Source organism: Cupressus sempervirens, chromosome 4, assembly GCF_028749045.1.
Source record: "Cupressus sempervirens isolate cs-2001-9-10 chromosome 4, ASM2874904v1, whole genome shotgun sequence".
Lineage (NCBI taxonomy): Eukaryota > Viridiplantae > Streptophyta > Pinopsida > Cupressales > Cupressaceae > Cupressus > Cupressus sempervirens.
Window position 1 is genome coordinate 344,843,557 of NC_143121.1, and position 72,089 is coordinate 344,915,645.

A 72,089-nucleotide genomic window follows, 5' to 3' on the forward strand; every position below is an offset into this window, starting at 1 on the left:
GCACCCATGATTGTCATTGATTTCTCTCTTTTTATTTGTAGTAACTAGATAGATCTTGGAAGATCATCCTTTTTTTTTTTTGGTCAAGGATCTCTTAGGCAATCTTATAAGCCTAGAGATGTCATAGTCCATTAAGATAATCTCTTTAGCTTTAAGTTTCTTTAGGTGTGTTTTCATGTCTTAATAATTCCTTATGTTGCAATTCATTTAATCCTTGTCATTTTTATCATGTTTTGATAGTTGGATAGGTTAGAATCCATTTAAAAGTCCAAAAGTTGCAAAAAAGGTTGTAAAATGTTGCTCATGCAACTCCAAAAGTTTCTCAAAAGTTGCAAAAATGGAAATCAAAGAGTCGTAGGACTTTTTGGATCAATTGAACTTCAAATGTGAAGTTTTTTTAAGTTGTTACTTTCAGCCTAGGGGCAAGAGGTTCAGATGTATGATCTTGATCCAGTTTAATGGAATATGAAGAGTTTTTCTAAGCATTTCTAAGTGGTATCATCGTACTATTTCCAAGTTGATGTTATGAAGCTCTTTTGTGTTATTGTGACATTTCAATTGATGTGAGGTAGATTAGTTTTGATTTAAAGTGTTTTAAAAAAGTTTTATAAAAATAATCTAGGAAGAGGTTTGTAAGAGTTGATTCCACAAATGAAGTCCTAACTTGCATTGGAACTAGTGGAATTCTCTAAGATTTTGGTAAATGCAAGTTGAGATCGTATAATTATGTATTCCTAAAGCTTAGGAAGTGACTCAAAGGATAAACCATGTTTGCATCAAGCCCTAAGTTGAATAGCTTAGTGTATTTAGCTAGGATTGGGAGCAAAAAATGTAGAAATTGATGAATTGGATTGGTTGAAGTAACTTAGTGGTGGATTTGAATTATTTGGGGTTAGTGGAGGAGGTATGAGGCCTTGCACCAATTTCATGCACCCATTATCTAATACTTGCTTCGAAAACCAAACCTAGTGTGGCCTATTAGGTATGTATACTTTGCAAGGGTTAGGTGCTATAGGAGTGGAGTTGGAAATCCAACTTTTGGAACCTTCAATAACTTTCAAAAGGGTATCTAAATATACCCTTAGATTTTTTAGATGTTAGTCTAAGAGTAATTTAAGTCTAGAAAACCAAAGGAGGAAACCTACAAGGGATTTTAGGACAATCACCATTTCATACTGTAGGATAGTTGGAGGGTCAAACCAAGATTTTATTCTTGGTTTCTATAACATAAAGAAGGTGTCCCAATAGAAAATTGGGGCTGGTGAAGCCACTAGTGATGAGTTCCAGTTATTGGCTTGGAATAGGTCTAGTGTCCCTAAAGCACAAAGTTGCAAGATCTTGATTGGAGAAGTATTCACTTTGGAGGAGTTAATAGAGGATCCTATCACCTTGGATAGGTCACAAACATAATATCCTAAAGGATTAAGAAGTCAAGAAGGGTACAAGTTGAGTTTAGTAGATTTGGAAGAAGAAGGTTCTTACACTACACTTGTAGTTAACACACCTGCATTACTTTGGAGGCATAACTCAACCTCCCTCTTGTCCTCTTCTGTCTTTTTATTCTCTTCATGGAGGTAGAGGTAAGCCTCCCTTTTCTTTTCTTCTTCCAAGTTTTCATGTAGTGTTACATCACCTTGGTTTATTTTCTCAATTTCCTAAGCATGGTCAACCCCTCTAGGCAAGTTGGATGTCTCCTCCATGATTATATCTTGTATGTCCATATGTGATGGGTCCTCCAAGTTTCTGATGTTAGGGTTTCCTATGGTAGAAGAATCCTCTTTGATCTCTATTGATTGTTCAATACTATCTTCTATTGAAAGAGTAGCAATGTTGTCTTAGGGCCCTTGCTCTTGTGTTTTTCTTCCTTTTTTTCTTTTGGTGATCAAGAAAGGTCTTTCATCTTCCACCTCCTTATCCTCAAGATCCACTTGAGTGGACTTCATCCTTGGAGCCTCATGGGTAGGTACAGGATCACTATTGAGCAGAATAGGAATTCTCATTATCCTTTCCTATACGACTACCCCTAGTTTTTAGACTCCTATAATTTATGTTGTACCTTCTTGATAATCTTGGTGACATGCACGTCATGTATCTATGGCTAAACCCATAGCTTACTAGCTTTTTGCTTTCCTTTGTCTAGCCTATAGGATGATGATAGAAATTCTTCACACTCTTTGGGAAGAGCGACACTCTTGGGACATGCCACACCAAGGAGCTTGTGATTCTGAGTAATCACCTCCTACGTTATTTCCTCCAATGACACAATTTCATCTATATGCCAAAACATGGGTAAGAGAGGAAGAAGGTCCACTCGTGACTATTTTTATATCTCCAATGGATCCCTTTGGACTTTGAAATTCATTGAAAATGTGATGAGCCTATAATCCTCCATTTTCTTGGTAGTCATCTAGCTATTTCTCTTCTTTTGTACATCAAAATTAGTCAGGAGATTTACCAATTGTCATCCATATGTGTTATATAAAACTTATTACCCACATTTGAACATCATTCCTAGCCAGAGAAATCAAAATCCTTCATAGGTAAAAATTTCTAAACTCATATGCCAACAACTCTTTCCTAGCCTCCTTGGCTTGGGACAAGGTACAAGTTTACTTACAACATTGGATAGTAAAAGAGATACCTATTACCATCTTTACTATACATTATTGGTGGAACTCCAATTCCTATCTAGAAAACTATAATAAAATTGTCTAGTTAGTGCAGACCCAGGGAAGCATAAATGGCTCCCCACTAAATTTCCCTACCCATATATCCATGAATTTTTGATTCTAAGTGGAATAGGCACCCCACTCCTCTGCCAGTATATTTGCATCATCAGACATGTGACATCCAACATCCCCTAACAAAAAAGGGTCCTTTTGGCAATCAAACAATTATTTACCTGTGCATAATTCTTAAAGTATCCAAAAAAAGATAATTGAGAGTAATACTCCCATGGATACTGAATAGTTGCACTTGAGGTTATTATCATTATTCCTTTCCTAATCAAACCCAAAAGTCATGGCATCTTTTGAGAAATTAGCCACATTAGGTAGGAGGTTAGCATGAGTGTTTTCTCTCCCTTTGAATAATCTTTTAGCTTAGATAGATATTTATGAAATTTCTTGAGGTGACCTCTAAAGGTAGATGAAATCATCCTAACCCAGTTCAATTAGATGGCATTAGTAGTAACACCCATAATGAAATAGTATGTACATGGGGAAAACTCACATGCAAGAGGCTCACCAAAAACCCTACATAGACAACATATGAAGAATTATAATTGTTTGATAAAACTTTCCTTAGGGAGGGAGAGGGACATCTTCCTACTTTCTTTCCTAGGATTCTTCACCAAACTCCCATTAATTAGCCCTTGAACTATGATCTCAAGATATGTGAATTGCTTGATTGTTTAATCATCTTTTAGGACTTAAGTGCTAGGAAGGTCAATACATTGAAGAAAATGAGAAACTACCACCTTATCAATGACCTTGAAAGCATGATTCAAAAGTAAGGTAACCATATATGTATTTTGATCATACCATTGTGCATACACTATCACTATCTCTGGGTACTCAATAGCATAAGAGAAAAATCTAACATGCACAATACCACTAGCAATGTCTTTATGATCATCGGATCCCCTCACCTCTCTTTCTCCAATAGGTCATTGTGGAGTGCCTAGAAATCCTTCTACTCCCTGAGTCTAATTTATGATATACTTTAGAGAGGTGTTCACTTTGGTAGGGAACATACCTGTGTCATCTTGGTACTTGAGAACTACTGGTAACTTCTAAAATTCTTTTTCTGCCTTGGTCCTTTTGGAAGAGGAACTTGATTCTCAAATATCCATGGACTCGCTGGATGATGGAACCATTATTTTCCCTGCAAGAACTTGGCATGAATTAGTAACTCACTTTTAAATAACATAATAAATACAAGAAAAAATAAACTAATTAAGCATAGGTCTCCTTTCTCTGGGTTCCAAGAAAACCTTTTCTCATCCCTACATTGATAATTATGAAGAAGGCCCTAAAACCTTGAGACCCAAAACAACATTTACAGAACTTGGTAAGATATGGGATCTAGAATGTTGTACCTTGTAGGAGAATTACCTATACTAAATGGGGAAAAGAAGTGGTTACACAAATATGAGAAGCTATAAGATTTTAATGACCATTAGAAAATGAATCCTACCTCATTAAAACCCTCATTTTATCAAAATACAAACCACGTGCTTCTGGAAAAGAGAACCCATTGGTACAGATTGTAATGCCAATGTGTACAATCAACATGGAAATATAAGCATTTAATACTCACATGTATGATACGTAAGACCATGACATGACAACCATTTTAAACTCAAATGAGTAGTCTATTCAGAATGATATTGTGAGATAATTTTCCTTAGGTGGAGCGGTTACTAGGAATAGTATAATGGAGAAAGAAACCCATCCCTTGTTAATACTAAAAAGCCATTTGGAGGCATCACCAACACAACATCGTTAAACCACCACTTCTCTGCTATAGGTAAGGCCCATTTAGAAGAAATTCTAAATAATTATCCCCAATTTTGATGTAATTTACCCCTCAAGATGACTAAACCATACCCACAAAAACCACACAAAGAATGTGTTTATGATTTCAAGATTCATAACAAGGATAAAACTCATAATTTTCTAGAATGACCTATGTAGAGCTAAAAAATCCAAAAGACCAATAGGGGTTACAAAATCACACCCTATAGAAAAGAAAAAGAAACACATGAAAGACACCAATGCAATGCAAGCCCTCCAACACTGAAAGAAACTTTGTGACAAAGAAAAATGAAACAACCCAACAAGTAGGAAATGTAACCCTTAGAAACATGAAACTGTGTGCATGATGTAGGCTACAAAGAATATGCATTAAATATGAGCCTCTAATTCAACCACACACTTCAACATAGTCATTACTTGTTAAGTTTATCTAGGAATGAACTTGACGTTGTTCATCTTGAACATCTTCATAATGTGACATGTTGCCTTCTATCTAGATGGGATTTTACTATGCACTCTCATAATCGAGAGTTCAATAACCAAACCAACTAAGAATGAAGGATTTGATAAGTGCAAATGCAAGGTTGAACTAAGAAAGAAAATATGATTATGTTATATGAATTCAAATTTAAGCTATGAAAGTAAAGAACAATTAATCTAGATGTATGCAATATAATCTAAATGAGAAAGAGAATGATAACAATGGAGTCTTGAATGCAAAATACTTGAGTGCTCAAACTGATAGCGATTTGATATTGACAAGTTTCATCCTCTTGAATGAGTGGAAGAAGGTCTCTTTTATTGAATCTCAAAACCAATTGACGATTGATATTAAAGAAGATGAATGGTTAAAATAAGAGAAGATTTTAGTTAGAATAGAAAGTTTCCCTAAATGTAGGAGTCAATTGATTGCTTTTGAGATGAATGAGGAGTTAACTAGCTTTATTAGTCCCTGCCTTTATAAGGCAGGGAACTAATGTTTTTAGTGGACCCTCTTCAATTTATTTTTCTATCTATTCTGATATCATATTCTAAAGTTTGGAAAAGCTATATTCAAAAAATAATTATTGAATAGAAATTCCTATTTTTAGATTGGTTGAATATGATTTTCTTGGGGTATTTAGATTTTTTATAGAATAAAAATTGAAGGAAATTACGAAAGGACAAGTAGATAAAATAAAGGCACATTAAATGCTAGGAGATAAACATGGATTTAATATGCGTCAAAAAAGTTCTAGCAAAAATAAATTGTCATTGTCAATTATAGCATCCTCCTTCACAACATAGATCATATTCTCATTGCACCCCTTATGAAACCCCAAACCAATCAAACCATGGGCCTCCTTAACAATATTTGCATTAGTTTCTTGAGGCAACAAATGATGACAAAGTTGCTTACTTGTATCGAATGGGAAGACATATTCATATGCTTTAAGGGAATTGATAATGCCATTTAGAGCCCTCAAACCATTGCATTTTGACAAGAAATTGAAACAATCCAATAGAGGAGCAATCTACTGCTCAACTACACCAAAATTGGGATTTACAATTTTTTGCTTTGCGAGAATATGTTGGATGTATACAAGTAATAGTGGCTAGAATTCAATAATCCACCATGAAATTATTTCCTTCCACCTTTGCATTGAAAAATATTTGCAGTAGGCAAGCAATTAAAGCAAATGATCTCCATCACAATATTCAAAACGAGAAATAAATTGGCTCCAAAAGAGAGGTGAGAAAGAAGCAAGGCCCCGATTGGTGCATTAGAGAGGATGATAATATACAATCTATTTTTTCTTTTTCAAAATTAACAATCTAAAAATAATTTACTTCAAGGTAGAGGATATTTTTCTTTGTGATTAATAGGATTAAGTATAAATAAGTTCTTTTTAAAAACATTTATTGTTATTATTGTTATGGTATGGGTGGATTCAATTTGATGGTTGACACCAAAACTAAAGTCATTCTTTTATTTTTAAAATACAATACAAATTAATTTATCATAAGTAAAATATGTATCTTATTATAAATTTTTATTAAAAAAATTATGGTTTATATAATTTGATTAAAACATAATATTTTTAATTTAAATTTGAGGCTTGTTTTATTTTTAGAATAATAAGTAATTGTACAAAATGCCTTTCAAAAATAATATAATATGTTTTGTGGATTATATTGTCGAACTATTTTTTTGTTGTCTTTCTTTACATTTGTTGTGACAAAAGCATCCAAGAGTTCAATAAACCCTTCATCTATGATGAAGTTGAATGGTTCAACCTACAAGCCTATAAGAAAAAAAAATCCTCAAAGTAATAATATATTTTTAATTTTAAAGGAATGAAAATATAATTTATTTTATTATAAAATATTAAATATTATAATATTTTTCATTTGTACATTGCAAAAGGCAGGGACTCGGGCTCTCCAGAAGTTATTGTTCTAATAACATTCAATTGATGTATTAATATATTGTTTATGAATTCAAAAGAAATTTAAAAAATACTAGATTATATTTAATAATTTAGATTTTATACATAATTAACAAATCTATATTGTAATTATATATTTTTCAACATAATAAATTGTTTTTAATATAATATGTGGTATTTTTAGTGTCCTTTTAACTTTTTAATAATTAAGTGCCGACTAAATTTTATATGCATAGTTTGCTAGATGGAAATGTAAAGCTTAAAGTTAAGCATACTCATTTTCATATATTGTTCAATATTCACAACAATCCTCCATATTTTCCCCCTTTTAAAGATTGTTTTCCATAATAGGCAGGGATCATGCTTGCACAGAGCTCTTGTTTATTTTTATGTTTTAAGTTAACTCATTGTTTCCAATTATGAACTAAAGAGAAGATTTGAAGATAATATTTGATTTAAAGAATTAAATATGACCTCATAATTGAATATTCTAATAAACTGAATAAATAAATTCAATAATTAGAATGACAGTATTTAATTGAATCAAATTTATTTAATTCATTTTGTCATGTATTAGGTAAAATGGGTGAATTTAATTTAATTAATGTGCTAGGACTTATAATTAAATTAGTTTGATCAAAAGGATTGTTTATCCATAATAAGTCGATATTTAAGAATTTAAATACAAGTGTATGATTGATGCAAATTAATGGTTTTCTATATTTGACACTTAGGTTGATTAAACACAATTAGAATAAGAAATGCCTAGTACAATAGGACTCAAATGATCAAGAAATTGAAGGTGTAAGATTGATGCACCAAAATTAGTTCAGAATGGTAATGTGCCAATTTTAAGGTACTATGTTTGTCACTCTTTGAATTGATGTGTGAGCGGCGTATTGATTCAATGAATGGTCAAATAATAATTGAAATTTTGGAGCATAGAATGAGAATTGAGATTGGCTCTAAGATTGATGACATGAAAACCAATCAATGGGATTTTTAGGGTTATCTCCAAAGCAAAGCTTAACCCTTTGGAGTCTAGATAGAACACCTAGATACCGGTCTAAAAGAACAAAGATTGTTGCAATTTATAGGATTGTCCTCAGAACAAGGATCAATCCTCAAGAAGCAAGGTTAGAATGCCCTAATACCTGGGTAAAAGCACAAACCTATGTCACCCTTTTGTAAAGGAAAAGGCTAACAAAAGTATAACTGTTCATCTTCAATGACATAAAATTGGTATTACTATTTGAAATTTGAAAATGAAGTAAAGTAATGAAATGTGTAGAAATGGTTGAAGTTTAAGATTATAATTTTTAACAATTATTTGAAATAAGAAATAATATATTTTCCTAATTTTTATAGACAATTTTTTAGTTGCTAAAAAATGCTGAAAAATAGGGGTTTAATTCCCACCACAAAACTATATGGAAATAAACTTATTTCCATTTGAACTCAGACTATGTTATAGATAACACATATAGGTAGAACAATTAAAAATAAAAATTCACTTTAGACCTATATTTTCTCTTTTATAGTGATTCAAATTTCAACTCACCTAAAATTGATAGTTTTCATCTCCCACCACATTTTTCAAAACAAATCTATTCTAACTAGAAGAAAATTTATACATTCTGAAAGAGGGCTCTCTCCTCTAGAACACCATATAATTTTTTATTTATTTTTTATATGATTTAATTTTTTTTGTTTCTCAAAATTGACACTTTTTGAGTGTTAAAATATGTACTTTTAGAATTTTTTAATTACAATATACTAAATCTAATTAAAACACTATAAACTTTATATGAAAATATTCTTGACTTTGAGCTCTATAAAATGGTGTTTATATTTTACTAAAAAAATATCATATAAAATAGTAAGAGTTATTGAAATGCCAATTTTCTGAAATAATTTTGTCTTTAGTAATGGAATACAAACTAGTATAAAACATACATTTAATAGACATTTCCAATTGGAAAAGTGTGAGACCATATAAAAACTTAGCAAGAATGAATTTATCTAGATCATATGTTTGAGAAAACATGATTTTTGGATAGAAATACTCAAATTTAGTTGTTCTAATAAGTCAACTTGAAAGTGACACAACTTTGTACCTTTACCCACCTGTCCATTGAAAGATGACAAGATCAATCACAATTCATAGGATTGCCCTCATAATGAGGTTTAATCCTCAAGAGTATGGGTTAGAATGCCCCTATACCTGTCCATTAAAAGATGACAAGATCAATCACAATTCATAGGATTGTCCTTAGAATGAGGCTTAATCCTCAAGAATTAGGGCTAGAATGCCCCAATAATTGTCCATTAAATAATAACTAAAAGAAAGCTTAGGATTACCTCCATAATGAAGCTTAATCCTCCAGAGTCTAGATAGAACACCTAGATACTGGTTCATACAAGAGATAATAAGGCTTATCATGAGTCGTAGGATTATCCCCAAAATGAGGCTTAACCCTCAGAAGTCCAGATAGAACATCTAGATACCTATCCATTGAGCTATGATAAGGATTGTCATAAGTTTGATTAGTTGATTGATAGATAAGATAGATAGCATATGATAACAGATAGAGGAAACAAGGATGCCCATAGTGATGAGATGCTCTTAGTGATGAGGACATTAAGTTCAGAGAAGATTTGATTGATTCAATGATATAATCATCATCCCCCCTCGGGAGAAAAACTGAAAGATGGCACATTAGAATAGTGATGCAAAGCAGTAGATTTGAAGATATTGATGGGATCAAAGATTCAAAAGAATGTAGAATAGATCAGATGAGCATGCATAAAATTTTGAGTTGATATAGAGTGATTTTATGGTCTGTTTGACCAACTTTGACCAAGGTTGACCTTGTTGACTAGAGTTGACTTTTTGATGAAAAAGTTGAGAATTTTAATAAGACAAGATTTTAGTATTGTTATTGCATTAGAAAGATGGACTGCACAAGCATTTGATTGTGTCGATCCCAAAATTTGAAAATACATTTTAAAATTGTTTATGAGTGTCAAATTTTGATTTTCATCCCGAAAGTAGATCTAGGATAGTCAAATTAGGTAGGGTGTGATGAATTGATTACTTGTACAATCAAGATAAAAATTTCATATAGGGAGTATCCTTTCTCTCAAGTAGATGAATGCAATCAAATGAGTTACCAAAAATATACCATAATGCAAGTTTAAAATGAAGTGTAGTTCTATGTTAGATGCAAATACTCGGACTTGGTTATTGAACCCATAAGATGTAGTTTTCATCACAGAGAATTTTGTTAAGGTAAATGTATGTCGTAAAAATCTCACTAATATCACAATAATGAGAATATGAATATGATATTAGTCATAAATTTTTTGGAATGAGATGTAAGCGTTAAGGCACAAGAAGCCAAAATAACTAGAACATATTTTCTTATCAATTTAGCAAGTGAATATAATCATCAGAGCATAAATGCTATGATAAGAAGAATGTTTCTTATGTATAAGCACACCAAAAACATAGTAGATCCTTCTCATGTTAAGTATTCAGTAAGTATTATGTGCACAATGACCCATGTGTTTGTAACCTGAGATAGAAGTGTGCTAAGCATACTCACAATGACCCATATGTTCACTTTACAGGAAAAGTATTAATGTTTTACCATAGGATAGAGAATTCACTCAAACAGACAAGGAGAAGAACCAACCTCATTAAAGTTTCCACATAAAATGAGTCAAGGTACACATGGCCATCCAACATGAGACAGACACCCTTATAATGGACACCTTGTTTATGTGGATCCTTAAGATTATTGGAATTAAACCAACAAGAAGAAAATAAAGGAAAGATCATGCCCCTACTCCTTGATCCTCTAGTCAAATTTAGACATCCTGACATTGCTCGAAGGGGAATGAAAAAGTGAAAGAAAAACACTCCAAGAAAATCTTAGCCTAGCTCAAATAGTTTCAATTTTCAATTTTGGTTTCATTTTTAGAGGATTGATGTCAAATGTTGAAGTTTAGAATGTTTGTGAGAAATATCTTCAATAGACATATGATAGTAGGAGGATGTAGTTAGGACAACTGGTAATTGACATGAGAGAGGTCTTCTTCAAAAGGAATCTCATTAGCAAATTAAGTGATAGCAGGAAGACATAGTTAGGAAAATTGGTGATTGACACATAAGAGATCCTCAAAAAACATAGGATGTTGCCCCCTAGACTATGAAGCCAATTTTAATGCATGCAGGTGTTGAAAATATAGATGAAATAACTGAGAGGGGGAGTGAATCAGTTACCACAAAAGCAAATTCATAGATCCCTTAGATGTCTTATAGACTTAGTTACTGTTATCACTTGGTAGCCACACAATAAAATGTTGTAACTCGATAGATGTATGTTAACTTATTAAGCATTCACAAAGATTTAACATGCATGCATAAAAGAAATAACATCCACACTAGAGACACTATATTTAACGTGGAAACCCAACATGGGAAAAACCACCAAGTAACTAGCTACCAATTTTCACTCTTTTGAAGTGAGCCCTATTAGGAGCCAACCTTGTTAAAGGTTACAAAAATGCACTATAATGTGTGACCTTGTTAAATGATTTAATCACCTTGCTAGGAGTGGCATTGCCAGAGGACTTTAGAACAATTCAATAGAACTGTGAGAAAGTAACAATGAGTGACCTGAATGAGATGCAACTAAAATTTGTTGTTATAGATATCTATTCTACTTCACTAGATCCTCTCTAATCAAATACACCTTTGCTATTGCTCAAGGATATCAAATCCTTCTTCAAAATTTGCTCACACAATCAACTCACTTGCATGCTTGCTCATTCATTCATCCATTCATACTTTAGAATTCACAACTTGACCTTTTATTTATACCTTACAAATGGTCAAGTTATCTCATTTACAAGTTATAGTTACCAATAATCATTGCATCAGTCAGCTACAAACATTATGTGAAATAATACTTTATTTCCCAAAACAATGAAATCCTTCATTGGTCGACCCTGCTTGGTAAACACTACTCCAAAAATGATTTCTAGTGTTAACTAACTGAAGCTCAGTAAACACTGAGAATTTTGCATAATTCTTTGGAGACCAAGTGAACTCAGTAGGAATGCTCGGTAGACTTTGTAATTTTCTTTTCTAACCAACTAAGTTTGGTAGACTCTGTAGTTTTATTTGCTAACCAACTGAGCTTAGTAGACTTTGTCTAATAACTAATATGAAATTTGTGTAACATCAAAGACAACACACAATTGAACAATTGTGTCCAACTATAGGTTCGAGTAGAGTCTCAATGATAACTAAGAGTGTATGCATGAACGAAAGCAACAAAATAAAGTGAAAAGAAACGAACTGAAAGAAGGAAAGTGCCAGAAGATGCACTACGAGATGAAGCATTTGAAACAAGATATGGCCATTTACTAGGTTTTCACCTTATTGGCAAAGATTTTATTTTTCCTACCACGATGTATGTTTGTCAAATTTTCATCAATGGTACTTTTCTTATTTTTCATTTTTTTTTTGTTCTTTTCTCTTTTTTAATTTTTTTGTATTTTTTAATTTTTTAAATTTGTTTGGTATTATCAAGGCACCTATTGCTAGGTTTTTACCATGATAATAGACTGCTTAGGATATTTGCAATTTTTAGACTTTTTTCATGACATCTAGATATGTACAAAGAGCTTCAAAGAATATCAGCTATAGAACCTTTTCTGATGAAGGGTGTTAATTGTCTCCTTGAGTGATTCTCCTTTAGCAGTTGAGAGTTGATAAGTGCTTGATCTGAATACTACAATAATAATGTATGGACCAAGCCAATTTGGCTCAAACTTACCCTTCTATACCCAATGTTGTTGATTCATATAGTTCTCCCTCAAAATGAGATCATCCACTTGGATGTCCTATGGTTTAACTTTCTTATTGTAATTCTTGGACATCCGCTTTTGGTAAGCTCATAGATGATTGAATGCCACTTCCAGACATTCATCTGGTAGTTCTAGCTCTTGTAGCCAAGATATTCTATAGTCATCATCAATAATGAAGCCCTTTATAGGAACTCGTAGAGTAGGAATCTCAACCTAAATTGGAAGCACAACATCCACTCCATATATCAAAGAAAAGGCCATAGATCCAGATTGATTTGAATGTCAGTCCCTTCCATATTTGTTAACTATGCAATGTAGGATCTTGAGAATAACCTTATTGGATGCTTTTGCTTGTCTATTACCCTAGGGGTTGGAGATGGAAGGCCAATTGTTCATGATTTTAAACTTTGAATATAGATCTTTCAAATATCTTTTTTTGAATTTCCCTTCATTGTTAGTGATAATGGAGGAGGGTACACCATACTTATAGATGATGTAGTTAAGAATAAACATAGCTATAGTTTTTCCATTAGCCTCAATAAGAGGTATTGCCTCTACCTAGTTTGTGAAGCAGTTTTTAGTTGTTATAATGAATATGTGTCCATTCAAAGAAGAAGGATGAATTTGACCCACCAAATAAAAGGGTCATTGTTGGAATGGCCAAAGTGTAATGAATGGAATTAGGTCCCTAGTTGGAACATGAATCAGATTTATGTGGAGTTGACATTAAGACTTAGCATATTTGATTGCCTCTTTCTCCTTTTTTGGCCAATAGTAACCATCTCTAATAATTTTGCAAGCCACTATCAAGCCATTTGACTATGATCCAAAAATGCCTTTGTGTACTTTAGTTAACATGCATTTTGACTCTTCAAGTTCTAGAGACCTAAGTATTTTACCATTGAGACCTCTCATAAAATTTTGTTAGCCATGATGAAATACTATGAAGAATTTAGGATAAGGTGACATTTCTTATTCTAGGTCAGAGTATTCAAAAAAATGTGGACACATAAGTAGGAGTATATCTGATGGTTATGAGATGAATCATGTCCTATACCAAAACAAATCATTCAAGATTTAGGTGAGTCATAAGCAAGGTAGGATAATGTCTTCACCATGAACTCATGTCATTGAAGTCATTTTCTAACATTTTTAATATAGAAGCCAAGGTAGTCATTGCATCAGGTGCTTTATTATTTTCTTGAGGAATCTATTGGAAAGTAACATGTGCAAAGTACTTCTTCGGATCATCAACCATTCTTTTGTAAAGCATCAATTTTTCATCTTTTGTATGATAAATATCATTAACTTGGTTGACCACCAACTTTCAATCTCCAAAGATTTTAAGCTCGTCTACCCTCCATTCAATAATGATTTTCATCCCATTGATCAAGGCTTAATATTCAACAATGTTGTTGGTACAAGGAAAAATAATCGTGTATGCCTTGGGTAGAGAGTATTTTTGTGGGGTGATGAATAGAATTCCAACACCTTGCCCTTGTTGTGTGAATCATCTTTCAAAGAACATAACCCATGTTTGGTCTATTAATAGTAAAATATACTCATCAGGGAATTTAACGCTTAGTGGTTGGTGACTTTGCAATGGTGCTTTTGCCAGTTGATCATCGATCACTTGTAAATTGATGGATTTCCATTCCACGTACTCAATGTCAAACTCACTCAAGATCATAACCGATTTTTCTGGTCTTTCTGTCAAAGTAGCTTTGCTAAGGAAATACTTTAATGGATCATTTTTTTCAATCATTCTAGTAGTGTGGGCAAGAATGTAGTATCTTAGCTTCTAGGAAGAAAAAATAGGTACCAAGAAAGCTTTCTTAGTGATACTGTAATTCATCTCATATGAGACCAATGTACGACCAATGTAGTAAATAGCTTGTTCCTTAGTGTTGTGATCCTCTTGATCCAGTAAGACACCTAGAGATGAGTCTATTGTAGAGATGTACAAAATGAGTGGATTCCAATGAATACGAAGCATCGGTATAGCTGGATTATCAAGGTATTGTTTGATATGTGTTAAGCTTTGATCATTATCTACATTCCAATTGTATTTTACACCCTTGTGTAATGTTTTAGTGAAGGGTTGTGATTAAGTTTCTAACAATAATATGAACTAGCGAATATACTAGAGTCTTCCCTATAGTCCTCTCATTTGATTGATGTTTCAAGGTGGACACATCTCCATTATAGCTTTAACCTTTTTAGGATCCACCTCTATGCCCTTTACAAAAACAATGCACCCTAGCAACTTTCCTAATGTGATGCCAAAGGAACACTTCTTAGGATTGAGCCTGACATTAAATTTCTCCATGCAATCTAAGGTGGGTGCCAAGTTTTGAATATAAGTGTTTCTCTATATACTCTTAGGCACAATATCATCAACATAATTTTCCATTATTTTTTGCATCATGTCATGGAATATTGTTGTGACTACTTGTGGATATGTTGCACCAACATTCTTTAATCCAAATGGCATGACATTCCAACTAAAGTTCCCCCATGCACAAGTAAAGGTAGCCTTTTCTTGATCTTCTAGCATAATCTTGATTTGGTTATAGCCAAAGAAACTTTCCATTAATGAGTACATTTCATATCGAGTTGTCATGCCCACTATCATATCAATGTTAGGTAGTGGAAAGTCATCCTTAGGGAATGCCTTTTTAAGATCCCAAAAATAAGTCTAGACTCTGATGGATTTTTCATGTTCGGAGACTGGAACTATGTTTGATATCCATTTTGCATAATCAATGTCTTGAATGAATCTAGCTTTCGATAATTTTCCCAATTCAGCTTTGAGAAGAAGTGCCACATGAGGGTGCATCTTTCAGTGTTTTTGTTTAACAAGTTTCACCCCTACTACAATGGAAAAATAATGCATGATAAGATTAGGATTTAAACCTAACATATCTAAGTATGTCCATGCAAAGTTGATCTTCTTTTCCTAGAAGAAAGCAGTGAATTCTTCTTTTCCCTCAACAGATAATGACTGTGCAAGATGTTCTTCAGTACCCATATTTATTGGTTGCATTGGTTCTATCAACACCAGTGATCATTCTTGAAAGTGAGTTGGGAGTGCATCAATTATCCCACCCTTGGGCACCTCAAATAGGTTTTCACCTTGGAATACATCTTGTCTTTTTACTATTTTTGGCTCCTCTACTACCACAACATATTTTTCACCATTGGAGCTTCTATTATTTTTTATTTTGATCGTATGCCTAAGATGTTTGATGTCAGCTTTAGTCATATTGATATTGTGTTCACTAGTGGAAGACATTACCAGTTCAACATCATGTAGGTAGCAAGCGAGAGCATAGTTGTTCTGGAACATGTGGACTTCACTAGATGTAGTGTTTGAGTTCTAGTCTTAGCTCAAGATAAGTGAGTGAAAGAGAAGTGGCAGGTTCAATTGTGTTCATAGTATAGTAATCAAATGCTCAAACAAGTAAGTTGAGACCTAAAATGATTTCATCTAGAGGTATGTTTGAATTCCTCTGAGTCCTAATGACATCAACTAAAGACATGTCAACATTAGTAGGGTCAGAGTCATCAAACCAAACCCTGAACTACTCTCCTACTTTGAGTTGGCTTTCATATATGTGAACTCTATTGACATCTTTATCAAAAGTTGCATCTGAGAGGGAATCCAATTCATACTTTCAAGAATCAGTTCCACACAGGGTTGAATTTAAGTATTCCCCAATAGTCATGGATACCCATTCTCCACTTTTAGTATCACCTTGGTTTTGACCGATTCTTTCAACAATAAGAACATGACTAGACTCACCATGTTCCATTTGAATTAGGGAAGTATCAATAGTATTCTTAGTAGAGTTACTGTCAGTTTTAGCAATACTAGCACATGGTGCAAAGTCATCAAGCTCTGCAAAAAGAAGCAAGATCCAATGGAATATGATAACAAAAAGTATCCTCATCATCAGAACTTTCCTCTTGATTGTTGGAATCAATTTGATATTCATGTTTAGATGGACTATCATACTTTGGCACAAATTTGTTGATTCCCATATGAAAGGGAACTTTCTTGAAGCCCAGGCCTACGATGTCATGAGGTCATCTAGATGTAGATTTAATTGGATCGAATGATTCTTTTTATTGTGTCCTATAGGACCATTGCCTTTGTAGACAAGTCATTTCATCATTTTTAGACCTAGTCCATATTTGTCAAGAGTTATTACATGAGATTGGACTATGAGATCAGCTGGGGCTTCTTCTTTGTGTGCCAAGCAACAATGACTTTATTTTCATCTTTTTCTTATAAAGATATGATGACCTGTACAAAGATATCATTACAAACAATCTTATGTGATACATCAAATGGCCTCTTCATTTCAAATGGTCTCCCATAATGACGAGGAGATTTAGGAAGAGATGTCAGAGCTAAAACTAGTTTAATTTGATATTCCCCCATGCCTTATTCTTTCAATTTAAGAGTCTTCTCATTATATAGGTCCTACTCTAATAGGAAGCACAAAAAGGCCTTTAGATTTTTGTTCTACCTCATCATATGCTTTGATAGTAATCTTTCTACGAGGATCAATGGACTCCTCATCATAACCCGGTTGTGTAAGAAAATTAGTGGAGGAAATGTTAAGACTAGCAAAATTGTCTATAGCACATGACAGATGTATTTCTAATGGATCATGACTTCAATATGTAGTGGTTGATTTTGAGGATGACTCAAAGAGTTATTGTCTTCTTCAAAAAAAGATAGGTAATGAGGTGAGGTCAAGTGACCTACCATGGATTAAAATTGATCCAGATCAAGATCTTTAGGTACGCTTGCTTTAGTGAGCGCCTTGTTAAGAATCTATCTATGAGTAGGTGATATTTTAAGAAGTTCAAAAATGATGATCTAAGCATTAGTAAATTGCAGTTGGTTGAGTATGCTATAGTTTGTAGTGGAAGGTCTTGCAAGTTTTGTGTTCTTGTTGGTTTGACCATAAGAGGTCTTTTCTTTGTGTTGTTCAGTTTCAAGAGTAGAAGGTGTAGGGCTTTTGAGTACTATCTTAGCACGTGATTGCATGATAGTATTAGCACAGAACTATGATTGTTCTTTATTAGATTCAAGAGATGTGGTGTATCTCAAAATGAATGGAATTTTTGGCTTTGCATTGTTATTTTCCCTTTGATTGTGATCACATCACAGTATTTAGAGTCTAAAGGTTCAACCATGTTTATTACATTGTCATCATTGGTATATGTGTAGTTGACCTTGTCATTGTTTTTTGGTTTAGAATTTTCTCCCTTTTCATATGGAGGAAACGGTTCTTTGAATGCTTTATGATCTTACTTTTCATTATGTCCTCCCACAACTATATCATCATCATCAATGAGATCTTCAATCTTATGTCTCAAATTAATGCAGTTGTTGGCTTTATGACCTTTGTTTTGATGGTATTCACAATATGCATTATCATTCCACCATTTAGGTCTTCATTGTGAATCACATGGACAAGAATTGTCAATAGGAGTAAGAATCTAATTCTGAAGAAGAGTCTTGTAGACTACTTCAAGAGAATTACCCAAAAGTGTGTATTCATGTATGGGTCTAGAAGCCCAAGATGTGTTGTTAGCATTGTTTCCATATGTTCTATTGTCTATAGTATCCTTTTTCAGTGGCTTTGGATACATGTATGTTATCTATGATATTGAAAGTTGTCTTAGGAGGTTTAGGAGTGATATTGCGCACCATTCCATCATGTACTACATCTCAGTTTTTGTTAACATATTTGGACTTATCTTGGCTATTATCTTTTCTACTTTGTACTTGATTGAAAATATTCTTGCATATTTTTTTAATAACCTAAGTATTTCTATAACACTTATTTCTTTCTTTAATAGTATTAGTGTTCTTTCTCTACTTTTTGTTTCCAGCTCTTCTACATTATTCCATCTTAATGTGACTTTTTCAAGTAACTCCTATAGAATATTTCTTGAGTTGACTTCAAAATTATGAATTTTTTTTGTATTGAAAATATGATTGCCTCTTCTATAGTCTTATTTTCTTCTTCAATCAATTTCCTATACTTAAACTCTGATATGTATCTAATAGCTCCAAAATAACTTATACCTTTAGCTAAGTCTTCCATAGTCATCTCCATTCTTGACCTTCATAGATTCTTTATTGATTCAAGTTCATTTATCCTCCTTTTTTTTCTTGGCCTTCCTCCTTCTATATTCTGAATTCTTGTTATTTTTGATGCCTGACTTCTTGTTCTTTTTGGTACCTATATTGTTCTTGATCATGTTTGTCTTCTTGGTGTTTTTTTACGTAGCTCTTTTCCATCTCACCATCTTGTTCCCTATTTTAGCATTTTTTGAAGGTATTTCTATTGATTTCTTTTCTTTAGACATTAATTTCTTGTAGAATTCTTCATGAGTACCATACCAATTAACCTCTACATCTCTTTGCTCTGCAAGTGATTTTTCTATTGTTGGTGTCAATTCATCTTCTGTGACTTCATAACATAATGATATCCAAGATGTTCTTGGCTCTACTTCCTTCACTATGCATGAATGTGTGCTAACCAAAAAGCATGTATCTTCTTTATATTTCACAACTAGATGAGGTGGTATATGATTCCTCATATTCATCTTCTCTAAAAATTATTTTAAAAAAAACACATTGCAACATTGAAATTCCTTCCCAACCTTTCAATATACTTGCTAATTTGACATATAATAGGCTCTCCAATAGTCGACTTTACAGTGTCAATTTTTGAAAAGTGATTTTGTACATAAAATAATATGCGTATCAACAATGCACCATACCTTATTCCTTGTTTCTTGATTTTTCTTAGGTTCATCATCAGTTTATCTCTCAATAATCCTACTAAATCAAACTTCTTTCCTTTGGTGATGATTCCATATGCAAATTTTACTTCTCAACCTAGTACATTATCCAATTATTTTTCTTGATAGATCTTGTACCCAATAACCGTAAAACAAAATTTTATCCCTCTATCCATGATATTACTCACAAAAAATGTGTTATGATCTTCTTTGTATATGATCAACCCTTTAATTTATAATTTAAGGTCTTGTTCCTTTACACATTTGCAGTCACTTTTGGGTAGTCCTATAACTATGTTAATAATATCCTTTTTTATCTCTATTTATTTATCATCTTTTAGCCATAAGTATTCTCCATGTATCTTGCTCAACATCATCTTGATCCAATCTGCTTCAAAATTCTTTGGTGTAAGGTATTCCTATAACTATGTTAATAATCTCCTTTGTTATCTTTATTTATTTATCATCTTCTAGCCATAAATATTCTCCATGCATCTTGCTCAACATCATCTTGATCGAATCTACTTTAAAATTCTTTGGTGTATGTACTACATGAGTTAATCTGTACTCATCACCTTATGGTTATTTTCCCTTGAACAACTCCTCGTATGCTACACTTATCTCTTCATTACAAATTTGGATTTTTTTTCTTTGAATAAATTTTCTTACATCCTCTATCAATATTACTCTTCTTGATATTCCTAACAAGGCTCCAGATCTAGTTATATCTATTGGTTTTAGCAAGCATAACATATATTCAAGTTCAACTTCATCTAATCTATTAATTTAACATATTTTTGTTTTCCATGATGTTCTATGATAATTCCTAGTTGCTAGTTCAAGATCTTGGCATAACTAGGGTTTATAACTCATAAATTGATAAATATGCACATTATGCAGTAATTTCCTCTCTAAACTTGATCTTTCTCAAATGTGATTACTTTATGATAGGTGCCATTTACATAGAGATAAAGTGTCTAATGGCTATTTTACCAAATATTTTATTGCAAGTCAACAATAACTAATAGTAAACTTATTTACCAGTAGCAAGAGATTCATACTTATTTCTATTTTTTGTCATATCTAATTATGCTAGTACAATCAAATTCTTATTTATTCTCTAGGACCTTATATATGTACTTGATAAAGTTCTATGTCCCTAAGAATGTACTTACTTTCTTAGTTCATGGATGAATTACTTTTACCATTCAATAAAGGTTCTTCATAGTTGTATCTTCTTCTCTTTTGAGCCATACTTTCTCTTCTCTTTTCTCATTTGTTCCTTGTCCACAATCTCTACTTATTATTAGTGGAAAAGTGATACCTATAGTTACATATGTAACATGGTAGTCCAAGTGATCTCCAAGGTCCCTACCCTGCATTTAGTATTCAAGTGTCCTAGGTTTCCATGTTTATACAATTTCACAAGATCATTGCCTTTCCCAATAGTGTATTGATTTCCAAGTTGTTGGTGATCTAGTTCTACAAAAAATTTCTTTGCACAACCATATTGATTGCACTTGTAGAAAAACCCATCAAAACTTTTCACATATGTCTTGTTGTTAGTTCTAGATCTACACTCACAAGCTTTGTGACCAAATGTGTTGCAATTATAAAAGTGCCCATTGAATGGTATTCTTCTTGGACTTGTCTTTTGTTTTGCTTTATAGACATTTTGTATGTGACCGTACATGCCACAATAGTGGCATACATTCTTACAATCCATCTTACTTAATTTATCATCTTTAGACATTTGTTGTCTAGACTTCGAGGATTTACCCTTCTTTTTTGCATTGTTAATGACATATCCCAAATCAATAGTGCCTTAATGTTTCTTTTGTTTTGTTAAAAGTTCACCAAACTCAACCATACTATTTTTGAACTTTATAAGTCTCATGTTGATTTCCCTCTCAATTTTTGGATTATTACTCAGGTCATCATTTTCTATCTTCAGCCTCTAATTTTATGTCTCCAAGTATTGAATTCTTTCATTGATTCTATCTAATAGATCATCTTGTGCTTGAAATTGTCTTTCCATGACTAGGTCTTTTCTAGTAATTGTCTATACAAGCTCTTAATATTTTGACTCAACAATGACTTCCTCATTTTTTATAGTTCTCATCTTGTCCAATATCTTAGTCATTCTGATGGCTTGATCTTCATGTTCCTTCTTCATTTAGTTCAACTTTTCCCATACTTATTTGTTCTTTTCTTGTTATTCTGCATTCTTTTCCAACAGGTCTTTGATTGCAACATCATCATCCTCAGAGTTGATACTTCCCTCCGATAGCTATTCAAATCATCAAGACTCATTTGTAGCTTTTCAATTAGTTCCTTTATTTTTGCAAATAATACTCCTATCTTGTCTCTTAGGTCAATAATTAGTTTCTTAGCATGCTCTAGTGCTTCTTCTAATTCATTCTAGTACTTGTAGCTTACCATTGTCCCAAGCCTACTCAAGTTATTAAACTTCTTCTAAGAACCAATATCTGATACCAATTTTTGGTAAGTCTCAAGTAGGCTACTGGAGGTGAATCAACATTGATATCTTGTGTTGTAATGGATAGTCTATATGTTGATGTTATTTACTACAAAGTAAAGTAAAGAAAATAAAATAAAATCCAACTCATAAGTTCATAAAACAATATTTTGGTCTTATAGAAAAATCTTAGACAGAGGGGAAAATTGCAGTAGGGATGATACCTACAACTCATCACTGTAGTATTAAGGTGCCTTGCTAGGAGCTTACAATAATGTTATCTTTTGAATGACTATACCCTATTAGAAGTGCCAAATACCCTATTAGGAGTATCAACAATCATGTCAAAAACTACTATGTTAAGATATTTAATCTCGCTAATATAGTGTTCACCTTGTTAAAAGGATTTACAATAACTTCAAAACAAGAACTTCTAAGTCTTGTTAAAGACCAACTTGTTAAAGGATTTACAAGCTAGTTTACAAGTTATTAAGAATAAAAAAACAAGAAATTTGACCCTTCCTTTATTACTTGATAGGTCATCTTCATACTATACTATTTACTCTTCCATCTTATAGCTTGCTTATTCTTTCTTCCAATAACTACTTGTTCTACGTTTTTGTATCAAATCCTTATTCCAAACAAACCTACTCCTCTTTTCTTTTTTTTTCTTTTTTTTTTCTTATATTCCTCCTCAACCTCATCCATTTCCCTCTTCATGACTTAATTGGGATTTCAAAATGTTTATGTAAGTCATTCATAACTTGCCCTTGGCTTCTTCGGTAAGCTTCTCCATTCACCAATAACATAAGCTTGAGATTTTGATAACACTTTTAGTTTTTTGATAACATGATGTCAATACAGTCTTCATTGATTCTTTACACTTTATTTTTCTAGTAATGAAAATCTTCAAAATCTTAATCATATGGTTTCTAGGATTTTGTCAAGTAACACCCTCCTCTTCCCCTCCCCTCTCTTTGTCTTGCCAATGTTCTCCCCCTATCCATTTCTCTTCCCCTTACTTCCTCTCCCCTCACCTCCTTTTCTCCCCCTCTCTCCCTCCCTTATCCACTCTCCTCCTCTCTCCCTCCCTTACCCACTCTCCCCCTCTCCCTCAATCCTTCATTCTCTCTCCTCTCTCTACAACCATCCCTCTCTCCCTCCTCCCCCTCCCTCTCTCTCTCATATTCTCCCCCTCTCCCTCCCTTGTGCTCTCTCTCTCTCTACATATATATATATTTGTCTCTCTATTACTATCTCTCTCTCTCTCTCTCTCTCTCTCTCTCTACATATATATGCACACACACACACACACACACATATTTGTCTCTCTATTACTATCTCTCTCTCATGTTCTCTCCCTCTCCATCCTTTACCTTCTCCTCCCTCTCTCTCATTCAACCCCTCACTCACTTCCACTTCCCCCTCTCACTCCCCTTTTATTCTCCCCCTCTCCCCTATCCCTCTCTTGAACTCATGCTCTCCCTTCTCTCCTTCTTTCTCTCCCTCTTTTCCTCTTCCTCTCCTTCCCTCACTCATTCACTCTCTACCCCTCTTCCTTCACTTATCCCCCTATTCCTCCCCTTATCTTCCTCTATCTCACTCACTCACTCACTTAATCATTCTCATACTGTAGCCACTTCCCTTCTCCTCACTCACACCATCCCCTTTCCCTCTTTTATCTCACTCCCCCTCTCCCTCCATTCCTCATGTGCTCTCCTCTCACTTGTCTTCTCTTTATCTTGCATGCTCTCTCTCTCTCTCTCTCTCTCTCTCTCTCTCTCTCTCTCTCTCTCTCTCTCTCTCTCTCTCTCTCTCTCTCTAACTCCATCCCTCATACACTCTCCCCTTTTCCCTTTCTCTTCCCCTCTCTCCTCTCTACCTCCCTCTCTCTCATGTTCTCGCCCCGAGCTTGTTCTTCCCCTCACTTTCTCTCCCCTTGCCTCCTATCCCACCTCTCTTGCTCATGTTCTACCCATCTCTCTCTCCCTCCCTTACTTTGTCTATCCATCTACCCTCTCCTCCATTCTATCTCATCTCCTTGTTATTATCCCTCTCCCCCTCCCCCTGCCTCCTACCCTCCCTCCCTCTCTCCCTCCCTCTACCCATCCTTTACCTACTCACTTCCATCCCCTTTCCCCCTTTATCTCACTCCCCTTCTACCTCAATCATGTCCTCTCCCTCGATCCCTCAAGAACTCTCCCCTCACCCCTCTTCTCTTTATCTTGCATGGTCACCCCTATCTCTCTCTCCCTAACTCCATCCCTCACACACTCTCTAAATTTGCTTTCTCTTCCCCTCTCTCCTGTATGCTCCCCCCCTCTCTTGTTCTTCCCCTCACTTCCTCTCCCCACTCTCTTTCTCATGTTCTACTCCTCTCTCCCTCACTTACTTTATCTACCCCTCTCCCCCTCCTCCATTCTCTCTCTTCTCCTTATCATATCTCTAAAGTTCTCCCCTTCTCTCTCCCTCCCTCTCTCCATCCTTTACCTACTCTCTCTCTCTCTCTCTCTCTCTCTTTCCTTCCTCTCCTTATTACCATCCTCCCTTTCATCCTCTCACTCACACACTCAATCACTCACTCTTCACCCTCTTTCCTTACTCTCACACTCTAGCCCTTGACCTTGCCCCTCCTCCTCTTCTTCATGCTCTCTCCTCTTTCTCACTACACCTTCCCTCATGTGCTCTCCCCTCCTTTTCTCACTTATTCTCTCTTGTACTCCCCCTCTTCCCTCCCTCCCTCCCTCCCTCCCTCTCTCTCTCTCTCTCATGTTCTTCCCCTTTCTCCATCCTCTACCCACTCTCCCTCCTTCACTCTCTCTCCCATTCCCACCTCCCTCCTTCCCACTTCCCCCTCTCCCTCCCTCCCCTTGAACTCTCTCCCTCTCTCCTCCCTCTCGCTCACTCTCCACTCCTCTCTTCTCCCTCTCACCCATGCTCCTCCTTTGCTTCTTTTCCTCCTCATTTTCCTCTTTGCCTCCTTCCTTTACTTGCTTACTCTCTACTCCTCTCCCTTCTCTTCTTTCCTATCCCTCCCCTCCTCTTGATCTACCTCTCTTACTCACTCAATCATTCTACATGCTCTTTCCTTACTCACTCTCACATTCTAGCCCCTGCACACCCACCCCCCCCCCCCCCACCCACTCCATCCCCTTCTTGCCTTTTATCTCACTACCCCTCTCCCCCAATCATGTTCTCTCCCTCCATCCCTCATGCTTTCCACCTTCCCTTCCCCTCTTCTCATTATTTCCCCCTCTCTCCCTCATCCTCCTCCTTTCTCACCCTTTTCCTCTTTTCCTCCTTCCCTTAATCACTTACTCTCCACTCCTCTCCCTTCCCCTCTCCCATCCTTCCCCTCCTCTTGCTCCACCTCTCTCACTCACTCATTCTCCACACTCTTTCCTTACTATCTCTCACACTCTAGCCCCAAAAACTCCTCCCCCCCTCTCTTCCTCACTCTCCACCTTTACCTTGCTCTTCCCCTCACTTCCTTTCCCACCTTTCACTTCCCCTCCCTTCCTCTTCCACTCACTCCCTCTTCCCCTCACTTCCTCCCCCCAACTCTCTCTCTCTCTCTCTCTCTCTCTCTCTCTCTCTCTCTCTCTCTCTCTCTCTCTCTCTCTCTCTCTCTCTCTCTCTCTCTATCTCTCTCTCTCATGTTATTCCCCTTTCTCCATCCTTTACCCACTCTCCCCCTCTCCCTCCTTCACTCTCTCCCATTCCCCCTCCCTTTCTCCCACTTCTCCCTCTCCCTCCCTCTCCTTGCATTCTCCCCCTCTCTTCTCTCCCTTGCTCACTCTCCACTCCTCTCTCTTCCCCTCCCCCTCTTACCCATGTTCCTCCTTCTCTCCTTCTTTCTCTCCCCCTTTTCCTCTTTCCCTCATTCCCTTACTCACTCACTCTCCACTCCTCTCCCTTCTCTTTTCCCTATCCCTCCCCTCCTCTTGATCTACCTCTCTCACTCACTTAATCATTCTACATGCACTTTCCTTACTCACTCGAGATCACACTCTAGCCCCTGCACACTCCTGCCCCTCACTCACTCCATCCCATTCTCCCCTTTTATCTCACTCCCCCTCTCCCTCAATCACAATCTCTCCCTCCATTCCTCATTCTTTCCACCTTCCCTTATGTAATCTCCCCTCCCCCTCCTTCTCTCCCCCTCTTCCCTCCTTGTCTCTCACTCATGCACCTCCTTCTCTCCTTTCTCTCCCCCTTTTCCTCTTTCTTTCCATCCCTTACTCACTCACTCTCCACTCCAATCCCTTCCCCTATCCCCTATACCTCCCCTCCTCTTGCTCTACCTCTCTCACTCACTCATTCTCTGTGCTCTTTCCTTACTAACTCTCACACTCTAATCCCTACAACCCCCCCTCCCCTCCACCCCTCGCTCACTCCATCCCTTTCTCCCCTTTTATCTCACTCCCCCCTCTCCCTCAATCACGTTCTCTCCCTCCATCCCTCATGCTTCCCACCTTCCCTTATGTGCTCTCCCCTCCCCCCTCTTCTCATTCTTTCCTCTTCTCTCCCCATCTCTCACTCATGCTCCTCCTTCTTTCCTTCTTTCTCTCCACCTTTTCCTTTTTCCCTCCTTCCCTTCCCCTCCCCTCTATCCCTCCCCTCCTCTTTCTCTACCTCTCTCACTCACTCATTCTCCATGCTCTTTCCTTACTAACTCTCACACTCTAGCCCTTGCACCCCCTCTCCCCTCCCCCTCACTCCATCCACTTATCCCATTTTATCTCACTCTCCCTCTCCCACAAGAATGTTCTCTCCCTCCATCCCTCATCCTTTCCACCATCCCTTATGCACTCTTCACTCCCCCATCTTCTCTCTCATGATTTTTGCTTCTCTCTCCCTCACTCCATTCCTCATGCTTTCTCCCCCTTCTATTTTTCTACCCCTCCCTCATCTCCCCCCCCCCCCCCCCCCCCAAAAAAAAAAAACTCTCCCTCTCTTGTGCTCATGTTCTCCCCCTCTCTATTGATCTTCCTCTAACTTCCTCTCCTCTCCTTTCCCTCTCCCTCTCTCACTCATGCTCCTCCTTCTCTCCTTTCACTCCATTTTTTCCTCTTTCCCTCCTTCCCTTACTCTCCACTCCTCTCCCTTACCCTCCCCCCTATCCCCCCCTCCTCTTTCTCTACCTCTCTCACTCACTCATTCTCCATGCTCTTTCCTTACTAAATCTCACACTCTAGCCCCTGCAACCCCCCCCCGATTCACTCCATCCCTTTCTCCCCTTTTATCTCACTCTCCCTCTTCCTCCATCCCTCATCCTCTCCAACATCCCTTATGCACTCTCCACTCCTTCATCTTCTCTTTCTCTCTCATGATTTTGCCTTCTCCCTCCCTCATGCTTTCTCCCCCTCCTATTTTTCTACCCCTCCCTCATATCCCCCCCAACTCTCCCTCTCTTGTGCTCATGTTCTCCCCCTCTCTATTGATATTCCTCTGGCTTTCTCTGCTTTTCTCTCCCTCTCTCTCTTGTTGACGTTCTCCCCCTCTCCCTCCCCCACCCTTGTTAATTCTCACTACTCCTCTCCTTGTTATCATCTCTCTCCCCTCCCATCCAACCTTCCCCTACCCACCTCTCTCTCTCTCTATCCATCCTTTACCTTCTCTTCCCCTCTCTCTCTCCCTCCCTACTTACTCTTCTTGTCTCCCTATTACCATCACTACCCCTCTCCTCTTACTCACTCATTCTACCTTATTTTCTTACTCACTCTCACACTCTATTTCCTATTCACGCCCTTCCACTTACTCACTCACTCCAACCCCCCACCCATCTATCAGACTACCCCTCCCCCTCATTCTCTCCTTTCTTTCTCTCTCCACCTTCCCTCATGTGTTATTCCCTCCCTTGCTCACTAATTTCCTCTTGTACTCCTCCACTTCCATTTCACTCTCATGCTCCCCCCCCCCTCTCCCTCTCTCCATTTGTCTTGCACTCCCCCCTTCTCTTTCTCATGTTCTTCCACTCTCTCCATCCTTAACTTTCTCCCCCTCTCCCTCTTTCATCTCTCTATCATACACTCTTCCTCTATACCTCATGCTCTACCCTCTTTCTCTCTCCACCTTCCCTCATGTATTATTCCCTCCCTCGCTCACTAATACCCTCTTGTACTCCTCCCTCTTCCATTTCACTCTCATGCTCCCCCTCCCCCCCCTCCCCTCTCCCTCTCTCCATTTGTCTTGCACTCCCCCTCTCTCTTTCTCATGTTCTTCCACTCTCTCCATCCTTTACTTTCTCCCCCTCTCCCTCTTTCACTCTCTCATCTCTCTGTCATACACTCTTCCTCTATACCTCATGCTCTACCCTCTTTCTCTCCCCACCTTCCCATACATGCCCTCCTCTCCCCCCTCTCTCCCTCACTCTCCACCTTTACCTTGGTCTTCCCCTCACTTCCTTTCCCACCTTTCACCTCCTTTTCTCCCTTCCTCTTCCCCTCACTCCCCCTTCTCCTCACTTCCTCCCCCTGACCTCCTCTCCTCCCCCCTCTCTCACTCCCTCCCTCCCTCCCTCCCTCTCTCTCCTCCTCTCTACATTACCATCTCTCCCTCTAACCATATAATTAAAATAACAATCATGAATGAATAAGAATATGTGATATGTTTGATAAAAAACCCATGCAATTAATGTAAATAAGACTAAAATGCACATTCAAACAAAGTTCATTTAACTAAAAAACATCCATAACATGAAACTTTTATAATTGTTTAATTAGATACTTTAAATAATTTTTATATTATTTGATTACTAAATTATTTAATTAAAGTGAATAGAAAAATACAAAATTAAAAATAACATAAAAAGGAATAAGAAGACCTCTTCAAAGATGTTTGTGTCCATCCTTAAGAATTTGTGGAGAGGAATTCCTATTCCTCCCAAAAAAATAATTTTTTTTTACATTGTTTAGAACTATTTTTTTGTATATAATGTATAACAAATATATTTAGAACTAAGAATGCACCTCTTGACTTTTTCTTTTTGTATTATTTCTCCTAATCCAACTGAATCATTTCGCTCCATATCATAAAAACCATGAGAATGATGCATATGTTAATTACATTATTCCACTTACAATTTATATTCTTTAATTCACTTTATATTTTAAGGGACAATATAAATAATTGTAAAGAAAATCAAACCTTTAATTGTATATAAAACAATCTATACAATATAAAAAACCATGAAAAATCTTTAATTAAAAGTTTATAAGATAAATATGATTCTAAATATCAATATTTTCCATTATATATACAGTAAACTTGTCAGTGTATAAATTTCCACATTCCATATTTGCTACTAATTACTATTCTAATTTCATTGAATGCATTGAAAACTTCTACAATAAAATAATCCAATGGTTTTATCAAAATTGAAACCACGACATTCTGCAAATACAGTAGTTTGATAATTTAAAATTTTAAAAATCTTGAGATTGAATCACATTAACGAATATCCAACTATATTCTATAATGAAACTTGTCAAAGTATTCTCCGAGAGGGATCCATAATTTTCAACCAAGCTCTAGCTAATCTAAGTTTTTAAATGTTAGACATGTCTTTTAATGAAATTGTTTTCAAACAATTTTCAGCGAATCAACAATATCTCTAGTACAAAACTAGAGAACAGGTTGTCCAAAAATAGTCCACGCTTCTTTCAATGTGGAGGGGTAGAATGCATTGGAAATAAACATTACCATAAAATATTGAAGTTAAAACAAAAACAATTGAAAGCAATGGAGATAAAATAAAGACAAATTCATCAGATAATAGAACGCAGAAAATTGAAAACTATAGAGAACAAAACAAAAATTGAAAGCAGAAAACTAGATGCAATGAAGTTGAAACGAAATATATTCAGTGGATAATAAAATAGAAATCAGAATGCAAAAAATTGAAGATCATGTAGATTTTAAGCACTAAAAATATCAACATGAACCCAAGGCACATAGTACGAATTTAATAGACAACCGACTGAAGGAATCTGAATGTGAAACCCTGGTGGATTCAAAACTTCCAAAGCTACCAAAGCCTCCAAATCTAAGCATGGGATTACATGGTAAAACAAAAGCTGAAAGATTATGAAAGTGCTAGAATGACATGAAACCAAGGCTAAAATATCTCCTAATAGGATAGATAACTCTATGGATTTTGTACTTGTGTAATTTATGTTTTGAAAATGCTCTTAATGCTCTTACCCCTGGAGGCAATTGAATATCCACTCTGCCCAGATTGGTAAATTGTCAAACAGTTTGCAATGCATTAAATAAAATTCAATAGCACATCCAGAGCCATAGAATGGTCTTTAACTTATCTCACAACCCATCCTCATTTAGGGGATTTGGGGAAATTGTGTTGTTGTAAAAGAGACACTAAAAAAAGATTCAATGGCTATGAATGAGTATCCATGTTGGTCTGCATGCCTACAATGACCTTGATAAGTTTAGACCACTAAGATCCCTAGGCAGGAACAAAGCATTTATACAATTGTTGTTGGAATGTGTAATTTCTTCTTCAAATGAAATGTAAAAGCATAAAAGAGGATTCTAGAAATTCCTGGAATTACAAATAGGGTTAGGTCAAATTAAAATGTAGGTTTGTAAAGTTTTAGAAGTCATTTCTGTTTAGATATTTCTAGAAAAGTCTATTTGGCGTATGTCAGTTAACTTAGATATTTTCGAAAATGATCTAAGATCTCTATAAATAGAGGCATCTTGTAATGTTATTGACATGGACAAAATGTTTAATGAAAAATATTAGTGCCGCAGCACATTGAGTATTTTTCCATTTTAGTTTATTTTGTCCATCCACCTTTCACAAGGTGTATCAGAGTTGTCATAGGTTTCTACAAGTGGTATCAGAGCAGATTTAAGATCTTGGTCTACCTCCATCAGATTGTTAAGTACAGGGGCTGAATATAATTTCTCAACGGGTCTTGATTACAAGAATTGGGGGGAAAAAAAGACCACACCATCTTAATCAAAGGTAAGGGGCCAAAATATTATATTTGAGATCTATTAGATTTCTACAATCCATGCTAATGCACTTTCGATTTCTAGATTTGATTGTGTATAGTTTTCTTAACATCAAAGTTTGCGATCATACTACATGATCTATCATTAGAATGCTATAATATTATCTTTGAATTAAATTATGATGTCTTTAAAATTGCATTTACAGAAACTACCATATGAAAATCAAATTTATCATAATTACTAAATTGATAAAAAATTTCCTTAAAAAACCATTACAATTAAACAACATCATTATAACACACCACGATTATCATTTTCCCCTGTCCATTGTCATTTTATCTATATTGCTATGCTTTGTACACATTCCAACTACATTGTAGACATCAAAATTATTTTTATATCTATTGCTACGCTTAATTCCCATTCAAACTACATTGTAATAATCCAAGTCATTCTAGCTCACTTCATCAAACATTTATTTTTCCTAAGAGACTTTTATTAGATTTCAATAAGACTTAGAAAAGAGGGGGCTTTCTAAAATATTCAATGGTTGCTTCTTAAGATTTGTCAGGATTTTTCAGGATTATTTTAATGAATATGATGCTATAAAATTTCTAGTATACTTTTTTGCCTTGCACTTATAAGCTCCAAAATTTAAAGAAGCTGTAGTGATCTCATGGATTGCATTATTTAGTATACTGATTAATAAAATTGAAATAATAAAAATTTAAAAACTCGAGACAATTGACAAGTAGCAGAGAAATGTCTAAGCTGGCAGAACAATTTCTAGCTCCCCACCTTTTCAACCCACTTAAATTTGCATCCTAAAATGTAGAAACTGCTATTTGCATTTTATTTTTTTGAATTATAAGATCTTCTAATCCTTGAAGTTATGACCCCAACCACGTCAATCTTTCACTCAACACATTGATCCCTGATGAGTCTAGAGTTTAGACCTAAGAGATGACTTAAAGGAATAGGAAACATAGACTCTAACCTGGAGAGGTAGACTAACAAAAATCTACAAACCAATCAGAAGTACAAATTTTAACATAAATGAGAAACAATTTGAGTCTAGGCATTCATGTCTCGATTAGTGATGAGCTAGATAAATACATTACCTTTCAATAGTGGGGTCTTATCGTCTTATTTATCTTTATATTGCTAACCTAAATGTCATTGTAGGCTGTGTGTGTCCGCTGTTCAATTGTTTCTTTGATTCTATCATTCATTGAAAACACCTATCCACCTTCCTACCCCTCTTGAGGTAGGCCATTATGAATCTCAAAACTGAGTTTGCTTGAACTAATCCTTATTTATATTATCAATACATTCTCTTCCTCTTTGTTTTTCCCCATGGGTGTTGTCAAAATGTGTTGGCTTCTTCCTCTATTTTGCCAAGAAGGCTATTCTGAACTCAACTTTAACATAATTTTTGATGGAATTTTGAACTCAACTTTAACATAGTTTTTGATGGAATTCATTGAGTTTATGGGAACAAGGTAAGGTGCCTTTGCCCTAATCTTATATGGTATGTTCAATTTGCTTTTCATCCATTTGTTTTCTATCTCATGACAAAGTTCTGTAATATGGAAAATCTTAGAAACTAACTAAGCTTTGCCATCTGAGCTGCATTGGCACTGTTTCAAGATGATTAAACACAGTCATTTTAGAGTGTGACATTTTGATTATATATGTCATGGTAGGCAACACTTTAAGGGGCACTTTTGCAGAAATAAATTTATATCCATGAAATTAATGAAGCTTCTATAGAAAAAACAATTATATAACATAATTGTTCTCACCTAAAGGCCATACAAGAAGGTGGACTCAAAATCTAAATAATACATAGGGAAAACCTCAAATAATTAATTATATTTATATTTTTATATATAAGAGAATGAATCTGAGATAAGTAGATTCATATTAAAACATAAGCAAAATATACAAGGTTTAAAACCCGCCTCAAACCACTGTGGGAAAAAACTTAGGGAGTATATATAGTGGGGTGAGTTTGGAGCACATTCTTAACATTCTATTAACATAAGTTAGGCTTGGATTACAGAGATTCTATTTTCATGAAGTATGAATTAGGGAGGAACACATACCATGGTAGGGTTTTACATCATGTGAAGAGGCATACTGAAAAACTAAAGATGAGGGAAATGCTAATGAATTTGTCTAATAAATTTGCAGGGACAGATAAAGATGGGGACTGAAAACATACCTCTTGTTACCACTCATAAGAACTCCATACTAGTGACCAGCCTAGCAATCCTTGAACAACCCAGCTTAGTCAATCCTCTGCTTGGATGCCATTAAAGCTTTTAGATGATGAATGGAATGCTTAAATTGCATCATGCACAAATATACAGTCTTTGTAACTAAAATATATTTTATAGATTACAGTCTTTGTCCAAGCATAAGCAGGGATCAAAATCTAAGCATGCGATTACATCATAAACACAAAAGCTGATACATTACCTAACTGCGGGAATGACAAGAACCTCAGGCTAATACACAATAAAAAAGTTTTACATGTTTTATTTATGTTTCAAAAGACACTCTTCACCTCTGGAAGCAATGGAATTTCCACTCTACCCAGATTGATAATTTTCCAAACATTTTTCTTAGCCACAACTCCAGAGGTTTCCCAATACTTGGGTTATTGAAGGGTAGATCTAAATTTCTTTTCAAATCTTCATTAAAGACAAGTCAATATAACAATGCACTAAATAGAATTTGACAATTGCGAAACAAAATGTGATGCAAAGCTATAAGAGGACAACATTCCTTTAACTAGAGGATTCTCTCGCAGAGAGTAGCTACCCCAGATTATAGGTAGATGTCAAGAACTCCACGCCCACTACAATAATGGACCACATTGTAGCCTACAGATCTTCTCATTGGCTAATGCCCTAAAAATCATGATGCTAAGTTTGTTGAATTAGCAAAGAAGAACATGAAAAAATAGCTTTCAACAACACATCTAGAGCAAAAGAATGGTTGCTAGCTTATCTCACAACCCATCCTCACATGCAAGAAATGGCTAATGATGAGGTGAACAATGTTGGCCTTGTTTTTCACCATTTATAATTTTGTTACATCCTATAGTGAAAAACCTCTAGTCCCATGATTAAGATTGTGAAATGTTCAAAAAACTAGGTGAGATTGTTAAATTTTCATCAAACCCTTGTTATTGTGCCCTAGCTTTTCAAATTTTGGGAAAATAAGAATTATAAATTTTTGCGGGAAGGTTGTAACCCTAAGGTTTTATTTTTCCCCTTTTCCCATATTTATTTTTAGTCGCCTTTTTTCAAAATTCAAAAACCTTTCATTATAAACCTGGCCTTAACCGTGGTTTCACCCTTGATATTTCCTTAATACTTTATGAAATGTTTTAATCATTGTGGTTAACCTTTACCAATCATTGATCTTTGAAAGATCAACAATAGGCACATGCCCGCATTCAAAATTTGTTTGACTTTTAGCGAATGCAGGCAAGAACCTTTGTGCCACGTACTATTTTGTGAGACTGCACATTTTAATGCACCACAAAGAACTGGAGGGTGTCAGAACTTTTTAGAGCTATCAATGATTGTCAGAGCACGTTCAAATTGCAAGCTATTCCATTGGTCGAGATGAGCAGTGGGGTCACTTTTTAGTGTTGTATTTTTGAACTATGGAGTTTTCAAAGATCAACAGTGGCTGTATTATCACTTCATGAAGATGTGCGAAGTTTACCTAATGCGATAAAGCACCCTAGCAACACGTTTCTTCAGTGATGTCATGCAAGATGTTGAAGTATTTCAAAAGGTACAAGATATATACATCATTGATCATGAGAAGATCAACAGGTAGCGCTTGCTCGCAATATGAACATGCTCGAAGTTTAGTTGAAATAGGGAAGCGCTTGTTTGCCACGTGTACCAGGATGAGGTCATATGCCCCTAGTTGAACAAAGCTAATAGTACTACCAATAGTTGACGATTGTCAGAACACATTGGAAAAAGGCAATGCATTTCATTAGGTGACTTTGTTGTCTAGGCTGTAAAAAGGATAAAATGCATAACATCATTGATCTTTAGAGGATCAAATGATGGCGCCTCACTACAATATGAAAGTGATTGAACTTTAACCAAAGCGATAAAGCACCTACTTGCCATGTGGACAAGTGGGGCCGCCCACTCAGAAGGTTGTCGAGCCACGCCAAGGTGGAAAAACATTGTGATATGGAGTGCAATGATTGGTAAGACAGTCCATATGTTGCTGAGATAGAAAGTGATGATACCAGTGGGCCTATAATTTTAAAGTTGGAGTTATGAAGATCTAAGGATTTTTCTTGGTTGTCGATCTTTGGAAGATCGAACGCCTCACCACTTTGTGAAAGTGCTCAAACTTTACAAAATGCGGGAATGCACCTTGTTGACTCGTAGAAAATCTTTAAAGGCATTAACGTAGCCCTTCTGATTTTAAATCTAGGCATCTGATGCTTCATGATCGACAGTGGAAACTTAAAACTCACAATGCGACGTGAAATTTGACTATTGAAGGATTAAACCTTATCAATGTTGTCTCGTGTGAAACTTAATGTTGTAATAAGATTTTGAATTCTCCATTATTAAGTTAAAAAATTGCAAAATTCCCACAGTGCGAAGATTTCTAGAGCTAGGGCAAGAATTTTTTCAAGGTTTTCAGCAATCTACAGAGTGATTTATGGAGGTGAAAAAGCAAGAAAAGGTGGGTAAGTCGTCTGAACTTTTGAGGATTAAGAAATTGTGATTGTATTAGGGTAAATTGAAAAAATGCCTCCACACAAGGATTTTTCTGGAAAAGTAGATTACTTGAAGAGGGTAGTTCATAATGACTTTCTAAAACAAATGCCACTATCAATGAATGAATTAGCTAGGGGTAGAGAATTGATTCCAAAAAGCCCTAGGTTACTAGTTGGAGAGGGTTTCTATGACAAAGTTAATTGGTTAAGAAATGTAGAAGTGTCTATGGGAAAGTTAGAACTTTTTAAGAAGTGTTTTGCAGAAAGGAAATTGGATACTCCAATAAGAAATGTTTAGGAATTTGACATAGGTAAATTGATTTTCCCTGGAGTTTTCTTTGATGGTGACCTACTAGTAGATATGGCTAAGAAGTATGATCCAATTACTAGGGTTGTAAAAAACCATGTAGGGGATAACCTTTTTAGGGTTTCACTCGAACTGATTAGAGAGGTATTCAAGCTAAACCCCAATCATAATATTCATGAGAAGATTGACATGGAAGACCTCCAAGCTAGATATGACACATAAAGGGTATGTCTAAGGGGAGGGCCACTGCAGTAACATTTTGTTAAAATTGGATCATTGTCCATGGTCACACAAAATACCCCTAAGCCCTTGTTGAAGAAATACTTTAACCCTAAGACACAAGCCTTAACATTTTTGGTATGGATGAACAAGATAACATCTCAGGCTCTATAGTTCTTATTATTGCTCAAACTCTTCAGTATGGAATGAGTTCAATTCTTGATTTTGCTACCTTCGTGGCTGAAGAAATTCACAATTGTTTGATTGGAATAGCAAAAGCTAAAGTTGACAAACCCTTCTACTGGTATTCAATGTTGATGTATATCTGTTTATACAAAGGGGTTACCTTTTTCTCCAAGGAGATGAAACTAGAATTGGAAAGAGATGGAGAGAAACTCCTTGTGCAACTATGGAGTGCAGATATGACATGAGAGGTAACTAATGCCAACTTTGTCAGATTTGACAGATATTTTGCTTCAAGGCTCAAATTGTTGTTGATAGGGGATAGGCCTAGGATACCACAGTCTTTGTTATAATTAATTAGACCTGAAGACCATGCCCAAGGACTGTTGGTAAGCCACAATTGGGGTGATATCATTCCATATGTTGTTTGCACTATTTTTAGAGTTTATGGTTTTTTGGGAAAGCCACATGTGCTACCATACCAAGTACATTTGAAGGTAGGGATTGCTGAATTATTATGGAAAATTGGATTAGTTGAGGAGAGGGATTTTACTATGAAAACCTAAAGGTACTTTCTTTCCAATGATTACTATCATTCATAATTTTGTGTTTGTTAAAAAGAGATGGAGAAACCTGGGGAAATTTTTTAGATAAATATCATATGGCCCAATCCCATGCCTGTTTTGTTGATTCAAAGGGATTCTATGACCTCCTTAGAGAAAGGAGTAAGGCTAAGGTTCAGATACAAATTGTATATTTTCTTGAGGACATAATCAGAAATAATTTCTCATTACAAGAACAAGAGGTTAGGAAAGAAAAGTGGATAGTTTATAGTAAAGTCTTGGATTTTATAAATGCTTTTGAGCCAAAATATGGTCCCTTAGTAGATAAAAAATATTGGGGCATGAAGATAGATATGTTAAGGAATAACTTTGTTGGGATCATGCAAACACTAAATGAGAAAAAGGAAATCATAACAAAAGCACACCCAAACAAGGCTATTGAGGTGGAAAAGTAGTTAACCAGCAAAATGATTGTGACCCTGAGGCAATATAAATTGCAAAAAAAGGCTAGGTATGTAGTGGTCCAGAACATACAATATGTTCTTCCATACAAGAGGCCAAGGTCTGAAAGCCCTCTTGACATGCATGCCCCTAAGAAGTCGAGAATAGAGTAGGTTTCATCTTCTCATGCAAAAGAATATTCACCATCCCAGACTCCACTCAAAATAGATGATGAAGCATCTTTGAGAGAACAGTTGAGGCAAATTGGAGGGGAAAGGGACATTGTGATTACAACTGTTGATATTGAAGGAGGAGTACTTGAAGAGACTCCTATGCTATCTTTTGATCTTACCATCTTAGAGAAAAATTCATCTAAGAACTAAGAACTCAAACAAAAGCACAACTGTAGACCAAAAAGAGAGAGTATGATCAAAATGATGATATATTTATTCAATATGTCATAAGAGTACACTAGGAGTGTGTATATAAAGGCCTCTGAGATACATCTAGAATGCCTCAGAATTAGTTACATGATAAGTCATACAACTAGGCACATGTCCACTAGATATGAGTTATCCTCCATTAGGAACGAAAGTGAGATGATGAGAGGATAAGCCTATAAGGGTGTAACACGCAAATCAGTGTTGTAGACAACATGTGTTAAAAAGGGAGTGAGAATAATTGTGTTGTCTCCATGACAACTCAGTGAATGATGCAAACTCCAGTGTTGTAGACGCCATGTGTTGAATTAGAGTTGTCGATCATGACAACTCAAAAAAGGTGTGCAAACTCAATTAAGGTGTGCAAATTGAATTAGAGTTGACTGTACTTTTGTGTTGTCAATCATGACAATTCAAAAAAGGTGTACAAACTCCTAAGTGTCTCACAAAATAAAATAATAGAATAATGCAAATTAATAAAATAATGCATTAACCAAAGTAAACTTAAGTAAGTGTAAATAGTAAATATGTATTTACACCAACACCCCCCCTTAAGTGCAACTTAGGGGAATGCCCTTAAGCTTACAAAAACTAGGATGAAGTGCATAATGGGTCTTGGCTATTAGGCCATATTAGGTGCCCATGTACATAATGAAAATGCAATCTCTCATAAAGTGGAGATGGAGTAATCAAAACCCCCCTATTACGACATACATCTAGTATATACAAAAGTGAAGAATGAAAACAACAAGAACCTCATAAGAGGAAAAAGTCCCCCCATAAGAAAGAAGAGGAAGAGAGACAAGGTAGTTCCCCCCCCCCCAGATGAAGAATGTTGACCAGTGAATGCTGCTCCAAGAAAGAAGCTGGTCCAAGAGTGTAGAATGATATTCCTCCCCTTTGGAAGAAATAATGCCAAAGGTACAATCTAGAAGATGTATGCTGGTCTTGAAACCTGCTCAAGTATCCCCGTGCTGATACTGATGGTCACCCCTTCGAACTGTGCTGAAAAGAATGAATGCAGATCTGGAAAGGATGTTTTTTGAACTTGTTCCAATGAATCATCTTTCTCCTTAACTGACAAAGAGACCTCCTCCAATTGTTGTACATAAGTATCCACAACCATGCCAACTTGTGAAGATTGACCATGTAGAGAATGGACATGAGGGTTAGATTGAGCCCTCGCAACAATTGTAGAAGGATCACCTTCATCAAAGAGAAGATGTAAATCATCAAGGCTATCTCCCAAGTCTGCAATGTGTGACTCCACAAACAAACCTGCAATGTCTACCATGTAGTCATCAACTAAAGCTAGAAGATGATGTGTACCCTACTGTGTTGGACCTTTCACTATGGCAATATAAGCATGTGGACTAGACTAATGATGTGACCTCCCATTGCAACTATCTATAGAACCCCATGTGTCTAAATCTGTTGAAGCACTATCACTGGTGTCACTATCAGTTTCCATAGTGTATGAAGTGTGGAGAGGATTAGAGGATAAGCTGGGTGAACTTTTCTCAAAGTGAACATCCTTCTCCACAAAAATCTCGTGAGTCTCTAGATCCATAAGTCTGTAAGACTTCACATTGTCTTCATAACCAATGAAAGTACAAAGCTTAGGTGTTGGTGCCTTGCATTCCCTGGAAGATAGGTTTGCCCATGTAGGACAATTGAAGACTGAAGTGACTCACAACTGGTTTTTTGCCGCACCATGCCTCAAAAGGAGTCTTCTCGTCTAAGACATTATGAGGAGACCTATTAAGTATGTGAGTGGCATTGTTGATGGCTTCAACTTCAAGTGTAGGATCAAGAGACTTGGCCTTTATCATGCAACTTGCCATGGATTTGATAGTCCTAATCCTCAGTGCTACAACATCTATCTTGTGCGGACTAGCTGGTTGATTTTGAAAATCAATTCCCTCAAGTTTGCAAAAGTCCTTAAGTCTTCGGTCCACATATCTATTCTCATTATCCAACAGTAGTACATTGATTGCTTTCCTGGATTTCCGTTCAACATGACTCTTAAAGGCTTGAAGCTTATGAACCACTTCACTCTTGTGATGAAGTAATTAAACCCAAGTGAATCATGAAAAGTCATCAACAAAAGTAAGGATGTAGTGGCCTTGGCTAACTGAAGTCACTACAAAAGGACCTACTAAAACCATGTGAACCAACTAGAGAACAATTGGTGCTCTAGAAGACTTACCTTTATCATACTTCTCATACTTCTCCGAACATGATGAACACTCTCCCTTAGAAAAGTTGATGTTAGGTAGACCTTTGACCATGTGTTTAAAGCAAAGTTGTTGAATAGAGCAAAAGTCAACATGACCAAACTGCTCATGCCATAGGTTGATTTGTGAATTAGAGTGAGTTAACAATGCTTGAGAAGGAGACTTACGCACAAAGTGGGAGAAGGAATATAGCCTCTTTTCATCATTGACTTTCCCCACTACAACCAATGAATCATATTTTAGACTTCCCACCATCACTGAATCTGGAAGGAACTCAACTTTGTGACCATCTCCAAGGTGAGTGATTTGATAAACTGAGAGGAGATTGGAACTAAGGTTTGGAATGTAGAGAACATATTTGAATTCCCCATTGTCCATTTTCACATGTCCTTTTCCTTCAACTTCCATTTTAGTATCATCTCCCACGAAGATGTGTAGTACCTTTGACTACTTCAATGAAGAAAAGTCTCCCTTTGAAGAACCCATATGATAAGAGGCACCTGAGTCAAGTATCCATTCTGAAGAAGAACTTGTGTTTGCCATAAGTGCTTTCCCTTTTCCCTTTGAAGGGGTTGGAGTTGGATCCTTGGAAGTACCTGGCACTTGAATTTTGTTCTTCCTAAGTAGGTTTTCCAACTCATCGATTCTTTTAGTCTTGCAATGATGCTTGTCATGACTCGGCTTTTTGCAATATGCACAAAAAAGTTTATCCTTCTTTTCATTACTTCCCTTCTTGTTGGAAGAAGAATTACCTTGCTGTGAGGATTGTTGTGTCTCAAGCTGTGATTTTTGCTTCCACTGCTTCTTGTTGTTGCTGAAATTTTTCCCTCCTTGACTTGATTGGTGCTCATCACTAGCCACCAATGCTTTGGTCTTTGGTGTCGTGAGAAGTACTAAATCTAGCAAGTGAGTTGTTCAACAATCAACATCTCTGCAAATGCATCAAATGTAGGCTTCTGGTAAGCAGTACCCATGGTCAACTTGTTAGTATTGAAACTCAAAACAAATGAAGCATACTTTGAAGTTAGGCTCTTCAGGATGTGATGAATCAACTTTTCATCCTTCATGGGATTTCCACAATCTTTAAGTAGTGCTCTATACTCATTGGCTTTGTTGATGTAATTCTGAATTGTGTCAAAGTTCTTTGGATCTAGAAGAAGTAGATCATCCTTAATATGAAATCCCTTTTCTTGATCCACCTTACCATACAATGATTCAAGTTTATCCCAAGCAAGTTTAGATTTTGTACAACTAGCAATGTGAAAGAAGAGATCTCTATGTACACAACTCTTGATAATTCCTAAAGCCTATTGGTCTTGTTATTTTCCATTCAATGAGTTTTTTAGCATCAATAGATTTGGTAATTATACCATCAACATAAAGACTGTAAGCTTTTTCCATTAATCTACTCCATGCAATATCTTTCCATGTAGAATAATTGTTGAAGTTAGAGGTGGACTTTTAAATGAACCCATGATGCAAAAAATGAAAAGAGCATAAAAGAGAGACACAAAAACATAGTACACACCCCCCCTTTTCACTCAATCAAAAGACACCCCCCCCCAAAAAAAAAAAAGATGCTTTTGGCACTTTATAAGTCGTGTGTGTACAATGGGCAACTTGTCAAAATGAACAAAGTGGACTTTCTGGTTTTTCTTTTACAACTACCTTTTGAGGCCCAAATCTGTCACTAAGCATTGTAGCTCAAATGTATAGCAATTCTGAAAAGTAATCAAAGCATTACAATGCAGAAAAAATTCCAGTTTTGAAAGTGAGAATTTTTTCCACACAACCCTAGAATCTGACTTTAGATCTAGAAAGTAGACAAAAAATAATGCCCTTTCAAAAAAAATGGAACCTGAAAAGGTGACCAAATGAGCCTATATGGAGCATTTGAAGTTGCAAAATGTAGGATTAAGTAGGTGCAATCACCGAAAAATGTAATTTCTAAAAAATCCTTGTACCAAAATCAGAAAATAACACCACCACTAGAAAGTTCAAGAAATTCTACCCAATTTCAAAAAAAATTGCACCGAATTGGAGTCCGGATGACCAAGTTATGGCCTCACAAAGTCAAGCTGCCAAAGCAAAAAGCAATCTGGAGAGGGGTCTAGGAAGGTAACTAATATCATAAATTTGATGATCAAATGGCTATCGCAACAGTTGAAAAATGACTAGAAATGATGGTTAGACGACCATCAAATTTAACCTAGTGAAATGATGATGTCAGCAATACTTAGCCCTGTGATGATGTTAGCATGACATCATGATGATGTCAGCATGTACAGATGAGTGCGACAAATGTACAAAACTGTACAGACAAAACATCTATCTGTTGACTGTGCAGGTACGAACGTTGATGTGTCTGACAATTGGCGTATGTACGATTGCTCACTGGCTTCTTGCATAAGCACTGTGTGCCACTAATATGTCAAAGTAAGTCACCAAGCTGACATAGAAAAAATCCACATGGTGCAGGTGTAGGACACCATGTGGCTATAGACTTGGTCTGTGTGTCTCAGTTTACAGCTGGCAAAGGTCACTAACTGGGTTGTTGTCAACCTGATGACTTGTGTAGCAGGCAGAGTGGGACAATCCAGGTGTCCACGAAGTCGAGGTCCACGTGGTGACTGTTGGTGCAGGCGCAATAGCCGTGTGGTAGAAAATTACCACAAACGAGAAAAAGAAACAAACGACATCACAACCTTTGAAAAGCGGCACTAGATTTGGGATTAAAAATCCCACATTGCCTATGCGAGGTGTTTGGTGCTTGTTTAAAACACTGAACCCACAAATATTAAATAGACAAGCTCCCCGCCAGTTTATGTAAAGGCCAGTAGATATGTTGGCCGGTTCGGTGATGGAGCTCATCGAAAATTGTTGCTAGTCAGAATTTGTGGAATTTGGTCCCGTAAAATGCAAAGATGTTGCCACTCAAGGAATATGCCCAATGACTTAAGGAATATTCTTCTACACAGGGTCGAGATCTGATAGCCTGGTGCCTGCAAAAAAAATTCTCTACTACCTACCCGACTAGGAAAATTTTTTTGAAAATAAAATTCAAAAAATAAAATTGTAGAGAATTAAAAAATGCAAATCCAAATAAATTAATTAAATCTGCAAATGACCATACCCGAATTGCAAATCGGGGCCTTTGAGTGCCGATTTGAAATTTTTTTTTGCCTCACGATCAACTTTGGCCTAGGGTAGCCGAGTTTATAATCGATCTTCACCAAATCAGCATTTTCAACATAATGGTGAGGTCAGATCTAGCTCTAGATGCTCCCAATTTTTATAGTACTCCGGATTCAGGCCAAGGTGTTGAAGCAACAATAGTCTCGAACAACTATGTGATGAAAAAATCTCGAAGCTCTAATACCATGTAAGAATTTTTCTTAGGGAAAAATTCACCCAAGAGCTAAGAACTCAAACACAAGCACAACTGTAGACTAGAAAGAGAGATGACGATATATTGATTCAATATGCCATAAGAGTACACTAGAAGTGCTTGTATATAAAGCCCTCTGAGATACATCTCGAATGCCTCGGAATCAACTATATGATAAGTCATACAAACAAGCACATGTCCACCAGATATGGGCTCCATTAAGCACGAAAGTAAGTGCAATGGTGAGAGGATAAGCCTACAAGGGTGTAACATGCAAATTAGTGTTTTAGACAACATGTGTTAAAAGGGGAGTGCGAATAAATGTGTTGTCTACATGACAACTCGATGAATGATGCAAACTCTAGTGTTGTAGACACCATGTGCTGAATTAGAGTTGCGTACTTCTGTGTTATCAATCATGACAACTCAAAAAAGGTGCACAAACTCCTAAGTGTCTCACAAAATAAAATAGTGCATTAACCTAAGTAAGCTTAAGTAAGTGTAAATAGTAAATATGTATTTACACCAAGAGAAAGTTTTGTAAAGTCTAGAGCCTTTGCCCAATTTTTGTGGAGAAAAAACATTGGTAATTTTGAAAATAAGTGTAAATCAATAAAAGTAGAGTGACCAAATAAGTTGCACTTTGAGATTGAAGAGGAAGTCAAAGCTAACTTTATGGAAGAATTTGTGCAACTAACCCCTGAAGGGGGAAGGCAACTTTTGAGAGACTCGAGAGTTTTAATTTTACTTGAGTGGGACATAGCTAATGCTATGATTTTAATTCTATTAGAAATAAAAAAGATACTAAATTTAAAATTGAGGAGGAAATCATATAGGCACATAGAGGTTTGAAATACAACAATGATCACCAAGCATTGGTGATATGGTCTATTGAAAAGTGAGACAAAACCAAGCTACAAGAAGTTTCAAGTGCTGAGCATATAGGTAGTATCATTGTTTATAGAGCAAATGAGGTAGACTGTGAAAAAGTATCCAAAATGACTAGGAGATGATGAACTTTGGGGTGGTAGTAGCTAAAAAGTATAAAGGTAAATTCCTGGAGCTAAATGCCAAGTATGAAGAAATATTAAAGGCATATGAGGAGAGAAGGAATAGGATACATCAGATGGAAACTCAAGTATCCCAGATGGACAAGCAACTAGGAAAGAGAAAAGTGGGAGAATCTAGCAGGCCCCAAATTACTTATCCTTATCCACTAGTGGAGCCTTTTAAATCCACTCCTCATGTTGAAATTCCAGATACTCCACAAAGGCAAAAATTTTATACTGCTGAAGACTCTGAAAAAGAAAAGAGTAAACTACAGGCGTTACATGTGGAACTAAATATTCAATATGAGGATAAGCTGAGGAAAGCTCTCATGTATTTAGTTAATACAATTGATTGGCCATCATTTTATGAGCAACTAAAAAAGGCAATAAATATATGGGATGAGTTAAAGGAAAATGATGAAGCCTTGAAGCCAATTATCAACAAATGGAGTAAGAGGAGTAAAGGTGTTACTCTTCTATGTTTTCTGTCATCAATTTATCCTATGAATAGATAGAAAAACTTATGATATGACCAACGATCTCTTAGAATTTGATGATAAAAGAGTTGAATTACAAAAGAGGATCATTAATTATCTTGACAAACATAAGAGTATTGATTTTGAACTCTTCCCACATGCCATAGACAAAAGGGATAAATTGAAAAATAAAGAGGAATGGGCCCAAGAATTGAATGACTTATTTTGCTTGTGAATGAATAAAGCCATAAGTGAGAAAGGAAATGCATGGTGGGCAGCCACAACCAAAGAAGTTGTAAAGGTATAGTTATTTTATGATTCTTTGAGGAAAGATTTTGCTGAAATTGACAGAATTGGAGAATATGTAATTAAAAAGCAACAAGATATTATAAGCTTTAATTGGCCAGATGACACACTTTTTGACAAGTGGATGGCAGACGTTGTCCATGTTAAACAGTTAGAACTCGATGAAACTGATGATGATCAAGATGAAATTCAAATAATTGATACATCGGTACAAGCAAAAGAGGACAAGAATAAACAACCAACTTCAGCTGCCAAGATCGAGGTCCAAACTAATAATATGGCAACAAATGAATCAGTTATAAGTGTAGTTTTGGTAGTATGTGGTGATGTGGATGGAGACTCTCGAGTTGAAGTAACTCTGTAGACATCTAAGCCAGGTCTATCACGTGCATTTCAATTGGCTACATCTTCCGAGGAGTTGTAGCAGCATCGAAGCCAATTATGAAATCCTCAACAGTAAAAGGTGTAACAGAAAATGGTCCCCACCAAAGAATATTCATGATGAAAACATTTTGTTGCACCAAATTTTGTTTTTGTGACAGTAACAATGTAAATATTTTTTTGTCCTAACGGTAGCTGTCAGTATCTTCTATGCCTGAAGCTTGTTGCATCTCACACTATATAAGTGAGATTCCAGGGCTAGAAGAGGGGTCCGAGTCATTGTACAATTTTAGTTTTACTAAGCTTTGTTTGGTCCACTCCTTGATGCAAATTTTATGATGTATGGCAAAAATGTGAGAATACATTAATGTTGCAGGATCATAGTCTCTTATTTTGAGTTGTTTTGAGTTCTACTTTAGTTGTTATAAGATGAATTGTCCCCATATCTTTTCTGTCTAGATCTTGTCTCCATTTTTATTTCTTGGTTATCTTGAGATTGCACGAGCAAAGCTTGTTCAATTGAATGAGATTAGGATAAATTGTATACCATCTCACTATTGCTTTTAATTCAATGAATTAGGTAAATGCTTCAGTGAATATGATAGAATCTTTAGGAAGTAGGGAAGATATGTGTAAGAATGAGTTTCAGTGAGAATTGCTGATAATATTGATTGTAATGCAATCTATTAGGTCAAGAAATTGAATATACTTTGAATCCCAATGGATAAGACATTGATCAACTAGTTCAGTCTAGAAATGAAGAAACCACGGATAAGCATCGAGCTAAAAATCAATATCAATTTTTCTTTAAATGTTTGAAGAATGTCAAAGCTGGTCAGCACTTGTTTACACTTAACTTCTAAGTCTTAGTTAGCTGCTATTGCCTAAAATTATTTGTAGATCAAAGAAGAATTGTGACCAATCTGCTATAAGGGATGAAATATTGTTGTAAAAGGTCATGGAATGAGTGAAATTTGAATGTCGTATCAGGTTGTGAATATTTAATCCCTCATGTGCACCTGCCTTGGTTTTGCAGAGCCAAAAGAGTGGAAAATCTTTCAAAATTTTGTTAAAGTTGGGTCCAGCTCGAAAGAACATATTGCTATTTAGAGGAAGTAGCTAATCCTTAAGTTATTGTAATCTTCATTATCTTGGTATTAAGTATTTTGTTGCTAAGTATTGTAAAAACACCAACAAATAGAGCATTGGGAGGAGGCTGAAGTTTTACTCTAGAAGATTTGGGAAGTTATGCTGTTGTGAAGGAGACACAAGATATCTAGGCCGATGACTTGCAGGAACAGAGCATATCATGGAATTTGTTAACAGGGGCTAAAAGTCATTTGCAGGAAACATAGATTCTATCTAATGGAGGAATACTAAACTACAAATCCATCAATATGAGGAAAACACTCCCCGACCCAATATGCAGCACTAGTGAACTTCTCATTTCACAATCTTGTTATTACTGTGACCAATTTTTTGACCCTGACTGTCCTAGTGAACTATGATGGCATTGACTATACTAATTTGACCCGAGATTTACATAATGAAGAAAAGCATTACAGCATATACAAAGAAGAATAACTGTTCCTAGCAAATAGTAACAAATAATGACTAGAAAATATCTTGTCGGTAAACTATTGTAATGACGTTATAATATGAAAAGCCAAGTTCCAAGGCAAAGGTGAGGGATAGAAGGATCAGAGTATATTTGTAAACAGGCGCTGAAAACATCCTTTCGATCCTCTGCACAGCCCAACCCAGCCTATTCTCTTTCAAATGATTAATACAATGCATCATTCATAAATATGTATACTCACAAATATAGCCATTTATTTTCTTACCTTCTCTTGTCCGTTGAAATGGCCTACTGTTCAAATTTGGAGCGGCCTCGCATAGGGGATTCGAATATGGGAAGAGATATAAAAAAAAACCGAAAAAAAAATTGTACATGTTAAAAGGAAATTTGAATATCTAACTGCTATAATTTCTAGTGTATTAGTAATGCTCACTAACTTCATGGAATTGCAAAAGAAAACATTTTTTAAATAATAATTTATTTTTATAAAATATGATAATTTTATTTTTTTAATGTAATGTTAATACTATTATGATTATAACTGATTTATTTTGGACTTGGCCTTATATATATAAATATTTTAAGATATTTTTAAAGATTTCATTCTCATATATTAGTAGAGAAAATAAATAATAGCAAACTACGCTATAAGAACTTACATTGAAACAATTCAAAATTAAACATTAAAGATGAAATTCATATGGTATTATATTGATTTGAAACTATGAGATTGACCCATAAAGATTTCTACATTTGTGTTGAGTTCAATGACAATAAAAATAAAATTATGAGTCATCAATGTTTCATCATATAATGAACGGATAAGTATTTCTTTCCTTTACATTTAATCTCCTATAAAGAAGTTACTTACCAATCTTAGTTTTCAATCTAATCATATGTTTATTGTACTAGTATATAATTAACGTAGATATTGTGAATTAGAACAAATATTTTTCTACATTTTGGTTAAAATTGTCAAATCTTACACCATCACAGGGTTTCACTCTATAATATATGTCTTCATTACTTGTATCTTTATTACATATCGGATTTTACATTTGCATTCTCATGGGATTAATGTTTATGTATCACTTGTTATTTTATTATTATATCTTTTTCTAAAAGGTTTGAGATATATTGTGAGACATCCCTTTTTCCCTCCCTTGGATTACTCTTTATATGTGTGTATGTGTAAGTTTTTAAAGGGATTTACAATATCTTATGTTCTTATCTTCCATAAGATACATTGCTTTCTTTATGCCACAAGCTCTACTTGGGACTCTAGAATTTCTTTGAGGAGTGTTTGTCTACAACACCTCATGGATTGGACCACTCTAATGATACTTTTTTTAATGCTCGTGTTATAATGTAGTGTATTCAATTATGATCATGTCATGTTAAGGAAGAAAATTATTAATATTGAGAATTTGACATAGTTAGCATGCATAATTTATTACATGTTTATCAAAAAGCCACATGGTTTAGAGGTCTGCGTTTTTTTGGTTCTAATATTTCTTCATCTACCTCTTTTCTTGGTGCATTGAGTCATCCCTCTTCATTTAAAATTAACTCCATCATTGTCCCTTTGCATTGTATTACTCAATCCATAACCATTATTCCATTGCATAACATTAATCTTGATTCCATTATCATAACTTCACTCTCTTTTTGGAAAGTGTCTTGATTATAACTACTCTCATCATACCTACATCCCACATAATTTTCTAAATCTTTACTCCTCACTCGTCCATGAATTGTCTCATTCTTTTACTCTTCCTCAACCACCAATCCCCCTTATGCTAGATGCATATTCATATTTTCACATCTCCATCCATTGCCATGTAAACCCTTTATTATGTCTCATCCTCAATGACTCTTCCCAAATTTAATATTAAAATTCTTGATTCTATTTATACCTCATCTACAACTCAATTTTATTCTAAGGAAATGAGATTTCACCACTGCAAGTTTATCTACAACTTGCACTATAATCTTGGGAATCTTGTAAAAATCTAATTCTTATAATTACCCACCAGATAAGCTTATTTGATGCCTACTACGGGAGCTTCTCAGTTTATATTGTTATTTGTACCCTTACCAAGACCCTTACAATAGCCACCAACATTTATTTTTTAATTTGGAATAATAAAAGTGTATAGTTTGAAAATGGAAACACTTCCTTTTTTACCTAATACATTTACGTTCCTATTATGTTTCTCCTCACTATGTGACATTTATATCTTATTCTTTGTGGGCTTCTTTTCATTACTTGTGAGAAACATAATAGCTACTTTTCCTTGTCTCCTCACTTGGGGGCGAAGGGTCCTATTTCACTCTCCTATCCATTTTAGAAAATCCATTCTCTCTCTATGTTTAATTGTTTTTTTTTTTTATAGAATTATATTCTTTCTTACATTTATTTATTATTTTAAATAAGGATTAACATCTCGAGTGCAATAAGGCAAGAGCCTACAAGACAACGGTAACTTGTGAGCCTCTCATGTGGGAGGTCTTGGGTTCGAATTCCCTTGCACATTAAAATAATTAATTACAACAAATAACAATAATTAATCTAGGATTTGGTCGTTTACCAATCTAAAAAAAACATCTCGAGTGCAATCTTATATTTTCTTCAAAATATATGGCTAATATAGATAGAAACCACTTAGGGAAGCATAATGTATCCTCTTCTTTTCTTATTCAATTCATCCAATATCCATTATGAACTTGTAGTATTTTATAGTTTTAGGTTATTTATTGCATACCATTTTTTCAATACAAAGATATTTATATCCAAGGTTCCAAACTTATTCTTGCTTTGTAGTGTGCCTTTGTTATAAAATATCTATTAGTTAGGGCATATATTGGATATACTTTCTTATCTCTTTCCCATTTCTCCCAAGGATTTATTTTTCCTTCCTTTGATGTCCTTCCATGTATGGATTTATTATGTAGGATCTTTTCTTTTGTTGAGATTAGCATCCTCTTCACAATTCTTCCTTGGTGAAAGCGCATATCATCTGGTTGCATGATAAGTAGGTATAATGTGGTGTCCTTTCATTTTCCTTTCCTTTATCTATGATTTGCATAATTTTATGACACATTCCTATTTTTGGCATGTCATACTTCGATTCATGCAAGATATGAACATCTCTAATTAAAAAAAATATTTCATGCCTTGAAATGACATGTTTATCATTGAATAATAATCTATAGCATTATTCTTTCTTTACTTTCGTTGATGACTCGTTTACTTTATTTGTGATATCTTATTCAACATTTATGACTATATTAGGGGTTCTCTCTAGTCCACAACTTATATTTTCTTAGAATCATGTATATGAACTATAAAGTAGCTATCATTTAAGGTATATTATATACATCTTACCTTCACACTAGGGGGAAAGATCAGTTTTGCATTCACTCTCTTTTATCTAAGGGTCCTTTTCCTTAGTACATTGAAATTTGTTTATTATGTGATATTCTTTTATTATAAGGAATTATTATTTTTTAATTAGAGTTATCTATTATACAAGGGGGTGTGCTTCCTAGATCATCACCTAGATTCTTTATTTGCAAAACTGTGTTCATTATAAACATGTACATTTTCTATGTAATTTAATGTTTTGCATCATCATGAATCCCTATTTCATCTAGCGATAGGGGGCTAAAAAGGAGCATTCTTGTTCTCTTCCCCCTCTATGTCTTGAAGTTTTTATCCTTGTTCAAGTATTCCTCTTGAAGGTATATGCCTTGTAAACAAGATCTCTTCCAAGTGGGTAAAAGAACAAACTTGTGCCACCTTTTATACAGGAAAATGATGATAACAAAGGAAACTTTTTAACTTTAACAACATAAAAGTGAGATTTATGTTAAGAAGTTGAAGATGATGTAAACTGATGAAATGTGTAATATTGGATGAATTTTATGCCTATAATTTTCTAAAATAATAATAAGAATTTATATATTGTTAAAAAATTTGAAGTCATTTTTTCATTATGAAAAAAAATTGGTGTAGTTTTTTGTCAAACAAGTATACAAAAATAATCTATTTTCACTCAGGTTTCAAAATATGTTATAGATGACATGTATATCTAGTGCAGAACAACAACAAAAAAAAGAAATTTTGGTCTTTGGTGCATATTTTCTCTATTATAAGTACTTGAAGGTCATAACTTTCACATACGGAGTCTGATTGACTCTGCTCAAAATGTGTTAGAAAGCTATTGAAGATCTCTACAACATGATGTAGATAACTAAATCCTATGTCATCAAAATTTTATTTTCCATCAATTTTAATTAAGCATAATCTAAAATAGGTAGTCATTGTTTTCCAAATGCGTAATCAATAGGTAAACATGAATGGTAACATATTTTTAATTCTCTCTCTCTCAAACACACATACACACTCAATCACTAACTAAATAACTCGTAATATCTCTCTTACTAACTCCTAACCCCCCCCCTCTCTCTCTCTCTCTCTCTCTCTCTCTCTCTCTCTCTCTCTCTCTCTCTCATTTTTATGCAAATGTGACTAATTATTTTCTCTCTTGTTTTTATGCACATTTATGCTTCTTTGTGTTATTTCTCACTGATGATGGAATTCGGGTCTTGCGCCTGGAAAGAATGTTTCTTTTGAGTTGGAAAGAAATTCACAAGACTTGTGGATCTTTGAATTTATGTATGGGGTTGTCAAGAATAATTTTATTATTATTATGTATTACATGCTTATTATAGGATTTTAGACTTTGATTATTTAATGGAATAAAGTCTTAATTATTCTTATAATTATTTATATGTATTTTTTTTCTATATATATTTTATATAATAAGATAGAATTCAATATTTGGATAAGATCTTTAAGAATATGTTGTTCTTAAAAAAAATTTGCATTTTTATAAATAAATGTTTTCTTTTAAATTAACTTATCTAAAATCATTATGTGATTGAAAATTGTTCTTATAGTTTTAAAATTAATTAGTAATTATGTAAAAAATTTCCTTAGGGAAAAATTCACCCAGGAACTAAGAACTCAAACACAAGCACAACTGTAGACCAAAAATATATGATCAATTAATCAGAGTATGTCCTAATACATTGCTCTATTCAATATATACAAACACACTAGGAGTGCCTATATATAAAGGCCTCTTAGGAAGCACCTAGAATGTCTCTAGAAGGAACCAGGAGATAAGATAAGCATCATGACAACTAAGTTCATGCCTTATCCATCATTCTAGATGAGTAGATAAGAATGACAAGGTTGTAGACACCATGTACTTAATTAGTGTGCTAACTCCTATGTTGTAGACACCATGTGCATAAAAGAGGTGCAGACTCTTGTGTTGTCAACGTGATAACTCACAAGAGTACGCATACTCCTAGGTGGCTAATAAATAAATAATAATAAATATGCATTAACCTAAGTAAACTTAAGTAAGTGTAAATAGTAAATATGTGTTTACACCAACACCCCCTCTTAAGTGCAACTTAGGGGAATGCACTTAAGTTCACAAGAACTAGGATGAAATGCATGATGGGTCCCGGCTACTAGACCATGTTAGGTACCCATGTACATAATGATATGCAAATCTCTCATAAAGTGGAGAAAGAGGGAAAACCACATGGGAAAAACCCTCTCCCAAAAAGAGAGATAAAAGGGATGCATGGATGGATGAAGTAATCAAGACCCCCCATTATGACATACATCCAGTATATACAAGAGAAAAATGGAGAAGGACAAAACCCCTAAGAGGAAAAAGTCCCCCCCAAAAAGGAGAAGGAGACGAGGTATTCCCCCCACCTAAAGGTAGTGTATCAATCAGTAAGAAATGCTCTGATGTAGAAGCTGATCCATGAGCTTTGAATGATGTTCCTCCCCTTTGGAAGAAACAAATGCAAGGGTACAAAGGATATGTGTCCCCTATATGGAGAAGGAATCTCTAAGATGAATGGTGTCTCTAAAACCTGCTCAAGTGTCCTTGTGTTGATACTGATGATGGCTTCCTCCAAGACTATTGATAAGAAGTGCAGATCAAACAAGGAGTGATGTAGAACCTGTTTCAAAAAACCAACAATCTTCTCAAATGACAAAGAGACCTCCTACAGATGTTGTACATAAGTATCCACAATCACATCAACCCAAAAAGACTGATCATGTAGAGAATGGACATGAGGGTCAGAGTGGGCCCTCACAACAATTGTAGAAGGATCATCCTCAACAAAGAGAAGTGGTAGATCATCAAAGAAGTTTTCCAAATAAATTGTGTGTGACTCCAAGAATAAAGCTGAAATGTTTGGCAAGAAGTCATCACTTGAGGTTGGAAGACCATGTGTATCCTATTGTGTTGAAGTACATGAATCTATCGCTATGGCAATGAATGAATTATTCGCCTCAAAGAGAAGACAAATACCATCAATAGTATCTCCCACATATTTAATGTGAGACTCCATGAATAGGCCTACAAGGGTGGAAAGCAAGTCATCGCATGAAGGTAGAGTAGGAAGACATAAAGGGTCCTATTGTACTAAATCTGAAGCATCTGTGGCTAGAACAAGATCAATAGGAGCAATAGGAGCTGGAGGTGTAATCTCATCTAAAGAGGAGTTAGCTGCAACTAGATGTATGAGATCTTTTGGGAATGGAGGAATATTTGGATCTCCATACATCTCCCAAAGATACATCCAATTATCACAATGATTAGATTTCTTAAGATCAGTAAGTGAATCCAAGGCCTCATAATCCATACATAGAAAGAGAATAGTACCAATGAGGGAAGAAGTCTTAGGATTGTATTCAAGTCCTCTCGCATATGGTAGTGCATTGTGCTGACTGAGAAATTTGATAGCAATTTGACTCCATTTCTGATAGTTGTCTGGGGTCAAATAAATCAAATCTGCCTCTTCCATGATGGACTAATCAATGTAACCTCCAAAGAATCAAAGAACTCCCCCAAAAAAGATGCTTTAGCACTTTATAAATAGTGCATGTACAATAGTCCACTTGTCAAAATGAACAAAGTGGACTTTCTGATTTTGTTGTTACAACTGCCTTTTGAGGCCCAAATTTGTCACTAAGCACTATAGCTTAGATGTACAACAATTCTAAAAATTAATCAAAGCTTTACAATGTAGAAAACAACCTAATTCTGAAAGTGAGAATTTTGTCCACACAACCCTAGAATCTTACTATAGATCTGGAAAGTAGACAAAAAATATGCACTTTCAAAAAAATGAAACCTAAAAAAGTGACCAGAGGTGCCTGTACGGAGTGTTTGAAGTTGCAAAATGTAGGATTATATAGGTATAGTCACCAAAAAATGCAATTTTTGAAAATCCTTACACCAAAATAGAAACCAACACCACTACTAGAAAATTTAGGAAATTCTACCCAATTTCAAAAAAATTACACCTAAATCGGAGTCTAGATGTTCAAGTTATGGGCTCGCAAAGTCGAGCTGCCAAATCAAAAAGCAATTTGGAGAGGGGTTTGGGAAGGAAACTATTACCTTAAATTTGATGGTCAAATAAACATCACAATAGTTATAAATGTCTAGGTTTTGAAGGTCAAACGATCGTCAAATTTAACCTAGTGACTGGCTAATGTCAACAAAAAAATTGGGCAGTTGGATGACATGTCAGGATTATTGGGTGTCTATATAGTACAAACATGACATGTGGAGAAAATTGTATGGCGCATGGAATTGTTGACTGGGAGTCTATGTGGTACAAGTCCACATGTTGCAACAAGTGGTGATGTCAAATGATGTGTCAAACAATACACATAGCATGCAGTGGGCCAGTATGTGTGGTAGATTCTTATAGGTCCACATGTCACTTGCATAGGGGCATGATGTGGGTGTGTTTGTTGTCGCTACTGGTGTGATGTGTCAATGCCATGTGGATCTGTGTTGCAATTAGACTGAGAATATTTGTGTTGGAGAGTTTGAACAGTCGCTATAGATTTAAAAAAATTGAGCCAGGTTTTGACTTCGTAGTGGGCACCAAAATATACCACATCCGAATATTTAAAAAATAGCATCAGAAACTATCATTGTCGGTAGTGCTAAACATGCCAGATTTTGAAATAAAAATCCCACATGTATCATGGGTGCGGTCTATGAAGTATTTAAATGTAATGGTCCATGACCGCTTAAATAAAAGGAAGCCCTGCTTGTGGTTGGGGCTTGACTGAGGGTTTAGGATGGCCATCGGTGATGTGTACGGGTCACTGAATTATGGTGTAGATGTGTAGTATGACCGTGATTTGAAGTCTAATAAATATGTGCGCTGAATATACTATACCATGCATGAAATAATTACAAAGGAATATTCTCTACACAAGGCTGGGATCTAACAACCTAGTTTTGCTATAAAAAAATCTCTGTTGGGTGTTCAAAGGGAAAATTGTTTTTTGAGTAATGCAGATGAAAACAAAATTGTAGACCGAAATAAATTAATTAAATCTATAAAAAATAACCATACCCGAACTGCAAATTGGGGCCTCCATGGCCAATTTGCAAAACAATTTTTCCTCACGGTCAGCTTTGGGCTAGGGTAGCCAAGTTTATAGTCAATTTTCACCGAATCAACATTCCAAATGCAATGGTGAGGTCAGAGTTGTCTTTAGACACTCCAAATTTTTGTAGTACTCCAGATTTGGGCTAAGGTACTGAAGCAACAATGGTCTCGAATGACTATGTGATGAGAAAATCTCCAAGCTCTGATACCATGTAAGAATTTTCCTTAGGGAAAAATTCACCCAGGAACTAAGAACTCAAACACAAGCACAATTGTAGACCAAAAATGGATATAATCAATTAATTAGAGTATGTCCTAATCCATTGCTCTATTTAGTATATATAAACACACTAGGAGTGCCTGTATATAAAGGCCTCTTAGGAAGCACCTAAAATGTCTCTAGAAGGAACCAGGAGATAAGATAAGCATCATGACAACTAAGCACATGCCTTATCCATCATTGTAGATGAGTAGATAAGAATGACAAGGTTGTAGACACCATGTGCTTAATTAGTGTGCTAACTCATGTGTTGTCAACATGACAACTCACAAGAGTATGCATACTCATAGGTGGCTAATAAAAAAAAATTTTAAAAAATGCATTAACATAAGTAAACTTAAGTAAGTGTAAATAGTAAATACATATTTACTCCAACAAATAATTTATAATGAGGATCATCTATTAATATAAGGAATAGCTACCTAAAGAAAGTATACTAATAAAAATATAGAGTGAGCAATTATCACAGAATACTAACATCTTTCTTGCCTTAAAAATATGTCTCGCCTTCCTAAAAATGGTAAAATTTCTCCATGGATTAACACGAGCATCAAAACCACCCATCACAAAAGCATGGACCCCTTTATTTTTTGGGTTTTTAATATTAAAAACATAAGCATCGAAACCACACATCATAAAAGCATGATATAGTCTCACGGAACCATATACATTTTAATGGCTCTATGAAATTTCACCCCATTTACAATTTCTTATGAAAAAAAACCCAAAGCAAGAAAATATCACTGTGTAAAACTTAACCCATTTTCTTCATTTTTTAAATTATCCCCACCAAAAGAAGACATCATTAACACACTTGAAAATCTAGAAACCTACATATGTGGGTTACCACTATATTTATAACCATTGAAAAAAATACCTCTATATATTTGTGTCTTGGCTGATTATGTCCCTAATATATGCCTCTAATTGATTGGAATTGAGAAGAGGTCTTAATAGTTGAGTAATATATTTAAACTCCCATCGACTTTCTTTGAGCTTTGAGCTTTGAAAATTAGGTAACAATATTATATGCAATGCTAGCCTCAAGTGCAAGTTCAAGCTCTTTGACATGGCAAAAACTCCAAGGTAGATTTCAAGCATCCAAGGCATTTCCAAGACAATCTTCTCAATTGTACAAAATTTATCTTCCTCATTTAAGGCCAAGTACCAGATACATCAATCAATAAAGAAGATCATATCACAACCATACATTCTTTTAGTCATTCTCCATTTCTAATATCAAGTATTGTGAAAAAAAAAAATTTGTGATAAGCATGTGTCTCATAATATTATTTTAGTTCTTTGTGTGGAGTTGATATATTAAATTAACATTTTTTAAAGAAGCATTGTGCTATCAAGGTATAAGGTATACTTTATTTTTCAAATCTAGATTCTTCTTTACATAAGAACACTTTCAATTCAAGTATTTTTCATATCATTTTCAAGGTTGATTCCATCACATCCCCACATCACCCTCTTCCATGGGGGATGAATGTAGAAAAACAACAACAAACAATTAAGCTTGTATTCATTCAAAGAAGAGAAGTATTAAACATGCATGGAAATTGTTAATACTACATATTAACAATTTAGTAGGGGGTTGGGGGAATCGATGTAGTTTTAGAATTAAACAATATTCACAATCAACTTAAACAAACATGAAACATGCATAACATATAACAATGAAGCATTAAAAAAAAAATCATACATAAAACACTTGACACGGTTATCTTTATCATGGCCCCTTTGATTAAAGGGAAAAACTACACTGGAAATTATTACCCAGAAATCCTCCCTAATATAGTAATAAATTTTCCATGTTAGGAGCTTTTATGTCAACTTGGTTAGGGTTTCACCTTCTTAAGAGTGTTAAGTAGGTTGTTAAAGTATTTACAATAGATACCTTTTAATATCTTCCCTATTAAGGGATTTAGAACTCCTTCTCAAAGTCACTTGGTTAAAGGATTTATACTTCAATTTGATTGAGATCATGCATACCTTGTTAGAGGATTTTTCTTGTCAAGTTGTTAACAACAAGTGGGGTTTGACCTGAGCATTGTACTTATTCCATGACATATCATTTATGATGTTGTTCAATTCTCCACTCTACAAAAATTAAAACACACTGCTCTATAATTATCCTTCATAAATTTTGCATCACATCTCTTCTACTATCATCACACATTGATCTAACATCTCTTTTATACTCTTCTTGAGGTGGTATAAAAATACTAAAATGATTTACCAAAGTTGGCATCAAATTCATAACAAATCTTATGATCAAGAAACACCACTTCAATATGTGTGCATTCATGTTGACCTCTTCACATCCATTAATTCACTTTTCTAATTACCAATTCACATTTAAATTTGTATTGGTTTTATAGATATTTTACAAGTACTCTACTCAATTCTATGTCCCTTATAGTGAAAACTATAACCCTTACCAAATCTTGACTTCCTGTAAGTAGCTGATGTATTTTCCTTCGCATCTCTATGCAAACATCTGTAGAAAATATCCTATAATTCATCCATTATAATTCATTAGAACATTCACCATGCATGCATTTTACCTTGACTATATATATTTTACCCAATTCATTTGTATTTAACTATTTTATTTTTTTGATCACTCATGTTCATGACATAGGTATGATCTGACACTTTTAGATCACTTGGTTTCCAAAAATGATAATTCATAAATGATGATCTAATACATTTGAACTCTCAACTAATCTTACTACACATCATCATCATCATCATGAAAATGGTATCCCCCTTTGGAATTGATGATAATGCTTTGATAAAAATTGACTATGTCCAAAACACAAAATTGTGCCAAATTCTTATTCCTCCTTATCATGTAATGTTCATACTATTCCCCATTACTTATACTACCTAGTATACAATGTTATTCCACAATAAAAATTTCTCATGTACTCTACTCCCTTGCACTTATAAAAGTTTCTCCTATACTATACTTCCCCTTTGACAACAATGACAAAGGTGTATACAAAACATGTTAAAAAGGTAAAAAATTATTACCACTACGAGTTCAAATCCTTTTGAATACATCTTCAAAAAAAAAAAATCAACATCTATAAATTAGGGTCCCATGCCTTCTACAATGATTCCACTATTGTTACCTAATTCCTAATTTGATATGTCATCTCTTCAAGTACATCCATTACACTCACATTTGGCAGTGCTAAGACAATCTATGCATCTTTTTTGCCATTTTTCAAAATGTTCACCTTAGTTATCAATTAAATTTATAAATTTTTGAAGTTGATGAAATTTCAACCACACAACTCTTAAGAATCACCTGCATGCAAACACCTATCATAGAAAGAGAGCAGAAAAAGCTATGGAGACTCAAATTTAGAGATCCAATGAAGATAAGACATTCTTGGTATGCAAAAAAGAATTGCAAATTGTATTGAATGAATGAGTAATTACAAAGAGATCGATCCATGTAAAGGAGATCAAAAACCTAAAAGGTAAAACCTAGGTCACATTATAATAATTAATAAAATAATTAATTATTAAATGCCTAAAGATTAGCTTAAGTTAAATAAAGTTAATTAGGAGATATCTAATTACTCTAACACACCACACCCCCCTTAAGATAAACTTAGGGAGTAGCTAAAACCCTAGAAACTACTAATGAAAGTATATTTGGGTCTCAACAACAAACACCTGATGAGGTACCCAAGATAATGTCCCAAAAGATAGGAGCAAAACAATGATCATGTAGAATACCATTGAAGCATGTAGAAGTTGCCTTATCTGAAGAACCTCCACTAAAATGGAACTTACTAGGCAGAGAAGACTATAATATGCATGCGTGCTCTCATAAGACACTACTCAAATTAGAAGGCACACAAATGAAAACAACTAAACTCAAAGATACAAATGACATGAAACACCAAACATGAAGACCTAGCCGTCTAAGATTTTTAAGTGTTTACTGAGCCAAAAAAGTGCCATTGATGCTATAAAATGATAATAAAATGGGTCTATGGCTTCATGGTATTCATGATAAACCTAGGATAAAAGACCTCAAAAATGTCTTAAATACACTTGATATTGGTTTTGCAGGTGCACTTGGACTTGGACATCTTACACCTTTTAATATCTATTTGTGACTTTCTTTTGCATCTTCATTATATCTGAAAGTTTTAATTGATTAAACCTATTAGACTGTAGAGATTGGTTCTAATTTGGATTCCTCCTCAACTATGCGTTAAACCACATGAGTACTGTCATCCTCTTTATCATTTTTATATCTGTCATTGCTTCATTTCCAACATTGGCTTGGTCTATCTCCATTCTTCTCTCTATTTCAAGTTGGTTATTGTGTTTCCATCTTCCATTAATGAGCCCTCTTCATGATAAATATTTGTATTGGGAATCACAAAGATGGATATTCATTCGCTTACCTATTTGACCTTCCTCCATGATTCCATTGTATTATTTCCAACATTTTAGTTCCTAAATTTTCATTTGAAAGTAAAGTTAGTTAAATGAGGTGATAAAATTGCATATGTAGATGTATGTATGTATGTATGTGTATATATATGTATGTATGTATTTATATATGTATGTATGTATATGTATGTATGTATGCATATGTTATGGTGGGATGAAGACCGAATCAATAAGAGTAAGGATTTTCTCACCAAATGGATTGCTATTTCATTCCAAATCTGTACAATACTATTCCAACCCCAGACTAGGTTGAAGATAGTCAACTTATAAGTCACAACTCTTGACCTTGCAACTTCATCCTTCCATGTTTGACCAAAATAATAATCTAACTCTTACACTTCCAGATTACAAGAAAAATTTAAGTTGCTTATTACATATTAGACTCTGTGTTGTAAGGCAATGTTCCTCAAACACACTTACAGGTCATGTGAAAAGGCATAAAAAATGATTAAGAACCTCCTTGTGATGTTGGAGAAGTTCTAGGATAGGCATTTCTATCACAACAATATTTTCTAACTCCAAATGTCTCCAAATCCTTGTATTTTCATATGTTCATCAAGGAAATTTGTTTAGGACAATGCACTAACCTTCTTATATATAACATGTAATGGAAAAAAGCCTCATTGCTCAATATTAGATAGTAAATACTGTGCAAATTCAGAATCAAGAATACATTGATTGTATGATTCTCACTATATGGGGATAAGGGAAGGTGTTAATTGTCTCTTGGTTATCTTGATAGTTATCTTATGGGTTTGAATCATAACCATTTCTCCTTGTGAAGGGTTGACCATGAATCAACATATTAACTATTGTTGCAAGCAAAAATAGTGAATCAACATTCTTGAAAAAAAATGTGACAGAGGCATGGTTATGGTGTACATGTGCGTTTGAAGGTTGGTATACATTCATGAGATGTTGAAGATTCTCTTGGAAGGATGGAATAGATTAGAGACTAAAGTTAGTTCAGAAATAGCAATGGTATTGTTCTCATATATCATATCAATTTTATAACATAAGATTAACAATCATTTAAAAATGGTACCATAGACTATTTTTCTTACATCAATCATTATCAATTTTAAGTGTTATTTGAGAGTTTAAGGAAATAAGTCTATTGCAATTGATATTTGTAAGTTATTTATACCTATTTACCATGTTTTAATAAAAGGAGGCATTACATCAAGGGCATTATCAATGAGGAGCGACACAGATATCAGAGGCATATATAGAAAGTTTCATAGGCATATTTTATGACAATGACAACATAATCATATCAGAGGCAACAATAGAAAGTTTCAGACTGACTATTATGTACAACACATATATCAGAATCATATCATCAGAAGCTCATGGACATGGAATTGGTCTTTATATATACAAAGAGATCTTTTTTAAGTTACTTATTACATATTAGCATAGTAGAAAAATTGTTCCAACTGCATACATATTCCAAAATCCAAATAATAAAACAATTAAACTCACTCAACCTATGATAAGTGACAATCCATAACCTAGTTCAATTGGTGTACTTCCTAATTAGCTGGGTTGATTACAAATTCTTCTAGAACTATCATTAGATTAGGTACAATAAAATGAATAATCAACTATTCCTAACTAGCATCAACTTGACTGGTCTATTTAGACTTATTGATTATTGTCACAAGCTTTTAAACATAACTATATAAGGAGTGAGTTAGGGTGTATATAGGTTAACCTTATATTAACTATAAACTAAAACACAAAGGTTGCACTAGGGTATTATAGGACTGCAAATATAGAAAATTGCGTGATTCACCTAAGTGGGTCTATGATGGCTAAGAGTTGTATTAGGTGAGTGAAGCTCACTAGTGGTTATAAGAATATAACTACATCATAAAAATTAGAAACTAGGACTACATATTCATTAGAGTGAGTAGTTCAAGGGTCTTGATCCCGTGTATATGGGTATGTAGGTAGCCTGGTAGGTAGAGAATGCCTCTAATGTGTAGATCCTTGGACATAGTTAGGTAGCACTTAACCATGTATGTATATATGTATTTATTTATTTATTTGTATTTGCACTTTTATTTAATTATATTATGCCAATCTTCGCATTCTCAATCCTGGTGGGACCTCCAACCGTATGGCTTGCCTTCTTATCAAACAAAAAACCTTTAACCATCTTTGTATCATTAACGGTCCTGCCAAATTTTTGCAAAACTTCAAGTGGGGCCAATAAGGTAGAATACTAGCTAACAAACTTTATTTATTTTTATTTTATTGTATTTATTTATTTATTTGTATTTATCCACCCGTATTTATTTATTTGTATTTATGTATATATTTGTATTTATGTATATATTTGTATTTATTTATTTATTTTGTAATGAATTTCTAGCAAGTAGTCAACAATAATGAATTGAAGATGGTGTCAATAGCAAGCAGGGCCAATAAGGTAGAATACTGGTTGACAACCTTATTGTTCAAAGAAGTGCTCACACTTTTCACCAAAGATTCACGATCTATCAATTCGACAGGAATAGCCATGGCAGTTAAAACCTCGACGACCTTCTTAGAGGCCCTGTGAATAAGTTTAGCAAATCAAGACCAACAAAGTTGTCAAAATAATAAATTTAAATTATTATAGACATCCATTTTTAGCTCCATCTTCTCCTCCTTAAAATGTTCAATATTAACAACGGTTAAAAAATTCAACATCTTGGTAATGAACTCAATTTCATCCCTTTCCACATCCTTGACCACCAAAATATTTGCCTTGGACAGATAATATAGTGAAAGATCAATGACAACATCTCATAGAATATTCTTCTAGATCAACAGAACGTTGCATCCAATGGCTTTGAGCTTCTTTATCATACCCAATATATATATATATATATATATATATATATATATATATATATATATATATATATATATATATATATATATATATATATATATATATATATATATATATATATATATATATATATATATATATATATATATATATATATATATATATATATATATATATATATATATATATATGTAGAAATGATAAAGAAAAGAATAAATAAGATAAGATAAAATAAAACAAACCTTTTACCTATTTATTTGTCAACAAACATAGATTTTTTTATTCTTTTGCATAAATAATAAAAACATAGTCAATGCATATAAACTCTTGCAACTTGAAAATGATAAAACGAGCAATATGTTAGAGTGTTATATGTTGAATAATACTATTGTGTGCTTTAAGCACAATGGTGAGCTTTTTGGCTTGCTTAGAGGCTCTTCATAAAATTTGATCCCCAAGTGCTTCTTCAACCTACAAGCTTGAAAACTCACAAGTAAGCTCAAAAACACATTAGATAGTAAGTTTGAACCCATGAAGTGGGTCCCACCAGACATGCCAAAATGTAGTACACAAAATGCTATAAAGAATAAGCATAAGCAACTATACTACTTCCTACATCATTACATACACCTCAAAATATGGAAGTCAACATGTAAATAGTGAAGAGATGAAATCAAAAGAGTTTAAACTACTCAAAATAACACTAATGCAAACCTCATAAAATCACCAAGTTGTTGATGATTTCATTGTTGTTGGATGTGGTTGCTCACAAATCTTGTAGCATAACAATGGACTAGATAGTGCTTATGGAAATGAGGAGAGGGTTCTTCTTTTATAGAAAATGAGATGAGATGGATGATTGAGATTCAATTTAAGATGAAGGACTAGGATCTCTTGGGATTAATGAGGTGGAGGCCAAGTGGACTCCATGTGGATTAGGGCTTTTGACCATTCAAAGGGGGAAAGATGCTCACACATGTGTGAGCAACCTTTGATGTGATGGGTCAATGATAGGTGTAAGAGGTGTGGAGGATCAAGGTTTCTCACATGTGTGAGGCACCTTGATTTTCATGTGAAGGGGGACAAATGTGTAAGAGGTGTGAGAAGTGTGAGCGGTGTGGGAAGTGTGAGTGTTCCTCACATATGTGTGAGCACACACTTAGGATTAAAAGGGGACTTAGCAAGGTGATTAAGAAAAGTAAGTGGGATTAAGTAGTGGGTAGACTTAGAAGGATGAGTTAAGTTAGGAAAGTGAGGTTGGGTGACGGTTAAATTTAGGAGCCATGAGCTCAAATAGAATTAAATTTAATATTTAATTCCAAGTGGGATTAAAATGGATTAATTGAGTAAAAGAAGTAATTTACTTAATTAAAGTGAATGGATTAAGATGTAAGTGGGATGAGGGGAAATAGGCTAGGATTAAATAAACTTAAATTTATTTAAATCAAGGAAAGACGAATGTAATTAAATAAATGTAAATTTATTTAATTAAAGGTAGGATAAGACTGCAATTAAATAAATAATAAATATCTATTTAATTGGTCATGAAAAGGGTATTTGTTCTCAATTGGACAATTTTAGGTGTTTATAATACTAAATATAATTACATGTTTTGTTGAGTGCATGGAAATAACCATGTTATATTTTTCAGAAAAAAATAAGAACAATTTGTTGTCCACATGGGATTTGATCATCTTAATCTTATTCATTTTAAAAAAAATTATAGTATTTTAGAAACTAGATGCAGAGTACTATAATTTTTATTTTTTACACATTTTCTCATTTCAACTTCATGACCCTTAAATGGGTCTTCCAAGATCAAGTTAACCTGATTTCAGAAAAAAAAGAAAAAGATGTCCACTTATACCCCCCTTTTTGCATGCCATCTTGGTGTACACACCCTATCTCCTAACATTAGGTAACAAGCCCCACTTTTCTAATTGATTAATTTTCTATCCAAATGGTTATAATGACTCATTTCTTCTTTGATAGGCCTCTTAGTTGGTGGGCCAACTACTTTGTGTTGACTTCCACTAACTACTTTCCTCTTCTTAATAGGATCAATCTCATCAACCTTAGCATCTTTTCCTTTACTTTTTGAGTAAACCTTCACTATATGTGACTATTTCCTTCCATTTTGTTTTACTTATGGTTTGTCTCGTAGAAATGACCTTTCCTTTATCGGTAGCGATAACTTCAACTTCTTCAAATCCTTATGTGCATGATGTAATGGGTCCTTGTAAAATGATTTTCTATAGCCTCCTATATTTCTTTATTAGTTGATCCATTCTTTAGAGAAAATTCAAAAACTAAACTCTCCTAATTTCTTTTCTATCACTGGTTTTATCAACATTTTTTGCACTTCTCAGTCCTCTTCAAACATTCCAAATCTATGATTTTTAGGCTCTCTAGGTTGTGATAGAAAAAAGGTTTAGAGAACTTGATGATACATCTCCTTCCACTTCATAACCCATGGGCATCACCCATGATGTTATTGGTTTTGTAACTTCCATTTCACATGAATTGGTATCAGCTATAAAACATATTGTGTTGTTATACTCTTCCACTACATCTTATTGGAATTCTTTAGAATAACTAAGAAAGGGGGGGTGAATCAGTTATCCAAGGTCCAGATGTATAAATAAAACTTTTCACAACTTAGTGAACCCATAAACATTTATACTCATGCATGCATCCATAAGATTATTAAATCACTTAAAACTTGTAGGTTACTACCAAATCAACTTGCAGAAATGTAAAACATGAAACATAACAAATTCATCAACACACTTGACACAATGATTTATGTGGAAGCCCAATTTGGCAAAAACCACCAGTAACATGCTACTCTTTTCACTCTTCTGAGGTGATGCCCTATGAAAGGCCAACCCTATTAAAGGTTACAATAGACACTATTAAATGTGACCCTGTTAAAGGATTTCAATCACCCTATTAGGAGTGAGCCTTGTTAAAGGACTTTTGACCATTCACTTGGAATGTCATCTAGTTAAAGGATTTACAAATGACTGTTAGGTCAACCTTAATCCAAAGGATTTACCCTAGACTGATACAATTATTAGAGAGTAATAGTAAGGCTCTGATCTAATACAACTTACAACTTCATTTACAGATTATAGATCATTGTTCAGTCCTCCATTCTACTTGGCTTTCACTCATTGTTTCTCTAATAACTTGTTCACCCTTCAAGCATTCGTCTCCTTAAGCCTTCATGCTTAACATGTCATTGCAAACTCTTCTCTTAGGTCACTTGATGAAACAAAACCCTTGAATCCTTGTCTCCCTTAGGTTCTCACACATGACAACCTTACTTCAAGACCAGCCATTCCTATAAATAGGAAATTAAGATCTTTTACCACTCATTCTCCATCATCTAATTTAGAGCTAGGAAAAATTAGGTAGGATATAATGTATCTACCCCATATTCCATATCTCTTCTAGAAACTTCTCCTAGAATCCTCTTTGAATTCACCTAAAAATGGTTTACCTTGAATTCTATGCTACTAGCTCATCATCCTTATCTGCTGCATGGTTCACACAATCCAAGAAAACAAGCTTGTCAGCTTAGATTCATTGAATCTATGATCTTTTAAATAATGTAGAAGCTCAACATTATCAAATTTCTGATGCTCAGCACATACTATGTTACTCGATATTCTCTTATAAAATCACTCGACATCAACTAAAGTTTACTGGTGCTTGACATCAACTAAACTTTACTCAGCATCAACTATCTTGCTTGACATCCACTAGAATTTTGTTTTACTTGGCTCCAACTAATTTTCTACTTAGCTTGCACTAACTTTTCTTAGCACCTACTATCCACTTGGTCAAGCTTGGCAGACAAACTTTGCATAACTTGTTCTTCTAACCTTTCTTAGTGTAACCAGCCTTTGTAGCCTTAATTAGATTGTCAATACATCATGTCATCACTATCTTAATTGATTGTTGTACTTCATTACATAATCAATAACTCAATCTTTCCTCTAGGTGCTATTTTTACATCTTTTGATCAAATCCTCTTCATCAATCAATCTAGGTGATAGTACTTAAATCTTATAAGCATTTGTCTTACCAAAGAATAACAAGTTTGACATCAGTGACAAAACAATGATTGAAACACATAGTCTTCTTCAAAAATCTCCATTATCAATCTCCCTCTTTGATTAGCTTCTTCAATCTATTCTCAACAATCTCCCTCTTTAGCATTGATTGCAAACCAAACTGATCAACCAAATCAATCAAATGATGACCATCTTGTTTAGCCAAACTGACTAGGTTAAAAATAATAAGACCAACAAAATATCAAAAAGAAAATAATTCCTTATATTGTAATCTCTCCCTCTATTAGCATTTTCCATCTTTTGAATAGGTTACAAAACTCATCTTACATCTCCCTTCCACTAGGTAGATTAGGATTTCTCCCTCTTTCTTATATTCCTGTCTATCTCCCTTATCATACTTTTGTTCTCTTTTGATCAACAATATCATCAATTAGCTCCTTCTAAAATTAGTAACACTCTCCATCTCTTTGACAACAATCTCTTCATATCTCCCTCTTGATCAGTAAACATACCATTGATCAACAATATTATCTCCCTCTTTGACAACAATGCCAAAGACATATGCCAAAAACTTGTGATCTTAATTCTTCAATTTCTTTAGTTTCTCCTTTTGTTACCTTGCTTGTGACTAATTTGTAGTTACAATACTTTGATTACTTTAGTCAACTCCTAAAGTAAGATCCACTACATCAATTTGTAACATATGAAAATTAGCTTGTTTGATGTAGGGCACTTCTTCTATTACTTAGATAGCCTTTGATAGGGGTATCACCCCTAGTTTACCTCTTAAATACTCATGAGGATCCTTAGGTAATGCTTTTGTGAAGATATTAGCATTTTTCTCTTTTTTGTTGACATATTCCATCTTCACCTCTTTTTCTTGAACTAGTTCCCTCAAGTAATGATACTTGATTGTGATGTGCTTAGTCTTTGTGTGTATCATTGGATTCTTTGATATATTGATAGTGTTAGATTGTGGTGACTGATCAGGGAAGTACTGTACATGCTCCATAATTCCTCAGTAGGGAAATTTTTTTGGGCCCTATTTTATCAAGATTTTGGTCTGACATGTAATTATTAATTATAACCCTAAAGTGATAAAAATACTTGTATAAAAGGGATTAGGGTTAGGGATTGTATTATTGTGGGTGATGCAAAAATTGGTTCTTATAGTTTTATTGATCTGTAAGGGATTACAGATTGTAATCAGGTTGTAATCATTGCATCATAATAATATTGGACTTGCTATTTGGTGGACGTATCCCAAGGATTGGGTGAACCATGTTAAATCTTTGTGCTTTGTGTTCTTTTCTATGCGATCTTTTATTTTTTGATATTGTTTATATTTGCATGTAATTGTTATTTATGTCTGTGTTTAAATCCTAATAAGTGGTATCAGAGTGAGGTTGTTTTTTCAGTTATCCTCTATAGGAAAGACTCATAGTTGAGTGAGAGTCTCACGATTGAGTGGGAGCAATGGCAAACGAGAGTAAGATGAGGGTTGACAAGTTTAATGGGTGGAACTTTCAATTATGGAAGATGCAAATGGAGGACTATCTTTATCAGAAGGATTTACGAAAGTTTTTGGAAGGAAAAATCAAGAATCAGGGATCTATGTCAAATGACTACTAGGATCTCGTAGACAAAAAGGCACTTGGAAGCATTTGATTATGCTTAGCACCATCGGTGGCATTTAATATTACAAAAGAAAAGATGACAGAAAAGTTGATGGAAACCCTAAGGAAATTGTATGAAAAGCCCTCAACTTCAAATAAGGTATTTCTCATGAAGCATTTATTTAATATAAAAATGAGAGAAGGTGGATCTATTGCAGATCATTTAAATGAGTTTAATATTATTACTAGTCAGTTATCTTCCATGGGTATAAATTTTGATGAAGAAATTAGGGCTCTCTTGATTTTGTGTTCTTTTCTTGAAAGCTGGAATGGCTTAGTAATGGCTATGAGTAATTCTATTTTTGGATCTAGTACCCTAAAATATGAGGATGTGACCAGTGTTATTTTGAGTGAGGAAACTCATAGGAAATATTTAGGTGGATTTACATCAGAAAGTTCTTGGAACACACAAACCAGAGGTGAAATGACTGAGAGAGGAAATAATTCTAGAAATTGTAGGAAATCAAGAGGAAATTCAAAAGGGAGGAGGTCTCAATTGAGAGGACCAAATGACTATCGGTATTGTGGGAAACCAAGGCATAAGAAAAAAGATTGTTGGACTCGAAAGAAAAATGAAGGAGAAAAGAAAGATGGAGACAAGGAGGCAAATGTGGTAAGTAAAAAATTCAAAGAGGATGCTTTGCTTATGTCTTTAGAAAGCATTGATGATTCATGGGTTTTATATTCTAGTGCTTCATTTCATTCTATATCTCATAGAGGTTATTTCATTGATTATGTCCAAGGGGATTTTGGACTTGTTTATTTGGGGGATAATGAACCCTATCAGATTGTTGGAAAGGAAAAAGTTAAGATTAAGTTGTAGAATGGGAATCATTGGCTACTACATGAGGTAAGACATCTTCCAAGGCTAAGTAGAAATTTAATTTTAGCAGGGCAACTCAGTGATGAGGGTTGTGTAGTTACTTTTAAACATAAAAATTGGAAAGTTTCAAAAGGTTCCCTTGTAGTAGCAAAAGGTGTGAAAGAAGGAACCTTATATCTTTGTACAGGTCATATTGTTCCTTCTACTTTAATTGTTTCAGAGAAACATGAATGTTTAGGAATAGTTGTTGCAATTGAGCAGGGAGAACAAATCACTATTGTAGATTTTGATACAACATTGTGACACAATAAACTTGGGCATATGAGTGAAAAAGTTATGAAAGTACTTCATTCAAAGCAATTTTTACTAGGTCTAAAATTTGTTAATATAGATTTCTATGAAAGTTGTGTGTATGGAAAACAAAAGAGAGTGAGTTTTATGAAGACTGGGAAGGAAAATAAAAAGGAGAAATTAGAGCTTGTACATACAGATGTATGGGGACCAGCTCATGTATCTTCCCTCAATGGATCTCATTATTATGTTATGTTTATTGATGATGCAACTAGAAAAGTATGGATTTATTTCCTTAGAAAAAAATTTGATGTATTTCAAACTTTCAAGAAATGGAAATGCTTGGTTGAAAATGAGACTCACAAGAAATTAAAATGTCTTAGATTTGATAATGGTGGTGAGTATTACAGTCATGGATTTGAAGATTATTTCTCCACTAATGGTATTCGTAGATAGAAAACTATTTCAAGGAATCTACAGGAAAATGGAGTGGTTGAACGCATGAACAAGACTATAATGGAGCATGCAAGGAGCATGAGGTTGCATGTTGGGTTACCCTTACACATGTGGGCATAGGCTATTAATACTACTATATATTTGATCAATAGAGGTCCCTCTACTCTTTTGGGTTGTGGTATTCTAGAGGAAGCATGGACTAGTAAGAAGGTGAGTTATTCTTTTCTCAGAATCTTTGGTTGTGAAGCATTTACTCATATAGATTCTGAAAATAGAACCAAGCTAGAAGCTAAGTCAAAGAAATATGTATTTGTTGGATATGAAATTAATGAATTTGGTTATAGGCTTTGGGATTTTGAAAATCATAAAATTGTAAGAAGCAGGGATGTCATATTCAATAAGAAAGTGTTGTACAAAGATCTGTTGCAATAACATGAGAAGAAAGAAGATGATTATGTAGTGTTGGATGATCCTCCAAAAGATGGTGTTCCAGCCATTCCACATGATGTGCAACAACCGAAACAAAAAATACCACACAACCCCATGAATGTTAGACTGTCAACGAGGCTAAGTAGACCTCCAGAAAGATTTTATCCTTCCTTGTATTCTATTTTACTTATTGATGCTGGTGAACTTGGATGTTATGATGAAGCTATGTAGGTGGATACTAAGATTCAGTGGGAGTCTGCCATGAAATACGAAATGGACTCTTTGCTGAAAAATAAGATATGGGATTTATGCAAGTTGCCTACAGGTAAAAGGGCTTTATAGAATAAATGGGTTTACAGGTTAAAAGAAGAGGATGGAGTTAAGAAAATATTTAAAGCTAGGTTAGTTTTATAAGGATTTGCACAGTAAAAGGGCATTGATTTTGATGAGATATATTCTCCTATTGTTAAAATGACTTCTATTTGCACTATTTTAAGTATTGTGGCTATTCAAAATTTACATTTAGAGAAGCTTGATGTTAAAACAACCTTCCTTCATGGTGATTTGGATGAAGAGATATATATGGCTTAGTCACAACTATTTGAGCTCAAAGGTATGGAGAACTTACTATGCAGATTAAAGAAAAGTTTATATGGCTTGAAGCAAGCACCCCGACAATGGTATCTAAAATTTGATAGTTTTATACATGAGCAT